The 64,776-nt window shown below is 47.2% G+C and overlaps 1 protein-coding gene and 1 long non-coding RNA gene across 2 annotated transcripts; both read right to left on the reverse strand.

The window, feature by feature from the left end:
• Positions 1 to 21,047: 21,047 nt before the first annotated feature.
• On the reverse strand, positions 21,048 to 58,366 carry ANAPC4 (anaphase promoting complex subunit 4). The gene is made up of 28 exons (XM_058670248.1): positions 58,136 to 58,366; positions 54,114 to 54,219; positions 50,981 to 51,113; positions 46,728 to 46,802; positions 46,564 to 46,590; positions 46,434 to 46,478; positions 45,765 to 45,849; positions 45,109 to 45,213; positions 42,867 to 42,950; positions 41,789 to 41,875; positions 40,733 to 40,797; positions 39,319 to 39,361; positions 39,123 to 39,199; positions 37,708 to 37,808; positions 37,569 to 37,620; positions 34,555 to 34,610; positions 31,928 to 31,977; positions 30,819 to 30,875; positions 30,533 to 30,589; positions 28,464 to 28,557; positions 26,115 to 26,212; positions 25,686 to 25,747; positions 25,569 to 25,607; positions 25,366 to 25,467; positions 24,181 to 24,255; positions 23,426 to 23,593; positions 22,372 to 22,495; positions 21,048 to 21,341 (listed from the first exon to the last, which is right to left on the reverse strand). Exons 1-28 carry the CDS (start codon positions 58,262 to 58,264, stop codon positions 21,048 to 21,050), a joined length of 2,490 nt encoding a protein of 829 aa, XP_058526231.1. The 5' UTR covers positions 58,265 to 58,366.
• Positions 26,367 to 26,967, reverse strand: LOC131481410 (uncharacterized). Its single transcript, XR_009246309.1, has 3 exons — positions 26,913 to 26,967; positions 26,473 to 26,856; positions 26,367 to 26,412 (listed from the first exon to the last, which is right to left on the reverse strand). It is a non-coding gene; the product is annotated as an uncharacterized LOC131481410 (long non-coding RNA).
• Positions 58,367 to 64,776: the final 6,410 nt, after the last annotated feature.

Genomic DNA, 64,776 nt, shown 5'->3' on the forward strand with positions numbered 1-64,776 from the left:
CAGGACGCCTCCAAACTTAGCAAAAGGCGAGGAATGTCCTAGAGGAGACCTATTGGCTCAGCACAGGGCGGGGTCCCCTGCTGGGAGCTGAATCAACACTGGGGACTTCTGCATCCAATAGTAGAGCCTGGGTCGTGCTTCCTGCCTCTGGTGCTGGAGTCCCTGTCTCCAAGTGGGAGGGCTGGTCCAAGGGCTGGGCCCCTGGCCTTGGCCTGACCTGGCCTTGGCTGTTGCAGGCACTTGGGGAGTAAACCAGTGGATGGTTTTTCTCTCTCTTGCTAGAATTAAATGATAACCCCTCATTTAATATACTTGCTTAACTCAATACCTAGGGATTCCAGCATACAGCCTGTGAGAGTGTAAGCTAGTATTGATAACCCTCGAGATTAACCTGGCGCTATTTCGTAAGGTTGGATAACTGGAGACTCCTTAGCCTGGCGATTGCATTTCCAGATATTAATCCTGTTTTCCCAAACAACTGAGGGAGAAAATCTCCAAAGACTCTAATTATTTTTCCAGAATGGACATTGAAATGGGGATGCATGTACCACAGTTAACGATGAGTGTATGGAAGGTTTTCTGCAGTGAAATTTTTAAAAGCATATTTATTTATCTATTTGAGAGCTCAGACAGAATTAGCGTCCTCTGGTTCACTCTCCAAATGCCCCAAACAGCCAGAGTTGGGTTGAGACTGAAGGCAGGAGCCAGAGCTCAATCCAAGTTGCCCCAGTGGGTAGCAGGAGCCCAGGCAGTCACTTACCGTTCACCACTGCCTCCAATGGCCTGTAGAAACAGGAGCCAGCGCCAGGAGCCAAACCCAAGTACCCCAATGTAGGATGTGAGTCTCATAAGTGCTAGGCTAAATGCCCACCTGCAACACCAAGGCAAATCAGAATTACAGAGGAAAGGAGAGACAAAGATCTTCCATCTGCTGGTTCATTCCCCCAAATGACCGCAACAGCCAGAGCTGAACTAACCCAAAGCCATGAGCCAGGAGCTTCTTCCAGGTCTCTCAGGCAGGTGCAGGGTTCCAAGACTTTGCACCATTCCGCTGCTTTCCCAAGTCACCAGCAGGGAGCTAAATGGGGGAACAGCCATGACACGACCTGGTGCCCATATGGGATCCTGGTGCATGCAAAGTGAGGATTTAGCCATTGAGCCATTGCACTGGGTCCAACAGCAAGTTATTAAAGGCAAAATGGGGGTGGGGTGTTCAGCTGGTTGTTTTAGAAAGGATAAAGGACAAAGGTGGTATTCCCCCAAGATGGTTAGAAGTATTTTCTGTGTATGATCACAGAGGCCTTAGTGTGCTTCTGGAAGAATCTCAGGGGATAATATTTGTTAACAGACATTCATGTGCAAGATCCCACCTTCACAACCTTTGTTTAGTTATTTAGTTGTGTTAGGGATGGACACAAACAGCTCTGCCTTGATCCTGACAAATCACAATACTGTAGAGCAGCTCCAGGGACAAGGCAAGACAACAGGTAGGAGAATCTTGGTGGCCATCCTGCGGGCAGCAGCAGGAGCTGAGGGCTCATTGAGGCAGACCAGACAGAAGACTAAGGCATGTTAGCCCGGGAGAACTTGCCAACAGACTGCAGACTCTGGCTTTCTGCCTCCCCGGGGCAAAGCTCCCAAGATAACACTGGCCAGCAAAAAGAGGATATCTTGCAGAAAGTTCTAGAGGTGTCAATACAGCAGTTCATAATGTATTTATAATGTATACATATGCATATGTATGTCCTATGGAAGCTGTAGTATATGTGACGCATACACTTTAAGGACATATTCAACACTAGGAAGAACTTCCAGAGACACCATGTGTTATAATGATGTGAAAGCATGCATAGGAATAATAATCCAGTGAGCAGGAGGTGAGAGCGGGACGGACCTGGAGCAGGTCCTAGGGCACTTGCAATGCATTTGTAAACACTTTGATTCTTTTGAAAAATCTGAAGCCACTACAGCGAACTGTCACAGTTCTGTGAGGCTGAATGGCAGAGGTGTGAGCCCTTGGTACCCTGCCTGCTGAGCTTTTCTGCTCGTGAAATCATGCATACATTTTCAAAGCCTCTAATATTGCATGCTGAGGGCCCTGGAGCTCAATACTCAATGACTTTCAGGAACTGCTTTGCGCTCACCTGAACCAACACCCTTGTGCCCCAGCTCTGCCCAGAACACTGCCAGCTGCCAGCCCCATTCCAGGAAACCCAGCTCAGTGAGGCCTCCCGTGGGCTCAGGAATCATGCCCAGAGAACCTGACACCCCACTGCTTAATCACAGAATAGACTTCAAGTGCCAGGCGAGGACTAGTGGAAATGTGCTCTCCGTTACTATCCTTGGTTCCAGATACTGACAAAGTGGGGGACACCTGGCCATATAAATGCTCTCCCAGGCACCACCACCAGCCCCCACACGGCAGGTCCAAGACGCCCTGTCCACTGCCACCTTCCTGTCCCAGCCTAGGCTTAGGAGGTGACAAGGGAGGGCTGAGGGGCAATGGAGACTCTGAGCGAGTGCCTGAAATTGCACCCAACAGGCACACTTTGAGCACTGGGTAGGCCCTGGGTCTAAACGGAGAACGTCTTTTGTTCCTCCTCTACCAAAGCCAGCCTCACCCATAACAGCCACACACCTATGAAGGCAGCCTCCCTACCCAACCAGGTCTCCTCCACGCCCCTGCCAGCTCTATCTAAAAATAATAATAATAATAATAATAAATCAAGAAATCAATCACTTTGCAGGGAATTCATGGAAGAACTAGAGTGGAAGCTGAGGCACGAGCAGGCGCTCCAGCCCTCTATGCGTCAGGCACCCCCTGGCCAAGTGTCCCTTGCTCTCAGCACCAGCAGGGGGATCTCTCTGGCCACCAATCATATAACCGTGAGCCAGGCAGACTCCCATCCTTGTGCATTATACCATCGTGGGAAGAGAGACCAGCCACGAGCCAGCGGATGATCCCACAGTGGACTTGCAGTGGAGTCACTGCCCAGCAGAAAAGCCAAGTGAGAGAATAAGTGGAGGTGGCGGGGAGCAGAGGTGACAGGAGACACAGTAGTGAGACAATACAGGGGCGGACCTTGTCACCTTGCTGGGAGAGCAAATGGCAGGGGTGCCAGCTTATGTCCTGGGCTGGTCAAGACCACCCAGCCAGTAAGTGCCAAGCAAGCCCAGCTGGTGCTGGGACGCCTCCCTGTACTAGGACACACACAGGGTTCTCAACCCTAAGCAGCTACAGGTTAGACAGACACCTGTGAGGGCTGGATGCACCACAGCGAAGCACACTAGCGTCTCAGCAACGAAGCGCACAGGCAGCGCCACACCGAGGGGCCTGCTCACAGCGCTGTCCAACTGCTCAGCCCAGTGAGGCTCTGCCAGCCACCCAGGCTCAGGCTTGGATGCCAGCTAACTTTCACGTGGTGGAGCTGACCACAGAAGGAATCTGGAAACGATGGCTGTGAAGGTGGCACAGAGCCAACTGGAAACTAGGCCACGGTGTCCCCAACCTGCTTGGCATGGCCCCAACTTGTGTGCGGGAGGAATGGCCAAGAGGCGGCCACAGCAGCCGGTAGCAGCAACGACCAGGGGCCATGGAGGGGTTAGGAAAGGCATGGCAGAAGGCAAGCAGTGAACAGAGCCACCAAGTTCAAATTTCTTTATCAGCTCTTCCTCTTTTTTTTTTTTTTTTTAAGATTTATGTATTTTTATTGGAAATGTAGATACACAGAGAGGAGGAGAGACAGAGAAAAAGATCTGTCCGATGATTCACTCCCAAAATGGCCGCAACGGCCAGAGCTGAGCCGATCTAAAGCCAGGAGCCCAGAGCTGCTTCTGGGTCTCCCACGTGGGTACAAAGTACCAAGGCTTTGGGCCATCCTCAACTGCTTTCCCAGGCCACAAGCAGGGAGCTGGATGGGAAGTGGGACCGCCAGGATCAGAACTGGTGCCCATATGGGATCCCAGTGCCTGCAAAGGCTACTGTACTGAGCCGTTATCAGCTCTTCTTACACCCTTGCTAGAACTAGCTTGGTTTTTAAAAATGTGACCAGGGGCAGAGAAGTCAGAGATGCGAGAGACAAAAGCAATTTGCTTAATTTTTTTTTTTTTTTTTGCGAGGGCCGATATGGTGAGGCAGGGTCCCAAAAGGGACCAGGTCAAGTCTGGGATGCTCCACTGCTGATCCAGCTCCCCGCTGATGCACCTGGGAGGGCAGTGCAAGGAGGCTCCGGTGCGTGGACCCCTGTCTGCTCTGTAGGAGACCCAGATGGACCTCCAGTCCTCTGGATTCAGCCTGCCCCACTCTGACTTTTGTGGCCATTTGGGGCAGTGAACCAGCAGGTGGAAGCTCTCTCCTTTTCTCTGTTTGTAACTCTTTCAAACAAATAACTCTTCTTTCAGAAAAAAAAAAAATTCCCTAGCTTTTTAAAAAACTGGGTGTTTTTTAAACATAGTTGCTGTGCATGCTGAACACATGCTCATTGGTCCAGGGTGACTTCCTTACACTGTGGGGTAGCAGCAGGGGCTGATGGCAACAGAGCAGGGCACATCCATCCTTCAGGCAAGTTTCATGTCAGAAGCTTTGAAAATCCCCCCTGGGGCCCAGCACAGTAGCCTAACAGCCAAAGTCCTCGCCTTGCCTGTGCCAGGATCCCATATGGGCACTGTTTCTAATCCCAGTGGCCCCGCTTCCCATCCAGCTCTCTGGCTGTGGCTTGGGAAAGCAGTCGAGGACAACCCAAAGCCTTGGGACCCTGCACTCAAGTAGGGGACCTGGAAGAGGCTCCTGGCTCCTGGTTTCGGATTGGCTCAGCTCTGGCCATTGTGGCCGCTTGGGGAGTAAACCAGCAGACAGATCTTTCTCTCTGTCTCTCCTCTTCTCTGTATATCTGACTCAAGCAAAATAAATCTTTGGGCCCGGCAGCGTGGCCTAGCGGCTAAAGTCCTCGCCTTGAACGCCCTGGGATCCCATATGGGCGCCGGTTCTAATCCCGGCAGCTCCACTTCCCATCCAGCTCCCTGCTTGTGGCCTGGGAAAGCAGTTGAGGACGGCCCAATGCATTGGGACCCTGCACCCACGTGGGAGACCTGGAAGAGGTTTCTGGTTCCCGGCTTAGGATCGGCGCGCACTGGCCCGTTGCAGCTCACTTGGGGAGTGAAACATCGGATGGAAGATCTTCCTCTCTGTCTCTCCTCCTCTCTGTATATCCGGCTTTCCAATAATAATAAAATCTTTAAAAAAAATAAATAAATAAATAAAAATATATCTTTAAAAACAGAAAAATGAACAAAAGAAAATCCCCCTTGGCTGCTATTCAGAAATTTCCAGATGATTGCTGCCGTGTTTTATAGCCATTGTTTTCTCCATGCACTGCCAGAGGCTAGAGCTCCTACTGTACATACACTGTGCCCACTGACCACCCCCTCTCCCTCCTCCTGGTAACCATCTTCGTTTAAACCCAACCTTAGAACCGCAGTTTCCACCTCTCCTGAGATATCAAGACCAACTCACAGACCCCTTGCTGGGACTGTGCCAGTCGGAACAGCCTCTGTCCCCCCATGCTATGCCTCCGTCCCCCCCACACACCATGCCCAGCCCCTAGGGATGCCTGGAACCTGAGGTTGTACGGGTGCTGGGCAGAGGAACCCAGCTGGGAGATCCCATTTGTTCCCTCTGTGCCTCGGCCTGGGGAGAAGGCATGTTCCTTCATGCTCCTCCACGGTCAGACAGCAGCTCACTGCCAAGGTCTCAGTGTCTGGCCTTGATGGGCTTATAGGCTCAGCCAGCAAAGGGGCAGAGGGACTGTCAGGCTCTCGGGGCCTCCTGGGACTTTGGTGAGCTAACCATTCATTTACGCATCTATCCCTCGTGCAAATGCTTAATGAGCAACTGTTATGAACGTGGAGTTTGGGATACAGCGAGAAACACATCAACAAACTCCTGGCTCCCAGAGAGAGATGCAAACTGCAACTGAAAATATCATTTGATGCAAAGGTGAATTTTGTCTCTATAGTGTAGAGGGAGGGAGAGAAGGGTGCTTGGGGAAGGCCTGAGACTTAACTTTTTTCATGTTTATCTACTTATTTTCATCCACCTGAAAGGTGGAGTAGCAAAGAGAGACAGAGTGAGAGATGGAGAGAGGGAGAGAGAGAGAGAGAGAGAATGCGTGCTCTTCTATCTGCTGATTCAACAGCCAGGGCTGGACCAGGCCAAAACCAGGAGCCCAGAGCTCAGAGCTCAGAGAGTTTCTGATACAGCCAGACACACCCAAGAAGAAAAGACCAAAACAAGTTTTAAAATCCCACAGGCACATTTTATTGATAGCAATGTTGTTAGTTTCTCTAGCGTCTCCCATTTGGTGGCAGGAACCCAAGTCCTGGGGCTGTCACCAGCTGCTTCCCAGGGCACATTTAGCAGGAAGCTAGAAGTGTGGAGTAGCTGGGACTGGAAGCGGGCACTCTGGGATACATTTGAATTTCAGCTGGTATGATTTTTTGCTGTCTTTTTTTCCCCATTAAAATTGTTCATAAGTATGATCATAGCTGGATAAATAACACTTGTCATTTTAGCACTTGTTAAGAAGAGACTTCAGGATTATCAGTTACACTCAGTGTCACGCATATTGCACCTCTCTTAACTTCAGCCAGCGCCAGTGCCTCTTCTGGGAATTCCGGGGCTGTAATGATAGGGGCTACCTCTGAGGGTGACCGCAAACGCTGAGGAGGGCAGGCGGGCGGGAGGGCATCTCCAGCGGGCAGCTGACACCAACTCTCAGTCCTCACTCCCCGTCCTCCCATGGCGACCCCAGCCACTTCCTGCTGATTAACAGGTCCCACCCCTGTCTTCCAGGGGGTCACCAGACCCAGCTTCCCAAGGGAGAGAGAGGTCAAGTCCAGTCTGGCCTCTGGCCCCAAATTCTTCAGACTTCTCATCACCCTGAGCCAGCAGAGGTTTTCACCCCTGGGTGTGCCCGAAGCCACCAGGAGGGTGTGGGAGACCACAAGTTGCCCAGCCCCATGCCCCCAGCGGCTGAGGGAAAGTGAGAATTCGCATCTCTGGCATGTTGCCCATGGTGCCAAAGACACAGGTCCAGGGAGCCACTTGGAGAGCCAGGCTCTGGAGGTTGAGGTGGGCAAGGTCTGATGTCTCCCACACATGGCTCCCCTCGGGACATTAAACTATCCTGGGATTTTCTGGTCTGCCCATTCTGTCCCACTGTTGATTCTTAATGTAGTTCTTTAAAACCGAAATCAGATGCTGTTTTTCCGCTGCTTAGAATCCGCCCCCACCACCCCTGTGGTGTCCTATCTTGTCAGGACAAACCTGTAGGCCTTGCTGTGTCCTCCACACTCCCATGGGAGCCGCATCCCTCAGCTCGGCCTTGCCTTTCCTCCTGGTCCTCGTCCAGCTGCTGCCTCCACCTGTCAGCCAGGGCATCCACCAGGAGCACAAGGACCCCACACAGTCAAGCGGCCTCCCAACCTCACGCACCCACGTGCTTCTCTCTTCATCCTTGAACACACTGTGCCATCCTGATCAGCCTCACTCCTGTCTCATTTCCCTACTGCTTGTCTGTGCTGACATCAGCGCCTCTGAACAAGGACTGGGTATAGACAGCACATGGGGGTCCCCACTGCATGTTAGCTGAATGGATAAATAACACCCTAACTTCTTAAGGTAGCACATTGTGTCGGCAAGCTCTGCCCCCTGCCCCCATCTCTGGCCGGATCTCCTGTCTGTCTCCTCGAGTGAGTTCCATCCCATCACCAGCCCTGCCCAGGCCTCTGCAGGTCTGGAAGGCATTTTTATATATAAATACACACACACACACAATTTTCCCTGGAGAAACTAACAACATATATATATATGACTTCTTTATTCATTTGAAAGGCAGAGTTACAGAGACCCAAAGCCTGCATCCACATGGGAGACCTAGAAGAAGCTCCTGGATCATGACTTTGGATCAGCTCAGTTCCAGCCGTTATGACAATTTGGGGAATGAGCTACGTACAGAAAATCTTACTCTTTTTCTCCTTCTCTCAATAGGTCTGCTTTTCAGGAAAGGAAGGAAGGAAGGAAGGAAGGAAGGAAGGAAGGAAGGAAGGAAGGAAGGAAGGAAGGAAGGAAGGAAGGAAGGAAAAGAAAAAGAAAGAGAAAGAAAGAAGCTTCACAAAATATCTGTGTGTGTGTGTGTAATATTATAATTATATACAAGTAATTTTGAATGACAGTGCCTGGTCACATACAAAGGAAGATGACCCAGAACTTGGGGCAGGTGCCACGACATAGTGAGCTAAGCCTCTGTGGCATTTTGTGACTCAGCTGCTGCACTTACAACCCAGTTTCTTGCTAACGGCCTGGCAAAGCACAGAGGGATGGCCCAAAGCCTTGGGCCCTTGTACCCGTGTTGCAGACCTGAAAAAACTCTTGGTTCCGGCTTTGGGCCAACCCCAGCTCTGGCCATTGAAGTCATTTTGGGAATGGACGAGCAGATGGAAGCGCTCCCTATCTTGCCTTCTCTCTGTGTAACTCTAGCTTTCAAATAAAAGGAAAATATTGTGCTGAAAACATACAAAGCAAATTCCCCAGTATTCCCTAGAGCTGCCCCTGACACCCACGTACATCTGTCCAGCCGCCAGGCTCCTGCCACCCTCCAGTGGCCCCATGTGGGTGCCAGGTAGAGGTGGGACTGGGCCTCCTGCTCTGGCTCAGCTTGCCCCAGGGTGACTCCGTCCCTCTTGGAGAACCGTGGGACGCCCTTGGCCTTGCCCTCATCCTGGACTCGAGGAAAACCATGGGGACACGGCCCCTCTTATCACATCACAGTTCTTGGATGGTTTTCCCTGGAGAAACTAACATTTTTATCGATAAAATGTGCCTATGGGATTTTAAAGCTTGTTTTGGTTTTTTCTTCTTGGGTGTGTCTGGCTATATCAGAAACTCCCCAAATAGCGCCTATCTCAAGCCAGGTCACCTGCCATGCTTAGCCGCAAAGTCCTCCACCCTGTTGAAGAACTAAAGGAAGACGTTCCTGCTGGATTAGCCCCTGCTGCACCCCAGCAACCCCCGACTCCTGCTGCAATAGCTGCCGTCACCCACACTCGGCCACAGGAGCCACACCCAGGTCAGCAGGCCCCAGTTCCAGAACTCTGAAAGAGTCTGTCCTGGTTCTGAACACAATGGTTTTCACTCCTAGAAGACGGCAGAGATCACAAAATTCACAAAGCATGGACAGAGCCTAGGACTAAGGCGAAGACAATGATAGTGGCCGTGACCTTCAAAAAAAAAAAAAGAAAAGAAAAATTTAAAAAGGAGGCTTTTTTACAAAGCTGGTATTATGGCACAGTGGGTTAAGTGACCAGCTGCAGTGTCAACACCATCTGAGTTCCTACTGGTTCACTTCCCATACAACCCCCACCTAATGGCCTGAGCAGCAGCAAGGCTGGCTCAAGTGCTTGGGCCCCTGCCACCCACCCAGAAGCGGTTGGAGTTCTAGGCTCCCGGTTTCAGCCTGGCACAGTTCTGGCCATTGACACCATTTAGGGGATAGACCGGCAGATAGATGATACACTTCTCTCTCCCATTATTCCTCTGTAACTCTGCCTTTCAAATGCATTTTTAAAAAGTCTTTTAAAATACAAATAAAGAAGCAAGACACAATTTCAAATCTGGTACCTTTTTGCAGGTTAAATGAAAACAGCAAGCATCATGAAGGGCTTGAGCCAACCAATGTATGGCTCCCTCTAGTGGCCGGATGGATTGCTGCAACTTAACTGCCGCAGCTCCTGCTTTTGCTGCAAGTCAGCCAGGAATTCAGGCTTAGTCACCTACTCAGGACACTTTTTTTTTCTGTTTTCAAAGATTGATTGATTTATATTGGAAAGGCAGATTTACAGAGAGAAAGATCTTCCATTCACTGGTTCATTCCCAAAATGACCACAATGGTAGGGGTCGAGATGATTTGAAGCCAGGAGCCAGACACTTCTGTTGGGTCTCCCACATGGGTGCAGAGTCCCAAGGACATGGGCCATCCTCCAGTGCGTTCCCAGGCCATAGCAGGGACCTGGATGAGAAGTGGAACAGCCAGGATATGAAGCAGCGCCTGCAGGGAATGCCAGTGTTCGCAGTGATTAGCTAATTGAGCCATCATGTCAGTCCCTGGACGTTTTTTTTAGTCCACTTTTTCTCACCCTCACTTCCTTTCTTACTTTCCCTATATTCTAACTCCCCGCAGCTATACTTTACGAAGGCTATTCATGACCGACTAGAATAGGTAGAAACTTTACTACAAGTAATAATTTACTTTGGCCCAATAACCTAAGGGTTACAGTTTGATTTATGATCCGTTGTCTCAATCCTAACCTTGTAAGATAGACAAAAGGCATATCCCAAAATCAACTTGCTAAGGTGTTTGGCACAGTCGTTAAGCCACCATCCAGGGCGCCTCCATTCCATGTTAGGATCCATAGGTTCCAGTCTGAGTTATGCTCCTAATCCCAAATCCCGTCATTAGAACCGGAGGGGGTGGGGGCGTAGCAGGCGAGGGCTCCAAGAGGTGGTTCCCTGCACCCACATGGGGCAACTGGCTTGCGGCCCTGCCCGCCGCCTTCGGCCCTGCCCACGCCTGACCATGGCCGGCCTTTGGAGAACAAATCAGTGGGTGGAAGGTCGCTCTCTTATAAAGTAAAAGAAGGACATTTTAATTAACTTCCTCAAAAGCACACAGCTAGCTAACTATAGTACTGGGAATTAAAGCTGAACCGTCTAATTCCCAGGCCACGAACTCTTCCATTTACATTGAAATGGACCTTGAAAAGAAGGAGATCTTATGGCAATGATGAAATACAGAGAGGCAGAAAGGAAGTGCTGTTTGCGCCCAATTTTATCAACATACATGGTGGAAGGATTAAACCACCCGTGTGTGTGACAGGACTCTGAGGGGGCTGACTCACATGGGTTCCACAGTGCTGTGGTCAGTGTACAGGAAAGTGTGTGGACCGACACACAGGAGACAACTTCAGCTAGAAATGCCATGGGATCTAGAAATTCCAGCAGCCTGGGAGGAGCGCTAGGCTTCCCGGGGGCCCTACTGGGACACCTTCTTCCACGTTCTCCTTACACCAACATCGAGCTCATAGCAGCAGCCAGGTGACCCCAGGGTCCGTGTGGGAGGCCGAAAGTTGTTTGCTTTTAAGATTTATTTTATTTTTACTGCAAAGTCAGATACATTGAGAGGAGGAAAGACAGAGAGGAAGAGCTTCCGTCCATTGATTCACTCCCACAGAGGCCACAATGGCCAGAGCTGAGCCAATCCAAAGAGCCAGGAGCCTCTTCCCGGTCCCCTACATGAGTGCAGGGTCCCAAGGCTTTGGGCTGTCTTCGACTGCTTTCCCAGGCCACAAGCAGGGTGGCCAGGATTAGAACCAACACCCACATGGGATCTCAGCATGTTCAAGGCGAGAACTTTAGCCACTAGGCTACCCCACCAGGCCTGGATGCCGAAAGTTTCTAGGGCAGAGGTGGCCCCTGTTTTACCTTGGTTCATCTCTTTTCACTTCGTTATCCAAGATCCTGAAACAGACTTATCACAACAGACTATGTATAAATGGCCCATAAACACATGGAAAGATTCCCAATATGAAATGCCCCATGGACATTCACATGGAACCGCAACCTCCAGCCATTGGCATGGCAAAGAGAGCAGCCAAAGGAAAGACACTGACGCTGCCAGGCCTCAGCGAAGCGGGCGCGGCTGGTGCACTCCTGCTCTGCTGGTGGGGTGCAAAGTGATACAGCCCGTGAAAAGCAGTTGGCACAGACCTTAGGACCCGCCCCCAACTACCGACCCTACAGAAAGGCTTACAACCATTCACCAAAACACAGGTGCCATTGACCACAGAGCCCCAACCGTGGGAACAGCCCAGTACTCACCAACAGTAAGCAAACAGTGAGACGGTCAAACAGTGGAATAGGAGCAGCTATGAGAATACACAGGTGCGGCTGTTATCCGCGGCACTCAGCATGGATAACGTTGCGAGAGAAATGAAACACGCAAACACACAAACACGGTGAAACGTGTGCGGGTCCACAAGGCAAGGGCGGCCTGGTCGGCAGAATACCTACCTTTTGGAGAGGAGACACAAAACGGGATTCTGCGGTGCTGGTAATATTTTGGGTCTTAATCTGAGGACTGATCATTCAAGGGTTTTTCACTTATTCACAATTTATCAAACGATATACTGATAATCTACAACTCAATACATACTGCTTCAACAAGACTTATAAACTTTTATTTTTTTTTAGGATTTATTTATTTATTTATTTTTGGAAAGGTAGATTTACAAAGAGAAGGAGAGAAAGATCTTCCATCTGTGGATTCACTCCTCAAGTGGCCACAACAGCTGGAGCTGAGCCAACCCAAAGCCAGGAGCCAGAAACTTCTTCCTGGTCTCTCACGTATGTGCAGGGTCCCAAGGCATTCAGCCATCCTCCACTGCTTTCCCAGGCCACGAGCAGGGAGCTGGATGGGAAGTGGTAGGTATCAAACAGGCTCCAACCCCCTTGGCCCCACCCAGCAGAGTGACAATGAAGGGTCAGGGAACATTAAAAATCCCCAAGACACTCCCTATCAGGAGACACTCCATCTCCTGGATACTCCCCCACCCCCCAGCCCCTTCATTCTTTCTTTTCTCATTCACCCATTCACTTCACAAATAAAACTTCTCTGCCAGCAACCAATTCCTGGTTCTTCTGTTTCTATGCTAAGCTGAGGGAAGAAGCCATGGACCTTTGCTGCTAAAGATAACTTTCTGATTGTCTCACATCCTTTTGCTCGACTTGACAGCATCTTACGGTGGGCCACCCTCTTGAGGGCACGCAGGCCTCTGGCCTCCATAAGGCCTGACACCTGGGCTGGTTGTATCAAGTTTGCCTTAGTCCTTAAGTTTAAATACCAACTCATCCTTGTGCCAAGTGTGCATTAGTGCATCTGCCACACAAACAGCTTCCTCGCTGAACTGCATGGCCAGTGGGTTTTATCCACGGTACTAACGACGTCAGAACATGCCTGTATTCACAGCCACAGGTTGGCTATGGCACAAGAAGATGGAAAATTTGCGTGGGGGGGGGGAGAAATGAAAGTGGACTAAATGAGAAACGATTGGCCAGACGAAATTCATAATTAGGAGCACTCTGTGTTTTACTATGATTTGTAGGCTCTGAGCACATCTTCACTGCTTGAACTCCACTAAGGGCCCACGAGGGAAGGACAATAGTCCTTCTGTAAGTTCCATCATTTTGAAAACTGAGAATATTGGGGCAGTGTGGAATGAGTCCAAGAAGCAAGCAAAATCACAGTCAAGAATCCGCAGCCCAGGCCATCACGGTAAAGACCAAAAGCTGCCTTCAGTCTGGGGCTCTGGCCTCCTGCCGGGCCCCCAGCCCCACCGCCAGCCAACGGCAGGAAACTGCCAGGACATTTGCAGACACTGACCTTCCTTCCTTTGGACCCCTTCCCAGGAAGTTTCTGGAAAATGTGCCCTCCCACCTAGCTTGATGGTTTAAAAGAAAGGAAGGCCCAGGATCCCGGAAGCAGGGGTTAAAGAGACACCAGTGATGGTAATGGAGTGTGTGTGTGTGGGGGGGTGCAGGTGCTTAATTTGAGAGGTGTTTCCACCCAAATCTGAACTTGGTTCAAACAAGAACAGGACATTCCTGGGCCCACTAGTTTGGTACCACGACATCCCGTATCAGAATCCCGGCTACTCCGCTTGCGATCCACCTTCCTGCTGACGTGCCTGGGAAAGACAGCAGCAGATGGCTGATGGGTCCCTCCCACCCACAGGGGATGCAAGGATGAATGGTGGCCTTGTCCAGCCCTGGCTACCGGGGGCAGTCAGTGAACCAGCAGAAGGAAGATCTGTCTCTCTGTCCCTCCCTCATTGGTGCTTGTGTCATTCTGTTTGTCACGTCAACACGTCTTAAAAAGCGAATGAAGAGAGAAGCCACTCATTGTGACTTTGTAGTTCACAGCACTAGGAGGCTTTGCAGGGAAGGCTGGGGGGAAGGCAGGTGGGCTGGGGTGGTGGTTAGCAGGGAAGCAGGGGCACGGTATGCAGGCAAGGGCGTGAGGGAACACCTCCTGTGTTTATCTGGCTGCTGTGGTCCCAGTGTTTGTACAAGTGGCACGGCTGCATCAGCCCCAGCCATCCACTCAGGCACTGCCAGGCACACAGAGGCTGAGTGACCTCCGCAGCAGAGCAGAGCAGGGAGGGACCGGGCAGCCGCTGGCATCATTCAACACGGTTGGTGTCTGTGCCCATTGCCTGGCACCTTGCCTTAAGGATGCGAGCTGAGAGCGAGGGACCGCGTGTCCAGATCACCCTGCCGAGCTGCGCGTGCCCGAGATCCTGCTCCCAGCCCTGGGACGCTAAGGACTGCAGATATACAATCAGATGAGAAATAACCTTACCTGGCTGCATGCAGGCTTTGATCTAATTCACCTCCCCCACGGAGGAAACTCTTGCTGCTTGTAGTCTGCACTCTGGTCCATGGTGGCTTAGGGGTCCTGCTGTGAGCTCCCTTGGGGCAGCGTCCTTTCCAAGGCCCAGGCCGAGTCCCCCTCATTCACTGCCGACCTCAGCACTCCAACTCACCATCAAGATTCTTCGCCAACCTGCTTCTCCTCTGGTGACTTTAACACTAACGAGGCAGCCTAGACCCTGGTCACTTGGTCCTGGACTTCTTTGGCTCCAGCAGTCTTGACCCAGTTACTCCTGCGGGCCCCAGCTGCACCTCTGTAATGTCCCTCTTTCTCTGCTCACAGCCTCTCCTAATCCTTCCATCTCTGCAGTTCTTCCACCTTCCCATCCAATGACCTCATCACTGCCTGTGACCCTCCCCACCCCCTTGCAGTCTTAACATTGTACTAGTTTGAAAAAAGGTCTCAACCTGGGCCCGGCAGTGAGGCCTAGCGGCAAAAATCCTTGTCTTCAATACGCCAGGATCCTATATAGGCACCAGTTTTAATCCCGGCAGCTCTGCTTCTCATCTAGCTCCCTGCCTGTGGCCTGGGAAAGCAGTAGAGGACAGCCCAAAGCCTAGGGACCCTGTACCTGTGGGAGACCCAGAAGAAGCTCCTGGCTTCGGATCAGCACAGCTCTGGCCATTATGGCCACTTGGGGAATGAATCATTGGATGGAAGAGCTTCCTCTCTGTCTTTCCTCTTCTCTGTATATCTGCCTTTCCAATAAAAATAGATAAATCTTTTTTTTTTAAAGGCCCCAACCCCAATCCAACCCAATGTACCACATAAGCCAGGCCACACCCGAGCAGCCAGAGGAAATAGCCTCTCGGGTGGATCCTAGGTTCACACTCTCGTGCTCCCTCCTGGCTCACACTTCCCCACCAAGCGCACACTGCCGCTTATGTTGCGCAGCCTATTAATATCACAACATGAATTTCATAGCAATACCTGGACTTACCACCACGAGCTCCTGCACCTGCTAGCACCTGTCCCCACACACTCCTCTCAGGATGGAAGGGCCAGTGTGCTCCACCCCATAAGGCCGCCGCTACCGGGTCTTAACCCTGTTGGCCTTGAAACAAAGATTTCACTCCGTTTCCCTGCACTAGTATTCGTCTTAAGAAAAAAATTTCAGGGGCTGCTGTTGTGCCACTGGCATCCCACAGGGGAGCGCCTTGTGGAGTCCTGGCTGCTTCACCTGGGAAAGCAGTGGACAGTCGCCCTACGTATTTGCGGCCCATTAGGGAGACCCCGACTTGCAGATGGAATTTCTACCTTCCGGCCTTGGCCTGCCCCAGGCCAGAAACAGCCTTCTGAAAGACTTAGCTTGGGTGGCAGAAGCCCAGCAGGCGGGGCGACGCTGCCAGGAAGTAGAGGAAGGGGGCAGCAGAGAGCTGGCTTTTCTGTCAGGAAAGCTGGGAGCCAGTGGTGACGCTGATAAAAACTCATGGGGCGGGCCCGGCGGCGTGACCTAGCGGCTAAAGTCCTCGCCTTGACCGCCCCGGGATCCCATATGGTCACCGGTTCTAATCCCGGCAGCTCCACTTCCCATCCAGCTCCCTGCCTGTGGCCTGGGAAAGCAGTAGAGGACGGCCCAAAGCCTTGGGACCCTGCACCCGCGTGGGAGACCCTGAGGAGGTTCCTTCCCGGCTTCAGATCGGCGCGCACCGACCCGTTGCGGCTCACTTGGGGAGTGAATCATAGGACGGAAGATCTTCCTGTCTCTCCTCCTCTCTGTATATCTGACTTTGTAATAAAATAAATAAATCTTTAAAAACAAAAACAAAAAAAACCTCATGGGGCAGTGAAGGTGGCCGGAGCCCTTCTGGGCTGCAGTGGGAATGGATGGTGGAGTAGATGGGAGGAAATGAGGAAGCAGAGACCGGGGGGATGCTGCAGAGATGGCCAGCGAGGGACACGGTATCCAGCAAGGAGCTTTATCAGCTGCTCCACGGCATTTACAATGCTGGTGATCCGGGCCTGATGGGAACCCAAGCTGTGAGCGCTCCCCCAATGAAGGAGCAGTCTCCCCAGGTTTTCAGCCTGGCGCTGGGGTGAGAACCCCATCAACCTGCCACCAGGGGGCCTGAACAGCAAGAGGCCTAATAAGCTTGTAAGCGTGTAACCCACCCCTGACGCTTGGTGTCCGGACCCTGGGCTCAGCCTCACCACACACCCCTGGAGCCAAGGGGGCAGGTATGAGCTGTAACGGCTTGTTTCCAGCATGGCCTGTGTGTGCCCAACGCAGCGTGCCTCTCAGCCAAACCTCATGTTAGCAGTGTAGCCAGCAATTCAGATCATCTTTTTTTATTAAGCATTTATTTTTAAATTTTTATTTTTGATGATTTTATTTTTGATGGTTGACCAGGGTGGGAAGGATTGAGGGTTAGAGAAAAGTGGATGAAATCATTATTTTCACATTCTGTTTCTTCTTGCCTCTGTGGGAAGGAGAGAGATAAAGGCGGAAGCCACACCCAGCCTCCCAAATGTCCCAGTACCCAGGGAAGGGGAACCGCCACCCAGGATCAACGCAGAGTCCCGATGCAGTGCATGTTCTGAGGGTTCTAAGTGGTTTGGATAGTTCTGAAATGCGTCGATTTTGACGACCCAAGGCTGAGGCAAACTTCCCAGTGGCCACTGGCTGGCATAGTTGATCTCAAGTCCATTCACCCAGCTTTTTGCCGTCATTGTTTGCTGGGGTAGTTGTCCAGTTTGCTCTGTTCTTCCTCTGTGACAAACGAGCTGCCATAATCTCCATGTGCATCAGGGTCTGTGTCCCTGTTCACCTTTTTTCACTCGCAGGGAGGCTCCAAGGACTAAAGCCAGGCGACCTGAGCCCCGTCAGATCCCCCACCTCTGGGGCTCATGGACCTGGCACCTACCTCACAAGGGGGCCCCAGGCCCTGGGCCAGGTGACCCAAGCCCTGCCAGAGCCCCTGCCCCTGCAGCTCATGAACCCAGCTCCCACTGGCCCTAGGCTGGCACGGCTCGCCTCACCTCAGCATCCCCAGTGTGAGCTGGGTGGTGCTGCAGCCTGACCTGAATCTGGGTCACCTTTAAAGAAAGAAAATGTAATGGCTAATGCAGCTAAGGGGTCCAGCACAATAGCCTAGTGGCTAAAGTCCTTGCCTTGTGCACTGTGATCCCATATGGGTGTCGGTTCTTATCCCAGCAGCCCTGCTTCCCATCCAACTCCCTGCTTGTGGCTTGGGAAAGCAGTTGAGGACAGCCCAAAGCCTTGGGACCCTGCACCCACATGGAAAATCTGGAAGAAGCTCCTGGCTCCAGATCAACTCAGCTCCAGCCATTGCGGCCACTTGGGGAGTGAACGAGCAGACAGAAGATCTTTCTGTCTCTCCTCCTCTCTGTATATCTGTCTTTCCAATATAATAAGTAAATCTTTAAAAAAATTCAAAAAACATTAATTCATTTAAAAAAAATGTCCATAGAAAATAATACTTCTCAGCATACGTAGGCATAAGGATGAGGTGCCTTGGATGAAGTGGCAGGGCTGGCCCTGGCTGCCGGAAAGGGCCGGTGGGAAGCCATAAATGGGCATTTTCAATGACTACCAGGTGAGTCCTGATGTGCTAGCGTATGCTTCATGGGAAATTCTGCTCTAGAAGTTCTACTTTGCTCACAGACCAGGTAAACACTGACTATACTGTATTAAAAGTTCATTTCCTACAATGAGCCATTTAACAAACGAAGCATTTCTGAACTGGATTTCCCAAGACATCATTTCAGCTCTAACTCAGCCCTTGCCCTTGCGATATTTTTGTGACCCTGGTAATGTAATCCCAACACTGGCTCCCTGTGCTCCCAGAGCTGAAAACAATACAGACAGTCCAAGATAGATTCGAGGAGACAGTCTGAGGATGTGTGTCACAATTTTAAGAGGTGCCAAAAAATTGATTTGCTCCTGGTGCTAGCAAGCAGGACATGCTTTCCATTCTAGCATTTTTTTTCTCCCCTCCCCGCCCCCCATTCTAGCATCTTCTAGAAGTATATTGGCACATTTCTCCCTGCTGGGTCTTAATTTCCTTCAGGAATGTGCAGATGTAGATTAATTTAGGGAATTCCAAAAATTCAGTCACAGTGGTGCTCTCCGTGGCACTCAGATGCTCTTCATGAAGATGCTGTTTGAACGTGCCACGGTGTGTGATTTTGCATTTTGGAATGAAAAAACACAACCAAACCTACACAATTTAACCAAAGGGAAAAAATGTTCAATTTCTAAAGACAACACAACTTATCCTGCAAGAGCAGAACAGGGTGGTTCAATTGAAAGCACTAACATGGACCCATATGTCCTGTGTGCCAACCTCAGGCCGCAGCCACCCAGCCTCTGAGGCCTGCAGCACTCCCGGGACCGGGGCCCGCCCTTCAAAGCCTCCTGCAGCTCCTCAGGCTCTGGGCTCACTCCCACCCACTGCACCTAACGCCTAAACGGCCAACAGTGATCAGATCGGTTGTTAGTATTTAAGGCAAAGTGGGTGTAAGGACCCACACATGTAAAAGCACAATCAAGTTTGAATGCAAAGTATATGTTCTCCCTTCGTAAGACTTGAGATTCAGTTACCAACTTCTCTTTGATATAATACAAATCCAGTCCCTCAACATAATATACATTCAGGAGGTAGAAACTGTTGTCCTGACTTTAGCGATGCCTGACGTTATCAGGGTAATGATGTTCAGGGACAGCTGCTTCCCCTGAAGACGCCGCGCTGAGTCCTGGTTTCAGCCGAACCAAGAAAATGCGTCCCAACCCAACAAGACCCCTTCAGAAATCCAGTGCTGATGTCACATATACATGGGACAAATGACTGCAGCTCAAAGGACAAGCTGTAATTATTTGTCCCTGAAGCCTGTCCCTTCTTTAAGCATTGTGTATTCAATCTGAGCAGTGGATTCTCTCTAAAATGCCCCACACACCTACAGCCTAGCACTTCCCCCCCGATAACAGTTTACCTTTTTGGCTCACAAGAGTTAACTTCGGGGTTCTGCATTACGCCACCAACACTGTAGCAACAGAAGTTATGCAAATCAGGTACCACTGGGACTGAAGGCCTGTTGGGTGTGAGGCAGGGGTCAGCACAGCCTCCGGAAAACCAGTCCTCCACGCCCTGTCCGGGCACACACACTGCGGCTTCCATTCCGTGTCCCCTTTAGAAGCCACAATGGAGGGACACTGGAGGACTCAAAGGGCCGAGTACTGACAGAGGCGCAGTCAGCATGACAGATCTCAAGCGGCTTTACTGTGTGATCTCGGAATCAGCCAACACTGCATTTTGTAAAGCAAACTGTTCTATCGGACTGAGCCGACAGACAATGGCTGAGATACACGGCAGAAACGAAACGGACTGGAGTGGTCATTTCAGAGTGACTTTCTTATTCAGCTAGGGAGGTGAGCCAGAATAACAGAATAGTAACTGATCGGTCAAAATCATGACTCAAGCTGAGGGAGTTTCAGAGTGACGCCCATCAAGACCTGCAGTTTGGGCATTTTGCTGTCATTGTTTTCCCTCCTGATTTCCTGGAAGGTCAGACAGCCACTTAGCTTCATTTTCACACTTCGAACTTCAGTTTGAGTGGCTCCATGGTAGGCTTCAGGTCGGTCTGGGGGGCCTGGTACAGGAGCCTGGTCCAAAACAATGCCCCTCTGCAATCTAACAGTGCCTACAGCTCAGCGTGAACTCAGCTTATTAAACCTGTAACCTGCAGCCCCCCACTCCCCCAAGCAAAGTTTACTTCACTTTCCCAAAGACATTTAAAGCTTCACAAAGTGGCCCATTCATTTGTCAATGAGGTGGTATTATAACTCATATGTAAAAATGGTAACCCTGCCTGTCACTAGAGGACACTGCTCCCCTCAGTACCTCTGTTAGGAAACAGCCATGGCTCCTGGCACCAGTGTCCCTTCTGCTTAGCTGGCCCGCATTTCCTGTGTTCCCGAATTACTCAGGCAGCCACCAGGGCTGCATCTACCCAGGACAGGACACCCCAACACACTGCTCACTCCAAGCGCTCGGGGTGCGAGACAAGAGAACAGGGAAGATAATGATGCGCACGTCTGTTGTGTTACCGAGTGTAAAAGGTAGCTGGGCTTAGTGTTATAGTAAATCAGTGACATTAGTATAAAAAATGTCATTTTGAGAACATTCTAGACACTTTGGATGAACTGGAATGGAAGACAGAAAAACAGTCATAATACCCGAGTTTTAAAAATACTCCATATCCGTCAATATTTTCAAGGGTGAGTGACTACTCAAACTCAATTTCTTCTGCTACAGGAGTAACTGCTCTCTTTTGACATACAAAATATTAAACTTTTTCTTCACCTTCAAAAAATGCTTTCTTTAAGCACTAGGTCTGTCCCCCCATATTGAGAAGAAACCTCATTCAGAAAGCCCCTCACAGTGACTACACTGCTAAGCAGCAGAATGTGAGAGTATAATCTCTTGTTTTATTTCTTTGTTACACAAAGAAAGTTAACAGTGGTCCCGCACATCCTTCTGCGTCCTACGCATCCAGCTCAGGGTCCAGCTTCTCCGCGCTGATGACCATCTCGGCAGTCTGCGCCGTGGCGGCGGCACCTGCTGGCTGGCTCTCTGCCTCTGACTCCGACAGCACTTCCTCCTTCATCTTCACAACGTTGCTCCCCGCCTCCTCTTCCTCCTCCTCCTCCTCGTCGTCATCGTCATCGTCGTCGTCGTCATCATCATCCTCGTCATCGTCGTCAGAAGACTCATCCAGCTCCCACTCGTCATCTATGTCCATCTCAAACACTCTCACATGGCGGAGGTTTGAGCTTAACTACCAAATAAAAGGCCACAGAAGGAATTCCTGCTGAATGCCTTAACCATAACACATGTGGAAAATCAGAAATCTGAAGCATGACGGGAAGGCATTTGGGTTAGCAATGAAGATGCTATTTGCTGGGGCCGGTGTTGTGGTAGAACAGGTTAAAGAGCTGCCTGTAACACTGGCATCCCATATGGGCACTGGTTTGTGTCTTGGCTGTTCCACTTCCCATCCAGCCCCCTGATAATGCCCCTGGGAAAGCAGTGGAAGATGGCTCAAGTGCTCGGGCGCCTGAAGTCCTGTGGGGGATTAGAATGAAATCTAGGTTTTAGACTACAGCCTGGTCCAGCCATATCTGTTGCACTCATTCTCTGAGTGAACCAGCAGATAAAGACTTCTCTGTTTCTGTTGTTCCGACTTTCAAATAAATGTTAAGAAATTATTTATTTTTATCAGAAAGGCAGATTTTAAAGAGAGAAGGAGACAGAGAGTAAGATCTTCCGTCTGCTGGTTCATTCTCCAAGTGGCTGCAACAGCCAGAGCTGAGCCAATCCGAAGTCAAGAGCCAGAAGCCTCCTCCAGGTCTCCCACATGGGTGCAGGGTCCCAAGGCTTTGGGCTGTCCCCGACTGCTTTCCCAGGTCACCAGCAAGGAGCTGGATGGGAAGTGGAGCTGGAGCTGCCTGAACACAAACTGGCACAGATCCAAGATCCTGGTGCTTCAAGGCGAGGATTTAGTCACTGAGAACGCACAAGGCCCAGCTGATTCACAGTAAAACACCTGGGCTGGACCAAGAGCCTAGAACTCAGGCTGAGTCTCCCACATGTGTGGCAGGAACCCATGATTACAAATCCAGATTCAGTAACTCTCTGAACAAGCTCTGTAAGCTTTCTCAGAATGAGAAAATTCAACAGCCAAGGTCACTGCACACCCCCAAATCAAGAAATGCTGTGAATCACAGGTCTGTACCAGAAGGTTGTCCACACCAGAAACAATGGCCTCTCCTGTTGTTACTCTCAGTGAACTCCCTGCAAACACTCACCACACAGGACACTTTCCGAAAACCATTTCCAGCAACATACTGTGCTTTCATACTTTCCAGTAATCTCCAGTGCTTCTCAAAATGGACTGTGCGTGCTGGGATAACACTGTACTGCTCATCCAGCCTGCAGGGAAAGCGGCAAGGCAGGTCAGCGGGGTGGCAGCAGGGTCACTCCTGAGCTCCACTGCTCCCCATCAGCCCACTCCCAACATAACCCTGACGGTCACTGCGTAAAAACAGGCATGATAGCATAATCAATAAAATATTGCAATTCCAAAGCTGGGCAGAGGATCACCTCTGCAAAGAAGTTTGCTTCCCTTTCAAGGAAAGCAAATGGCTACATTTTCACATCAGCTAAAGGATCTGGGAACCAAAAGATATCTTAGTCACTTAAAGCTACTGCTTAGAACTGATTATGCACTCTCCATGTGGGAACCAAAATCCTAATTTCAGAAGGAAAAATAATTAACTCTGCTTCAAACTAGTGCGGACACTATCCTCAAGAAGACACTAAAGGAGTTCCACTGTTCTCTCCAAATCATTCCACACCCTGTTCCAGTAAACACTTTTTAGATCTGAGAATGACCATGTTCCAAGTACGGGCTTATCTCACCATGCCACAATGGTGACCCCTCAGCAAATACAACAGAGGAACATGGAAACTCTTACAGCCAGCACTGGGGCAGGTATTTGGCCTAGCAGTGAACATGGACCAGCAACTCCCACTGCAGGCCCTGGAGAGGACAGCTGGCTCCACCCCTAACCCCACCTTCTTGCTGTACAGACCCCAGGAGGCGGGCAACAGGCTGCTGTCCTAGGCTCTAGCTCTGCCCTGCCAGGTCCCGCTTTCTGCCACCGTAGGTCCCTGGGAGTGAGTCACACTCCCTGAGTGTGTCTCTTTAACACATAAAACTGCAAAAAATAATAATAACATTTCAACTCCACTGACTCTATAGTTATCCCTAACAATTGAATAACAAAAATTTTGGTATCTATGGTACATGGAAAAAAATTTAACTCTATCAGAAAAATGATCTTACAAATGAGTTATTACCTGGTAGAGTAACTCCCAGTGAACTCGGCAGATTCTTCACTGTTGTACACTAAAGACAGAGGCAACTGGACTAAGAGTCTGTCTCTTCCTTCACGCCCCATTGTGTCTCTAAGAATTATTGTTACAGTTTCATCATCATAAAACTGGGCATCGAGACAACTGTAGGTGCTAGAATTGACAAAAATTTTGATATCTAAGATAATCATGATTACTGAGAAAATGTATGCGTTAACATTACACTGCCAGTCAACAGAAAAAATAACTTTAAAATATTAAGCGGCATTCCATACAAAAACACTTCAGCTATAGCATTAGCTTACACTACAATCATAATAACTGAGTCTTACAGAAAATCTCACACATGAACTAAAGAAACAACTCCAAAGACTAATAAAAGTTTATGTAAGGTAAAAAAGGAGACTGGGATCCCCTCACAGGGCTCTGGTGTGACGGAACTTGAAGGCAGGCCCTCTGGGTCCTGCAATCACACTGATTAGCAGACAGGAAGCTCAGAAGTATGAGTGTTATTTACAAGAGATCATGCTACACTCATTCTTCCAGGGCAGGACAGCGCTCCTCAGTTAAAGGACCAATCATTCTGGACTTGGAAGGCACGGGCAGAGTCCTGCTGCCTCTGTCGGGAAGGGCCAAGTCCGTTCCCGAGTCATCACCAGTGAGCACGGCCACAGTCCTCCACTGCACTTGCCGGGCGTGTGATAGCTCTGTCACTGTGGCTATACGTTTCATTCACTTACCTTTTCCTGATTTTTTCAGTTGTGGCATATGTGAAGCTCCCAAATTTAACAGCGATTAATCCATTATTTACAGATCTTGAAGAAACAAGGGGAGAAAAAGAGACTTTGTGGAATAACCTGGAGAGCCAAGACTAACTGCTTAAAAGAATGCATCAGTGTTGGTGCACTTACCTAAGCATCAGATCCCAGAATAAACTACTAGCACTCCCTTTAAAAATACGGACAACTACTGTAACACTGTACATGGCTAATCCCCTTAGCTAGATAAACCAACCTGGTTTAAAATCTTAGAGTTGGGCCTAGTGCTGTGGCTCAGTGGGTTATGTTCTTCCGATCCAGCTGCCTGCTAATACGCCTGGGAAAGCAGCAGATGACCCAAGTCCTTGGTCCCCAGCCACTCACGCAGGCGACCAGGAGGGAGTTCCTGGCTCCTGGCTTCGTTCAACTTAGTCCAGGTTGTTGTGGTCCTCTGAGGTGTGAACTAGCCGATGGAAGGTCCCTCTTTCTCCCCAAACCTCCCCTCACTTCTTTCCTTCTTTCTCCTTCTGTCATTCTACCTTTTAAACAAATGATCTTGGCAGCCAGTGTTGTGTAACCAGGAAGCCACCACATGTGATGCTGGCATCGCCTGTGGGGGCCGTGTGTGTCCTGGCTGCTCTGCTCTTGATCCGGCTCACTGACAGTGGCCTTGGAGAAGTAGTGTAAGACAGCCTAAGCACCTGGGCCTCTGCCAACAACGCGGGACCAGGACGGAGTCCCCGGCCCCAGCCACTGCAGCCATGTGAGGGCTCACCCACTGGACAGGAGACCTCTCTGACTTCCCATCTTTCTCTGTGAAGCTGTGTTTCAAGTAAATAAATCTTCACAAAAAAGTTCACAAAATACAACAGAATCTTGGGTTCTCTAACGCTTAAAAAAAGAAAAAAAAAAGAATTCTATATACAATGGCTACACCAACATGAAAAGTAAAATGGAAGTGATCTAGAAATGGAGCCAATCACGCAGCTACCTCACCAGTGCTATTCTCTCGATACCAAAACACCGAGAACAGTGGGATGGCACATTGAGGAGCAAACGCAAAATCACCAGGAGGCTTCTAACCAGAATCTGAAATGCGGGGAAAGAAGCTCTTATTACCAAAAATAACACAGTCTTATCTGATTCAAACTTCAGATTAATACTTACTGGGAAATATCAGTATGTCTTCTTAAAATGCACATTTTATAAATTGAATCTTCTAAAATTGTAAAAAGAAGATAATGTAGACTTGAAGTTTTATTATTCCACCTAAGGGAAAAATATTTAATATTATAATATGGTATTTAGGTTTTTTTGATACCTGACCAAAATTGTGTTATTGATATAAAATAGGCAAGAAACATACTCACAGGAAAGGAAATTTGAGCAATCTGCGTGTCAAATTCTCACTAAAACAAAAAGGGAAAAAGTGAGAAGAATTTAAATTGGCTGTTGAATTACACCACCCAAAGGGTAAAGAGAATTACCTTCTGGCATCTCTATATAATGGGATACAGATTGCTTGATTCATTGATTTGCCAATTACATCCTGCAGGAAATAGATTTAAAAACATAATTAGAGCATTTACAGGCAGGTATCCTCTGGGAGAGTGACTGACCGTCCCGAATCAAGCTCAGCACAACCTGGTCTTCATCACATCTCTGCACTCAGGACACTCTAGTACCAGTTCTTTAACATGGCAGGTTAAAGGCCATCTTCCTCTAATCTCACATCCGCTACTTCACGAGGAAACGGGACACATTCGCTTTGAAGCCGAGACTAGACCCATTTTTGTCAGAGGTGAATATCAGGATTTACGTACAGTTTACCCTAATCATCGGATAACTGACATAAACAAGCCACATATTCAAGATACTTCTGCTCCTAAACAGACATGCATTTCTTTCAAACTTACGGCGGGCTTTTGCAAACACTGGTCAATAATCTTCTCCATCCGCCTTTTCACAAAATGCAATGATTTTCGAGGGTAATAAGGAAACAGCAAAGGACTGTCTGGTTTCAAACAAAAGCAAAAAGAATAAAAAAATTATAGGAGTTGAAGAACAACAACCCACAGCTGCAGCCAACCTATGGGCTTACGATCCTATCTGCACCCCTCTACTGTCCAACAGATCCTGTGTGCACACCTCCTACTGTCTTTAACAGATCCCGTGTGCACACCTTCTACTGTCTAACAGATCCTGTGTGCACACCTCCTACTGTCTAACAGATCCTGTGTGCACACCTCCTTCTAACAGATCCCGTGTGCACACCTTCTACTGTCCAACAGATCCTGTGTGCACACCTCCTACTGTCTAACAGATCCTGTGTGCACACCTCCTACTGTCTAACAGATTCTGTGTGCACACCTCCTACTGTCTAACAGATCCTGTGTGCACACCTCCTACTGTCTAACAGATCCTGTGTGTACACCTCCTACTGTCTAACAGATCCTGTGTGTACACCTCCTACTGTCTAACAGATCCTGTGTGCACCCTTCCTACTGTCTAACAGATCCTGTGTGCACCCTTCCTACTGTCTAACAGATCCTGTGTGCACACCTCCTACTGTCTAACAGATCCTGTGTGTACACCTCCTACTGTCTAACAGATCCTGTGTGCACACCTCCTACTATCTAACAGATCCTGTGTGCACACCTCCTACTAACAGATCCTGTGTGCACACCTCCTACTAACAGATCCTGTGTGTACACCTCCTACTGTCTAACAGATCCTGTGTGCACACCTCCTACTGTCTAACAGATCCTAACACCTCCTACTAACAGGCTACTTGATCAGAGGCACACACTTGGTGCAGTAATTAAGCTGCCACTTGGGACACAGTGCAAATTCTGGCTGTGATCCAATCCCAGTATCCCCCTGATGCTGACCTTGGGAAACTTGTGCTCGCTCAGGATTTGGGTCCTGGCCACCCACAAGGAAGCCCTGGTTTGGGCTCTGGCCTCTTAGCTTTGTCTGCCCAGTCTTAGCTGGTGTGGGAACATGTGAACACACAGACGGAAGATCTCTGTCTCTCTTCTAAAGAAATACTTCTATCTATTCATCTGTCTACCTGAAAGGCAGAGCCACAGAGAGTGAGGGAAAGACGCAGACATCTTCCCTCTGTTGGCTCACGCCACAGTGATTACAACAGCCGTCTGGGCCAGGCAAAGCCTGTTGCCACAAACTCCTTCTGGGTCTCCCACATTGGTGGCAGAACCCTAAGAACTAGGGCCATCATCTGCTGCTTTCCCTTAGCAGGAAGTTAGATTGGAAGCAGAGCAATGGACTCAACTGGCACAGCAATAAGCGATGGAGGGCATTGCTTAGTGGCATCTTAACCCACAGCACTACAGTGTTGGTCCCCTTTCTGCCTCTCAAGTAAGTAGCTTTTTCAAAGTGTTCTTTGTCAGTAGAAAGTAATCTGCAATTTAGCATTTACTGGCTTCTGCTCTGCGAGGTTTTTTCTTACATGTCATTCCTGTTGCTTACCACAGCTGCATGCCCAAACAGCACACTGTCCAACTTATGGATGAAAACTGCTGTGTCTTAGATGTGAACAGCTGCTCCGAGTGCAGATGACTAAGTACCCGATCTAGGACTCAAACCTAAGTCTGACTGATGAGTACCTTGTTCCATAGGGCTGGGCTGCCAGAACAGCTCTGGTTCCAGCCATGCTGGATAGAGTAAATTGCCATTATGGTAACATTTTAAGTTCCCAAGAGGCAACAGATGCTGTGGGGTCACGGAGACATCCCATCTTTGTTCCCAGTTCCTGAAACAGAACTAAAACCCCTGGAACTCCCTGACAGGTGTGCCAAGAGCTCCTGTTTCAGTAAAGCAGCACTGGCCACGCTCCTGCAGAGCCTCAGGACGGAGGCTGGTCCAGAAGGCAGCGGGGACCTGACTGACCCAGGTCAGGCTTGAAATGGAGCTGTCTGACGGAAGTGAGCCCTTCCTCACGTGGGGCATGGGTGCTGTCAGCAGATCATGGAATTGCAAGTCACCCCCCTCCCCCGGCATTAAGAGGTTAAAAAAATTGTTTAGTTTGGTGTCAGCACAATTTTGAATGTTTTCCATCTAGCATGATCACGTCAGTTATTTTGCTGCTTCTCTAATCAAATGAAATGGACACACACAAATAGTAAGTCTATAAAATTTACATGAGTATTCAGCCAAGTACTGAACAAACCATTACCCGATCCACTAAAACCCTGCTCTCAAATAAATATGGACACAGCCGAGGAGCCCGGATCTTGAAATACCTTTAAGGTGTCTGCTGTTGTGAAGAAAGTCATACCACTGGTTCCCTTCTGTGTTAGGGGGTGACACCAGGTCGTCATCTTCATCTTTCAAGTACTAGAAACACAGAAGGAGAGATTTAAATTTAATAACAGAAGAGTTAGGCCCACAAAACTCTGTGTAATCTCTTTCTATTTAGTAAGCATTCTGCATTGCTGCCAAGTCCTCTGAAAGTACACTGCTGCTATTCTAAGCACGGAAGACACAAGGTGATACATGCCAGGCAACGAAACACACGGCCAACACTACAAGATGACAATGCTACAGGTGCAGAGGTCATCAACTGTGTATAACCCTGGTCTCACATCACGAGCATATTCTATCTTACGTCAGGAGGTTGCAAGGCTGAGTCGCTGCTACCAGCAGTCAGTGTACCCTTGCATAGCTGCTCCTGAAGCATGGCTTGCAGACCCCCTCCAGTCCCTGGACATACTTTCAGGGACCATAAGGGTGTACCAGCTGTTGTTGTTTTAAATATTTATTTATTTTTGTTAGGAAAACAAAAATAAACAAAGCTACAGAGAGGGGAGAGACAGAGAAAGATCTTCAATCTACTGGTTTACTCCTCACAGCCATTGCTCAGCTGATTTGAAGTCAGGAGTCAGAAGCCTCTTTTTGGTCTCGCACGTGAGTGCAGGGCCTAAGGACATGAGCCATCCTCCCCTGCTTTCCCAGGCCTTCAGCAAGGAGCTGGATAGGAAGTAGAGCAGCCAGGACACCATGCATACAGGTTGCCAGTGTCGCAGGCGGATGAGCCAGCTACTCCACCGCACCAGTGCCCATCACTCAGTTTCACACTACTGTCCGGGAGTGGGTAATCATGGTCGCCTTTGCCAACGGTAAACACAGGGCCCTGAATCACTCAGTTATCATTCTGCTTGTCGCCACATACTTGGTTTTATTGATCTTTGACTACTAAGTACTAGTTTCATTCAGTCTCCACCCATGAGGCCAAGTCTTCAATACCAGGGACACAGAGCTGGTAGGGATCGGGGGCGGTTCTACCATGCACCCAAGCAGGATGGCACTCTTGAGAGGCAGAGTGCTTGGAAACGGTTTTGGTCGGGAGTAAAGGCAGGCTGTTTTATTTTAAGAGAATACTATTTTTTCTTGAGAGAAGAACTGGTGTAGGCAAACTAAGATCACACAAACTTCAGTACTTGGCAAATATTCTTCCTGAAATAGTGAGCTGGAAAACTGAGTATAACGACTGGCTGTATCTGCTGCCGATGCCAAAATTTAAGCTTCAAAGCTGAAACTGAAACCGTGGAAAACTTACAGCTGCCACTGTGTTTAGAGCTCCACAGCACTCCAACGTCACTGATGGGAGCGGTGGCACCACTAAGTTCGCACTCTCGCCTGTCATATGACAAATGCTGGAAGTGTGCAGAGATTTGCTAAGCAGGGAAGCGGGACTTCAGAAGTGACCAATGCAAGGTGGTAGAAGAGATCCATTTTAAGTGCCAAGGATGAAAAGATCATGTGCAATTTTAGGTTCTACAGCGAAACCAGCCTTTAAGATACTATTGCTTGTCAAGGCCTGGTGTAATATCAGAATATTCACAATTACCTAAGTTACTGTAATACTTCTTTCCCAGAAACATCCCCATGTATTTTCTCAACATATTTAACAAAAACAATCAATGCATCTGAGAATGACTGCAGGTTTGAGGCCCTACGTAGCTATCACAGGAATTTGCAATAGAAGTGCCAAAGGCAGTCTTTAATACCTACTGGCATTACAACCAGTGGGCTGCCCTGCTAGGCCACAATGCTTAGCCTGGTTATTTCTAAACGGAGGGTCACTGCTTAACTTGGGATTACAGAACTTCCATAAAGTTTGAAAAATGATGCAGATTTAGGATTAGCTCTTAAAAACCAGGAGTAGAGGTTGACATTTGGCCTAGCATTTAGGGCACTGGTTGGCACACCTGTCACCTGCATCTTAGTGGCTGGGCTGGAGCCTCAGCTCCGGCTCCTGCAGAGCAGGTCTGCACTGGCGGACAGCAGTGACGGCTCACGTAGGTCTTACCTGACCAACTTTTTCAACATTGAAGTATTTTCCTTTTCGATTATAAAGGTCAGGAGCCTAGAAAGAATAAACATGATTTAACTCTTAACTTAAAAAAGAAAAAAACTTAAAAAAATTCATCATAAAAGAGTTAGTGACACTCTTTTCAAACTTTACATATAAAAACCAGTACTTACACTAATTAATTTTAAAAAGTGGATGTTAAAGACTTTAATTAAATTGGAAATAATTACTTATTACCATTTCCCAGGTTTATTGTAATTATTTTTTAAACTCTATTTCTTACCTCATTGAAATGTTCTGTCAGAAATTCAGCAACAAAAGTAATATCTTTCTGAGTCATCTATCAAAAAAACGAAAAACAAAAAATTAAAAGCAAGTTTCCAAATAGAAGAGACATGATGTAATAATACACACGACTTTTTTAGTAAGCACTGAGAAGCTTGGGAAAGCAGGTGTGAAGTTTTTACAGAGCAGTACTGATGATGTAACGTAACCTTGAAGGCAGGAAATCTGGGGATCCTGAGAGATTAGCTAAGCATTTCAAATCCACCTTCCAGGCGGGGATCCGAGAACTGTGGGACTCCCTCCCCTGCCAGGCGAGCCGCGGGCTCAGGGATCCGTGGGCTCAGGGATCCGAGAACTGTGGGACTCCCGCCCCTGCCAGGGGAGCCATGGGCTTGGGGAAGTAACACTGTCCCTGCTTCCTGCAATATCCTGCCTCCCCCAGCCCAGTTCTACAGCCCAGACTCTGCACAGTTAGGCCCCTCCCTAAGATTAACATAGGAGAACACAACTTTATGGAAATACAGCCAACAGAGATGTCCGGGAAACCACTGTTGGGAAACTTTCGTGGCTTGGGAGCCCTGTCACTGTAGTGGTGAAAACGCACTGAGCCTGAGAGAGGCTGACCCGGCAGGGGCCTCACTCGCTCAGTACACAGAGGTCACTTAACACTGTCCTTTTTGGCAGTTCAAAATTCACCTGCTCTGTCCAAACCGACACCTTCAGGCAGGGGTGAGGATGAGAAGCCATGGAATTTAAAGTGTTCTGCCCTAGTCACAAAGGTCTCCCTTTGAGACTCCACTGCCACCTGTCACAATCTCCACAGTGAGAAGGAAATGGCTCACCTGAGGTCCACACAGGGACTAATATCTAAGTACTTGATTTCCAAGAAGACAGAATACACTCAAGATTTAAGTAAGTTCAAAAAAAAAAAAAAAAAAAAAAAAACCACAACAATTACAGATTTCAAAGTCTTCCATAAATGGGGGGCGGGGGGTTCTTGTGCATAGCCCAACAGGCTGCAGAGGGGCAGTGCGGTGACCTGTAAAGCTGGGCTCCGCCAGGACCACGACCACACACCCTGAAGATGCCCTGTTGAGCACTACTCACCACCTTATTCAGCTCAGGAAGCACGTGGTCCTCTGTCATTCTCAACATTGCTACAGATAGAAAGGTAAAACATTAGACATGCTACGAACAGAAGCTTAAGCACAAACAGAATTCAAAGATGAAACGCTTTTGTTGAACTAAATATTTGAAGAGCTCCTTTTTGCCAAGAAATTGGTTTTTCTTCTAAAGATTGAAGGGTAAAGAACTTACATTTGATTTATAGTTTCAGGTTCAAAAGCAGCCAGTGTAATCATTCTAAGCTATTATTATTTTTTTAAGACTTATTTATTTTTATTAGAAAGTCGGATATACAGAGAGGAAGCTCTTCCATCCGCTGATTCACTCCCCAAGTGGCTGCAACAGCTGGAGCTGAGCCAATCTGAAGCTAGGGGCCAGGAGCTTCTTCCTTCTGGTCTCCCACACAGGTGCAGGGTCCCAAGGCTTTGGGCAGTCCTCTACCGCTTTGCCAGGTCACAAGCAGGGAGCTGGATGGGAAGTGGGGCAGCCAGGAAATGAATCAGCACCCATATGGGATCCCAGCGAGTGCAAGGCGAGGACTTTAGCCACTAGGCTACAATGCCAGACCCTAAACTATTCTTCTCATTTTTCTCCTTCTACTGAACTCTTTGTCATGCCACATAAATCTGCCTTCCTGTACTCTGTGTGTCAGGACCCTCCCAAGCTACACCAGGTTCCTGTCAGAGTCTGTCACCAGTCCTTTCCTCCACAAGCTTACACAGCAAGACCTGTGCTGACTTCCCTGCTACATGAAGACCTGCTCCGCTCTAGTGTGTGTTGCACACACGCATGGTAGCATGCTTACAAAGTTCATGGGAATCTTATTCAAATATGCATGTTTATACACTCTCTTTAAAGTTGTGCTTGTTGGTTTTGTCCTTTTAAAGTAATGTCCTTTTTGGTGTTAAGATTCATCTAAATGAATATAACTGAATATGTTGCATGTTGCTTGTGAACAGGGTCTAAACACATTTCTTCATTGTACTTAGCCAATAACAAGCATATCCGAAGTATCTCTGCAAATGAAGATTATTTTAGAAACCGTTAATTCAAGAGTTTAAACTGTAAGAGAGATGGGTTGTAATCTAGTCCCATTCACTCAGGTATTCATTTAGTCACGCAAAATCAAACATCACTTACTGGGTGCTAGAGATACAGCAATGTACAGAATATACTTCCATACAGCTACTGGTGCCAGAGCCATGAGCACGGTTAAGTGTCCCATCCCCAGCCCAGTGTGCTCTCCGGGCCATGTCTGGTCTAATGACAAGCACCTGGCACCAAATCACTGCCTTCTAACCCTGGCATTTGCACAGTGATCAGAAAGAGCAGAAGCTGTCTACATCACCTCCAATAACTCTAAGTAAAACAAAACGACTTCAGTCAAAGGAAATAATTTTCAATGGCGTCATTTAATTTTTAGATTACAATTGATTCTAATGAATATCTGGCTATTAAAGAGGTCCAAGTGCTCAGAATCCGCCCACCCACTTGGAAGACCCAGTTCTGACCTCCTACCTTAGGCCATCTGGGGAGTGAATCCACGGACAGAAAATCTCTCCTCGTCTTTCCTCTTTTCTCTAACTTTACATTTCAAATAAATAAATAAATATTAAAAAAAAAAAAAAAGACTTGCCAGATTACTGCCCTGGTCTCTCATCCTGGCTAACATTGATAATTGTGAGAAAAATCTAAGATTATCAAATATCTACATCTGCAGATCACACCTGGTTTTTAAGGAAACGCAATTGCATTAGGCTGAAGAAATACAAAGTCTGAGTTTGTAATGTTAGAATGTAAGATGCTAATAGCGTTAAATCATTTACTTAAGGGATATTAACACATTGCAAGCCATTTTCCTTTACTTCACTCTACAGTGTTTTAACGAAAGTGATCCACTTGTACATAATGGAGGGAAATGCATGCTTGATTATTTTAGAGTCATGAAGGGGGTCACAAAAATAGCAGCTAACCTCAACTCCCTCCCCAAATGCAGACACAGTGGAGACACAGAGGCAGACAAGTGGTGGCGCCCACCCAGCGGGGCTGGTACTCGTGGGAGTAATAGCAGAACCATCTACACTTCTACGTGCCACTGACGACACGCGTGGCTGGTGACGAGTACGGGTCTGGATGTGCAACGTCACAGCATTTTAATCAGTTTACAGTTGCATGTTGCCAGTAGCTACAACAGCAGCCAACACAGATCTGGAAGCTGAAAGCTAAAACTTAAGCGAGGAAATTAGCTAGTGAAGGAAACAGGCTGTTGCCTAACATATAGCAGGGGTTCAGAAACATTACTTTATCTCCAGGAAACAGTAGGAGGTTTACTACAACAGGTGAACTACAGTGATAAGAACCACAGGAGCTCCAGCTGGGCTTCTGTGTCCCTGTGGGGAGTGGGGCTGGGCTTCCAGAAAGACCAGGAATGGTCACCCATGGGCAGGCGCTGGAGCTGGGGAAGAGCACTGGATGGAGGGTCCTGCTAGCTTTTCTGCCTTTACAGAATCTGAAATTGCACTGGAATAATTAAAATAGTCTAAAATGAGCCTCTCTCAACTTTCTAAAAAGTGACAAAATAAAGAAAATCCTTCATTGAATTAACTTACCCACATACAACCACCGGAAAAATGCCTTGAAGTTTTTCATACTACTATCGATAACTCTACAAAGACAAAAAATAAAAGAAACCAGAAATAAATTATGATGTGAGGGTCATATGACACTGTTTAAACTGTCATGGAACACAATCATCTTTGCTGCTTTAAGTCACCCTGCAGGGATGGCAGGTAAGCCTGGAGAAGAGCAGATTTTAGAAATCCAACACACCTAAGAATAAGATTTCAAAAAGGGAGATTTGACTCTCCTGAAAAACACAGCAAACAACTCAGATTGTAACTGGTTCCGGGAGCCTTGCCAGAACCATGCAGGAATCTTTTCTAGGGTCCAGAAGAACATCCAGTAGAAAATTCTTTGCTTACTTTGCAATATCAGAAAAAAAGTGTTTGTTTGTTTTTTTTTTTTAGCATTATTCTCATGTTTTTAAAAAATACTGATAAAAAATGCCTCAACAAAAAATCATTTCTATAGAAAAATTTTCTTGTGTTACTGCCCTTGATATTAAGACATTATATGGGGCTCGGCAGTGTGGCCTGGTGGCTAAGGTCCTCGCCTTGATCCCATATGGCTGCTGGTTCTAATCCCGGCAGCTCCACTTCCTCTCTATCTCTCCTCCTCTCAGTATGTCTGACTTTGTAATAAAAATAAAATAAAATAAAAAAAGACATTATATTTGGAAGTTCATTTTTTATTTTGATGATAATAGACTTCAAAATTTTAATTTCCTTGTGGCTTATATAAATGTACCTTTTCCTCAAATTAACTGTTACAGATAGTGAGGTATTCTTCTAAACAGAGAAGGCTACAATTTTTAAAATGTTTTTTCAAGCTCCCATCTGTAAGACAATGACTCCAAGCACTTCCCTTTCCTGAGCCTCAAAGCCTTTCCAAGTATTAGTTTGCCTGATACTATCAGTTTTGAGGTTGGTATTGGTAAGTTGGCATTAACTTTCTGTACTAAAATACCTGGAATTAAAATGCCACATTTCTCATGTTACCAAGCCATATTATCAACCCTGTACAGCAAGAATAAGAAACAATTATTAATTTGTGCCTTTTTACAATCAACGCTATCTCCTACACCCCAGGCAACCAAGCTAACTTCAAAATTCTCATATCTTCAGTTTCTCCAACTGTAACCTAAGGTCATAATAGTACATTTTACATATTTGAAAGGAGCAAAAAGTTAAATGATACCTTCATTCACATTGAAATATGCTATTTTATGTTTGTCTTAATAAACATCCTGAACCAAAAAATACTTTGAAATACAGGAAACACAATGTGACCTGTCCTCTTGTTTTGTCTTCTGAGCACAAGTCTCTACAGCCTTGTAATACTGCCTCGAAGTGAACATGAATAGGAAAGGGCAGAACAGTAAAAAGAGAAGAGAAATGGGTTTCAGAACCGTCAAGGACTGATGGAGGATGGACTGGTGACCGAAGGACAGCAGAGGCCACAAGCCAGACACAGACCAGGCAGCCGGAATGGAGACAGCCACCTGTAGAGCTTAGAAATGCCAGGCTACATGCGAGTTATCAGGGTGCTGGATGGGACTGGGCACAGGAGAGCTCTCATTGTGAAAACTACTCAGCTTTGTTCCTTGAATCAACTGGGAAGGGCTCAAGCTGTGTGATGCGGGCCTCAGTAATCCAAAGCCAAGGCCTGAACACTGTAGGGCACACATGCTAGTGTCTGGTCTCCCCTGCCTGCACTGAGGCCTCAGGAACAAACATGAGGGAATGACCAAGCACCACGTTATGTGAAGCAAGCTGCCATCAGATGGAGAAGTGAGCAAGGCCGTGGAGATCGTGCAGGCAACAACACAGGCCCGAAGAGAAACCCAAACTACGTCCTCAGAGCAAAGTCACCAGATGCCACAGCCACAAGACAAAAAAAGGATGTGAGAAACAGAACACCTTAGGAAACGACAGGGCAAGCAGGCCTGTTGTAATGGTCCAGATCAACAGTCTTGTCCTTCAGCCCTCCCCAGCTAGATCTCTGAGTTCACTCCCAGACCTGATTCCTATACCAAATGCCACCCTCCATAGTCTTACATGCAAGACATTTTTACCGACCAGCCATCTCCTGTCTGCCTCTCTGCACAAAACGACAACCTGTGCCTCCACAGACGCATTGTCCATTGGTTCTAGCACCTTCATGGTCTCTCATGCCCCCTTACCTCAGGGCCCTAATTCCCTCCTAAACCAGTCCACATCCGAGGGCATCACTTTACTCATACTACTGCTTCACTTCACTCTGAGCCTGGGAAGTCTAACTGCTCACCTGCTCTGTGCCCCACTTCCTCAGCAGGCCCTGCCCACCATGTTCGCTGGCCTCACATCGCTGGCTTCAGGGAATACTAACCAAGTACCCACAGTGCCACTTGCAGCCCTCCCAGGCCTCAGTGTCCTCTTTATTTTCAGGGTTATCTACATTTATCTATGTGAAACTATCTCAAACAAGCTGTGCAAAGATCTAGTAAATTCAAACTCACTCTCCACACCTCCTCACACCTGCTCCCCCCCAAGTATCCCCTTAAACTTGTAATTATCCATGACTCCACACTTGATCTTAGCCAAAAGGCCAAGAAGCGATACAAATGCAAAAACTCATCTTAAGAGAATCAAAGGGCTGGCATTGTGGGGTATGCCAACAATGCCAGCACCCTGTGTGGGCACTGATTTGAGTCCCAGATGCTGATGTCCAATCCAGCGTCCTGCTACTGTGCTTGGGAAAGCAGCAGATGGCCCAAGTTCTTGGTCCCTGGCTTCAGCCTGGCCCAGCTCTGGCCACTGCAGTGCTGGGCATGAATCAGTAGATGGAAGATGGATCTCTTCCTCTCTGTCTCTTTCTTCCTCTTTCCAATTTTTCCTCTCTCTATAACTCTGGTTGTTGAAAAAATAAATAAATCTCAAGAAACATGACAATTTCAGGGTCTTACAAGTAAAAAGTAATTATACACATTCTCACATGAACAATTCCAGGAATCTCCACTACTTACTGAAGAAGTTCGTTGGCCTTGAGTATGAAAGAACCCACAGCAGTGATAGCATCTAAAGGACATAAATAAATATCACTTACTAAATGAGTAAATGAGTAAGCTGTATTTAATGTAGTCTACTGAAAAGTGAAATCCCTACCTTCAATGCCTGCGGCGTCCAGGCCAAGGGGTTCGTATTTCTGCTTCCATGAAGCCATTCCTTTCAATTCACTCAAATGGTACAACAGAGACTCGGAGCCACTGCGAGAACAAGGCAGAACCAAATATCAGCACCATCACCAAGGTGGCAAGCAGCATCTGGCTGGGCTGGACATTCCTGCATTTTCAGAAAACTCTAATTTTCCTTCTGTGAGAAATAATCCTCTCTTAAAACCTTTCCTAAAGACTGCGGCAAATTCGTTTGGTCATCATGACTAGTGGAATGAACACATGACCTAAAGATTAAACTGCAAGATGATCAAACTACTAGCTCTGGCCCTTCGCCATTTTGTTCACCCAACAACTACAAATTCAACATTCAAAAAATGCTTCTTGAGCTCTGACTTCAGGGCGGGCACTGTGCCCAGCAGTGGGGACTTCACAGTGAACCAACTAAGCCCTCATGGCACCAACTGGGTATGAGGGAGACGGTCACATGGTGCATTCTCCTATTCAAACAGCCGTCTGGAGGACAACACACAGGCTGCAGCTGCAGCAGAGGCACCTGAGGCTCCTGAGGCATGGCAGGGGTCAGAGGCCTCTGTGAAGGAGTTAACCAGAGCTGAGGGCAAGTGGGGAGCAAGGCAGCAGAGCAGCGGACAGGCAGCGGATGCCACAGGGCACGAGTGTGGGCAGGGCAGGTGGCCAGGTACACTAACGGTCATGCAAAGGTCTCTGAGTAAGAGAAACATGGTGACATGCCCGAGGGGACTGACACCCGAGGCACACTGTGGACAGAAGATGTCAGTTTGGAGGATGTGGTAGTGAGCCAACGGAGCAGTGATGCTGCCTAGGGAGAGGCACACAGTCTAAAGGGGCTTATCAAAATTTAAATCAAACACGTGGCTCCCATATGCAAACTGCTGCACTCAACTTGGCTGTAAACAGAAACAGTGTGAGATCTGAAGTTCTAGGACCAAATCCTGATTCTGACACTGTGTAATTTCAGGTCAGCCATATAAAGCATCTGAAACTCAGGTTTCCACTTGTGTAGATGAGGATAACCCTAGTGAACACCTTGTACAGGTGTTAAACAAAAAAGTACACCAAATGCTCTGGAAACAGTCAAATCACGTATAAACACACTAATCACTGCTCACAAAAGGGTCTATGTCCAATTCCAAACACACTTTGTGGTTGTTTGAGTGAAAAAAAGGACCAGCATGGGATCTTGTCTCATGAAGAGACTCCAGACACTACTTCATAAAGCCAAATCTCGGGTTCACCAAGATTTCTCCCATGTGCCAAGGCAGTAACGGAGACAGAAAAGGTTGGAAGAAGTGTCAAGTGACGAAGAGAAGACCAGTGTCATGCACGTGTGAATGCGATACCAGGAAATTCTACTTCACTTCATACCTCTGCAAGTGACTTATAACCAATTTCTGTATACTGGAATATGATGACTCTATAGACTGGCCAAGCTTTTTTAAACCCTAATAAAGAGGAAAAAATACATTTAGCATTCAATTTGGGTACCACGTGCCATTCAAAACAAAACAAAAGCTATGAATGTGTTCACAGCCATTTAAACACACAGGTACTTGAACTGTACCTTTACTGTTAACTGGTTCATCAAGAGGGTCTGAAGTTCAGCACTAGAATGAAAAAAAAGAATTTTTAGTCATTTCTCTATTCAAAATATGAATCTATCATTTTAAAACCTTTAGATGGGCCTGGCGGCGTGGCCTAGCGGCTAAAGTCCTCGCCTTGAACACCCCAGGATCCCATATGGGCATCGGTTCTAATCCTGGCAGCTCCACTTCCCAGCCAGCTTCCTGCTTGTGGCCTGGGAAAGCAATTGAGGACAGCCCAAAGCTTTGGGACCCTGCATCCATGTGGGAGACCCGGAAGAGGTTCCTGGTTCCCGGCTTTGGATTGGCGCGCACTGGCCCGTTGCGGCTCACTTGGGGAGTGAAACATCGGATGGAAGATCTTCCTCTCTGTCTCTCCTCCTCTCTGTATATCCGGCTTTCCAATAATAATAAAATCTTTAAAAAAAAAAAAAAAAACCTTTAGGGCCCGGCAGTGTGGCCTAGCGGCTAAAGTCCTCGCCTTGAACGCCCTGGATCCCATATGGGCGCCAGTTCTAATCCCGGCAGCTCCACTTCCCAGCCAGCTCCCTACCTGTGGCCTGGGAAAGCAATTGAGGACAGCCCAAGGCTTTGGGATCCTGCATCCGTGTGGGAGACCTGGAAGAGGTTCCTGGTTCCCGGCTTTGGATCGGCGCAGCACTGGCCGTTGCATTCACTTGGGGAGTGAATCATCGGACAGAAGATCTTCCTCTCTATAACTAAGCTGTATATCTGACCTTGTAATAAAAATACATAAATCTTGAAAAAAAAATCTTTAAAACTTCCAAGTGCAAACAAGAGTTTGAAATCAAATAAAAAGAAATAGCTCAGCAGTTAAGAACTTTGTTGTACTCCCAAAGCAATAAGAAAAACAACAACAAACACTAAGAACCAAGTCGGAAGCAGACTCCAACATAGCTGAGGATGCCCTGTGCACTACATGGCATTTCAGATCCACAGGGAAGGGCAAATTCACGAATTATACAGTGTTCACCTGAATATTGTGGTGGGGGGGAAGAAGTGAGCTTTCCAGTGCATATAATCAAGTAAATTGGGAACACAGAAAAGCAATAAAACAGAAGAAAATACAGAATAATCTCTGAATGCCTTTAGAAACAGGAAATGTCTTTTTTTTTAAAGCGTAACAGCAGGTACATTAAAAAAAAAAGATTGGCTTGACTACAATATTTTTCAAATTTTCATATACATAAAAAATACAAACAAACAAAATGATCACATTTTTAGTACACAGAAAAGCATACAAAGACATACTCTTTTCGTTTCTTATGTTCTAGGACTTTCTATTTTAAAAATAGTAAGCATACATTATTTTTGAAATAATTACTATTTAACAACAACAACGAAAGAAAAAGTCACTGAACCCGAGCTCACTACCTTGCCTTCCCCCACAGCAGCAGATGCATGAATTCGTCCTGCACTGAGGTGGTTGTGTTCTTTTCCTAGACAAAACAATAATGGTAATACATTTTTGAAATTATAAGCACATTTATAATTACAGGAACACGACTCTCTGCCTCAACTCCCCGCCAGGCTCATATTTAAATTGGCTCTGTGAATCTCCAATGCCTGTCCTTATTTCCCAGCCCTACCCAAGCCACACCCACGGGGTCCTGTGTTGCAGGCCTGGTGGTCAGTATGGCAATGCTGAAGCATGGAATCGTCAAGGAGTGAAGCCGAGAGAGAGGTGGTGAGGTTGCTGTGAGCGGGGTGCAGGCCTCTGAAGAGACTGAAGTAGCTCTTGCGGGACCATGGTTAGTTTCCCTGAGTGTGTTCATGATGTAAGACAAACCTGACTGCCCCATTCCCTCTCTCTCCACGGGATCCCTCATGCACATGAGCCTCCTATGATGCCACCCACCATTAGGTTCTCCTCACAGAGATTGAACAAATGAGGTCATCCAATCTTGGGCATTTCAGCATCTAAAACTGAGAGCTCCAGACTTCTCTTTACACACTACTCTGTCTCAGGCATTTTGTTACAGCAGTGGGAAAACCTTCCTGAGAAAGCAGTGAGGTTAGAAAAAGCCATCTGAAAAAAACTCATGAGCTTAGCCGATGCAAATCCGGGTGATTTTTCTCATACACTGCATAAATACAGATGCTATGCATTCCTCCACTTACTTATCTGAGGGGCAATAGAGTACAAGCTCTCATCCACTGGCTCTCTGCAAATGCCTGCAATGGCTTGGGTTGGGCTAACAGTGAAGCCCAGAGCCAGGAAGGCAATCCAGGGCCCCCATGTGGGTGGCAGGAACCCAGTTACAGGACTCATCATTGTCGCCTCCCAGGATCCACATTAGCAGGAAGATGGAGTCAGGAGCTGAAGGTGGGATCCAGACCCAGGCACTGCTGCACTCGATGAGCCTGAACCTGAGGCCAGATGCCCGATGTGCTCTTTAACTCTGCCCGTGGAAGTTTCACTGACGTTACCTGTACAAACTTAGTGAGACGGGAATCCATCTGCATGAGGATTTCTTCCCAAGCTTCACACATACATGTCAGCGACAAGTTTATATACTATTAAAAGAAAAGAGATTTAATAAAAATATTTAAGTTAAAACGTTCATGAAATGTTTCTTATTGCTAAATGTTTCTGAGAAATTCAGAATTTACTTTCAAATATACTTTTAACTCAATTAAGCCCAAGGAAAAACAGAAGATGATAACACTTTGTAATTACTTAACTATGAAAAAAAAGATTCTTGGGACATTCACAATGAAATGTTCTTAAATTAGGTTTGTACCTGGTAAAACAAATAATCCTAAGCTTTTTGGATAGTGTCTTTCAATGTATACTGTCAACCTGTTGGTCTAGCCAGCTACTCCATAGACTTTCAACACTGAGTGGATGAATGAGCAACATGGCCACGATTCCTCACAGCTCCCCCTTCCAGATGGAGTCCTCTTCCTCAGCCCTAGAACCCGGGCTGGCCTTGGAGCCCACTCCAGTACAACATGGTGGAAATGACCCCATTGTGTGTCTGCTACCACCGTCCTGTGCGAATGAGCCTGTGGGCTGGCTTGCTAGAAGGTGGGGAGTGGACAGGTGGAACATAGACATGGCATCAACAGCCAGGGGCACGGTTCAGTTAGTGCAAACAAGACAAGCTGAGATTAGCTGACCCAGCCAGATCTCCACAACCTTCTGGCCAAACCCCACCGAAACTGCCAACTTACATAACTGTAAGCTAATTTGGGGTTGGTTTGTTCTTAAAAAAAAAAAAAAAAAAAAAAAGCTATCTCATAGGAAGTATGCACTTTCTTTGCAATTAAACGTAAATTGCATTTTACTTGGGGGAATATTTCAAAAGATTTATGTTGACTTTTTCTTTTCTTTCAAACGTGGCAAACAGGGCTCAATGGAAGTACAATCTTAGTTAAGTTTCCTTTTTGCTTAATAAGAAGATTACAACTACACATCCCTACTACAGAAGGCATCACAAAATAAAATCCTGAAGTCCTTTCAGGTGTTTACAGTAAGCACATCAAACAAGCTGTAGACACATACCTGTAAAAGAGCTGAAATGTGTGTAAATTTCCTGGCCATGCGAGTTACTTCAGGTAAGAAAGAGTATAGCAGATTGGTTTCAAGCTGTAAAACCAAGAGAACAGTGAATCAACCAGATGTACTTGCTGCTTTTGAAGAGAACTCTGTCCTGACCAGCTTAAAAATAAAAAACCCCACATTTCTGAAAAAACGTCTGTCTCTAACTAGCGTCCAGCAGGTCATGTTGGAGTTGGGCCACCTTTGAACGTAACCAAAGACTCAAGTCTTGGGATTTCCTCACCTGTGGGTAAGGACACAGGTCACTTGGGGTCATCAACCTCCCTATGTAGCTAAAACATATGGAATAGCCTATTTTATAACATAATTCTGAGGATATTTAAATATAATTATGTGTAAAAACTTAAAGGAAGTATAGGAATTAAATATTATTAGTAAGAATAGGAACACTATCTCAACAACATGTGAGTTGCATGTAAATACATTTGTCATTAGGAACCATCTTTCACACTGAGAGTGCATATGGCTTACAGCTCAGGACACCTGCATCCCGCAGCAGTGCCTGGAGTTGACGGCTAATGCAGAGGCTCGACAGGAGCGAAGCCAGTCCATGTGGCTTTGCTCTTGCCTCATAGGTGGGATGCCAGACTGAGTTCCTGGCTCCCAGCTTCAGCCTGGCCCAGCCCTGACCATCACAGGCATCTGGGCAGTGAGCCAAAGGACAAGCACTGTCTCTCTGTGTGTCTATCTCTCTGCCTCCCAAACGAAAATAAAACATTAAAATTCAATTGCAGACTTCACAGAAACAGACACTCATTTCATTACAGCCCACGTGGAATCCCAGCAGTAAGTTTCACAGAACCTGAAGGACAGCAAATGTGAACATTAACACAGTGTATTTTGAATCGAGAGCCTTCTGACCTTCTGGATCCAGCGGCTACTGGAAGGCATTACACGTCACTCTTTGCATCTTTTTTGTTCTACTTTTGTTTGGTTGTTTATGCCACTGAGGGGCTGGATTTTTTTTAATATGACTGCTCACCTGTACATTTTTGTTTTCATCTTATTTAAAAGATACAGAAAGATAGAGACAGACAGAGTGAGATCTTCCATTTGCTGGTTCAACCCCCAAAATGTCCCCACCGGCCGGGGCTGGGCCAGGTCCTAGCCAAGAACCAGGACCTCTACTGAGGTCTCCCACATGGGTATCAGGGACCAATCACTCACCCGTATCTGCTGCCTCCCAGGATGCATGCTAGGCACTGTAATACAGTGAGGGTACCCCAAGCAGCAACTTAACTGCCATGACAAATAAACTGCCCCTGGATGTTTAAAATGGAAATTTTGGAGAGACTTCTTCTGAAGGCAACACTGTGATCGAACTACTCTACAACAGCTCAAACGGTTTTCTCAATGTACAATGCAAACACCACAGGGTAATAAAGGCTTCAACAGTGTATGTGACCATTTCACACCAGAAGCAATGTGCTGGTGAAGAGTGCAGACCCTCAAGGCAGACTGTCTAGAATCACTGTCCAGTTCTCTAGTTCCACCATTTTCCTGTGACGCCAGAAAACGGGGGAAATGATAATACCTACCCACTAGGAGCTGTGAGGATTTCAATGAATTACAGGCACCTGGCACAAACTAACATATCAGTACTAGTCTTTATTATTATTAGGCATGGAATCCTAAGACAGAGAAAAATTAGTATAGCAAGCAATTAATGTGGCTATAAACAGACTATCAAAATATTGTTTCTATGAAAATTAAATCAGAGCATAAGAAAAATGAAATGGTATCTATTATAATAGTATCCAACATGGAAGACTTGGAAGTTTCAAGTAGATCTGGTTTGTTTTTTAATTTTGTTATTTGAGAAGCAGAGAGATAGCGAAAGGGAAAGCTCCCACTGTTGGTCCACTCCCCAATGCCTACAACGGCCACGGCTGGGTCAGGGCTGAAGCAGAAAGGCAGACCCTTCATCCAGGTCTCCCGCCTGGGTAACGGGGATGCAGTCACTGGAGCCATCTCCCTGCCTCTCTGTGACAGCATTAACATCCTGGCGTCAGGAGCCAGAGACAGGACTTAACCCCTCGTGCCTCAATATGGGAAATACAGGCATTGTTACTGCTAGAGTATGAGCCTGCCCTGTTTTAACGACTACCAGAATACAACAAAATAAGGACCACAAGATCCTATTAAATATACATTCACTGTACTGCTGTTAAGTGCCAGTACTCACCTGAAAGTAAGACACCTCTGAAGCCCCGCCGGCAGACACCTCTGTGACCACGGATAATGACTTCAGGTCACTTGACAGACACAGTGCGAGACACGTGCCAGCGATCTGCAAAAGAGTTATCCCCCAGCCGGTTCCATTTAGCATTACTGTTAGGCTGCCTCTGCATACAGCACAGAATGCAAGAACTCCCATACAAGTCTTAAGAAGCACGTTAACTCCTGGTTCCTGACACACATCGGTGGGAGGGGAAGGCAGGTGTCCGCCAGCAAAGCCTTTACCAGTCACAGGACACAGACACTCTGCTTGCTGACTCCTCCCTATCAAGGCTCTCATCAGGAGCTAGAGAAGCAATTAGTCCACACAGTCCACGATGTTTGCTGCGATTCCGCTAGCCTCCACACTGATCGCGTTCTAACCACACATGATAGTGCTAGTCTGTCACAGGCTGGCAAGCATTCATCATAACCAAGTGTATTATACTACTCTGTTCCAGGAAAACAAATTCCACCAATAGCCTCTGAACTCCACTGCTTCATCTCAGTAAGAAAACTACGTTCTGGACACTTTAGGACGAATAACTGCTACCAGAAACTGAAGAAAACCAAAAATGAGTTAGGTACTAGAAATCATGGAGACAATTTTATAGGCAAACTTACCCCTGTGACTCGAGCAATTTTGAACATCCCATAAGCATAAAGTTCAATAAATCCAGAGCTCCCTCCAAGGACAAGAATATTAAGCCTAAGTTAAAAACAATGCATCCAGGTGAGGACACTCAGCAACAGAGACAACTGTGCTCTAAATTCCAGCTGAGCTCTGACTGCTGTCATTCCTTGACAGCCACAAGTTGCCCTGCAGGGCAAGGGAGATGCCAAACGCACCCACCACCACTAAGCAGCCAGGCTGTCAGCCTCATTCCTCTCTTCTCAAAAGAACAATGCAAACTTCCTCAACTCATAAAAGAAACTCAGTTTGCAGTAAAATAACACATCATTTTAACAACTGCACTCTCAGTAGCAAAACAACCGTATTTCCAGATAACATAAAGTGCTAACAGTTTTATCACAGCTACCATGCTAACTACATCTATGAGCTTAAAGAATTTAAATGCTAAAGTTAACATTTTACAAACTTCTACCCTTGTCTGCATGCTATTAAGCAAATGTACATTCAAATAGAATTAAAGTATGACAAAATGAAAGCCTACATAATAAACAATATAGTAAGTGTTAACACCTGTATATTGTTCTGAGGTGTTAATGTTAACAATCATCTATGAGATACCAACTTAACCCAGATATAGTTACAATCTCTGTAAAATTTACCTGACATCTCCCAAGAGCTTAATTATTTCATCAGAATTTTCTTCACTAAAACATAAAAATACATTGGGTCATCTTTCAATTCATTCAAATGATAGAAGATTATTATATATGAAGACAAGGCATATCTTACCTAAATATTTTTGAGGTGTTGCTGTAACTAGAAAAAACAGAGATTTGGTTAAAGTTACTTTTAATAAAAAAGATTTTTAAAGACACAGGAGAAAACTGTAACAGTGTTTAAATTAGAAGAAAGTGAAATCTGTAAGACTAATTCTGAAAAAAACTGCTACTTACTTTTTTGGTAATGTAGGTAGTTTAGGTAAGAGAAGATTTGATTCATCCTCTGCATTATAAAAAGATGTCAAAACACTATAAAGAAAAAAATATGCACTATGAAACAAGAAAGATTCTACACTTCTCCCATTAGAAAATGAAAATCTTTGAAAACGATGCTCAGTTGTATAACATTACCAACCGAAATGCTACAACTACTTTTCTCTTTTAAGAATCACTACAGCAATCACAAATGGAAAACAATTAGAAATTCTTCCACCAACAATATATTTATAGGAATAAATAATTTTCTCAGTGTCTGAAATGTTTTCAATATTCACAAATTGAAAATTTATGATTTGTCAACTTTTACTTAGGAAACCACACGGAACGTGCTGAGTTCTCAACATAATTGTAAAGCACACTGTAGTACCTGGATCACTCCCTGATTAGTTCTACAGCTCACACACACTTAGGATCTGACAAGTCTGCAGGTAGATCGCATATTACATATTTTTAAGTTGTCCTATTTATCCCTTTTTACTTAACTCTACCTTAAATAAAACTAGAAGTGAGCAACTGAAAAGTGGTGATCCAGGCAGATTGAAACTTCGGCGGAATGGCGGGCTGCCGGAGTGCCCTCGCTCCGTGAAACTCGGCTGTGGAAACGCGCCAAACCCCGCGGGCGTGTTCGCAGTTTCCCCCCAGACCGGTGGGGGGGCAACAGAGCCCTCAGGTTCACAGCCATGGGGGCCGCCTCAGAGCTGGACGAAAGTCCGCGTTCCGCCCTGCTCCCGCGACTTGGAAGCGGGCATCTCCGTGAGTTTCATTGGCCAAACCCACAGCAGGGAGACTGAGGGCCAGCCCTCTGTTCTGGGCGGCCAGTGCACCAAGTGGTGCCAGGCTCTGCCTGCTGGCCGCCCGGCCGGGAGCTCAGAGATTTTTTATGATATGGAAAGCTATTTGGGGACACTCATCAATAGACCCAGCTTTGGTTTAGGGGAGACAGGATTCCTCGCAGTGTCCAGGAACAGAGGCTTGAATCTCTAGGACAACACACCCACCACCCTCGTTGGATGGTGAATAGAACGCAGGTCAAGCCGAGTCGGGCCATTGCACCTGCTACTCTGCTTGAATCTAGGATGCGAAGCCACAATGTCTAAGGCTGGAGCTAGGACAAATGAGGGACTGCAGCAAGTCGAGTCAGAGCAAACGCTGGCAGGCATATGATCTAAGGCTAGTAACAGGCCCAGGGTGGGAGCCAAGGGGATACCCCGACTGGGTTGAGGCTCCCTCCAAGGGGAACGTGTGCGGGAATGGGGGCTGTGTCCTAATCCAGAATTAGTGATAGTCTCCCAAGGCACTAGTGTGGGCTTGGAATGGATGCACCGGACTATGCCGGACCCCAACACCGTCTGGTGTCCTGGATAACCAAGGTAAACATGAGACTGGCTAGGCTAGGTCTCGACCCCCCACTGAGCCACTTGTGAACTGTACGTGGATATAGATGTGCCACAGCTGGGCTGAAACATCCTATAACAAGAACCTGAATGGGGTGAAAGCCAGCCAGGTTAAGCCACTGTTCCTGCTTGGACAGGAGGTGAACTGAGAAGAGCTGGCTCAAAAACCCCCTGGTATGAGCATAACTTGGCAAGGGGAGAGGCTCAGAGGGAGGTGCCTAGGCAACTCCTCGGGCAAGATACAGACCCTCCAGGTCAGCGCAAGAAGCACAATAGGAAACAGCCCAGAATAGGCCAAGGAAAATTTCCCACGGGCATACATTTGGCATGGGACGGGGGCAGACCAGGCTGAATCAGTGCATGTAGTCCACTGGCATATCCAAACACCAGAAGAGAGTGTGGGTTGGGCCGGGTTTGGTCGCGACAAAACCAGCGTACAATGTGGAATGTCAGGGCGAGGTTACCGGTATGAGGGGTGTAAGGACTCAGCCGTTACACAGCTGGCAGAAGCTGGCGCTGGGGACTAGTTCTGTCGAGTCAAATTGCGGAACCACCCGAAAAATGCATAAACCGGGACAGTGAACGAACCAGGAGGGAAATAATGGGTTCCCCCCTCTAGGGTCACTGCTCCCTTGGGAGGACATGATAACTTTGAAGGGGGTTGGGGTGGCTAGACAGGGCGGAACTCGACAACATCTGTGGGGGTTGGATGGCTGAGCTGGTTAGTCAGAACTAAGCTTTAAAACCCAGGGACAAATATAAGAGGTAAATGGGATGTGGGACAGACTGGACTAGCTTGCTATACACATAGGCAAACCAGGATAGGGGGCGGGCTTGGTGGGGGATATTGTGGGTTGCCCCGACTAGGCCGCAACCCCCACTGGCTGACGCAAGTGCCGAGTACGTGATAGGCAGAACCAACGTAGTCTGCAACACCCACTGGATCCAGAGCAATTCCAGTCCGAAAGCAAACCAGCCCAGGAATTGCACCTACAAGCTGATTGTGGAGATGACCAGCTGGACTCAGAACTCTAGCCAAGAGAGGACGGAGGACAGAACGGGTCAATCAACCATCTCAGATATATGTTGGCAGTGAAAACCGGGCGAATGAAGACTATATGATGGACAGTGTCAACCAGTGAACTCTACAACGACCTCATCGAAATGGGAGTGGCGAGACTGGCAGTGATGCATAACTAGAAATATTAAAACCACTAGGGGTTGATCACAGCTAAATAGTCTCCCCAAGAAACTGTACATTCCATCTGGACAATATGCAGCTGGACTATGTGCTTAGCATCTGTTTACAAGAGAAGAATCTTGACTGAATTTGAACTGTAATGCTGCAACGGGGTGGGGGGGGTCCACCGTGGGGGAGGGGCATGGGGAGGTGCGGGGGGAACCCCAGAGCCTATGAAACTGTCACATAATGCAAAATAATTAATAAAAAAAAAAGATATGAGTAACAAGAAAGAAATAATTGAAATAAATGTAAGACCTAGAAGTGATAAAGCACCAATTTTAAAATGTGAGGGTGTAGCTAGGTACCACAAATGAAAAAAAAAAAAAAAAAAAAAAGTGGTGATCCAGTGTTTTCCTTACTCTCCCACAAAGTAGCTGCCCTGTGAGACCCTGTAATTCCTCACATCTCTCCACTGTTGGCAGGAAGTGTGCTGGGAATAGTCAGCAGGTAACTGGGCTGATGGGAAATGCATGGCATGCTCCGCTCCTCCAACCTTCTAGAAGTTTACATAACTATTTCCAGTCCTTGATTACCTGACCAGAATTCATCACTCTGCTTTATCTACAAGGAATTTCAAACCCAATTCTTTTCAGATCCTTATAAAAGTTGTAGATGGATACTCAACACTTAGAAATTCATTTGATATTAACTCAAACTGAATGAGAAATTAAAAGCTACCAGGAAGAAAACGACATCAAGTTTACTATCCATCCCTGCTTACTGTAATTTGGTGTTCTTTGGTTTCAATCATCCAGGTAAAACAGGAAGGGTGGGAAGAATACAGTAAGATCTTCTGATAGGGATGGTGAGAGAGAACCATCACAGAACTCTTATTACAACATGTTATTATTAAGGACCTATTTTATAAAGTTTTACCATTAATCTCTTTATAAATTTAACCTCACCACTGATACAACTGGTAGCAGAGACCAGGGTGTATACATGGTTCAGTTTTACCCACCACTCCAGTTATCTTGCAACACACCCCCCATATCTACTGGGGATTACTGGATCACATCCTCACCCTTAACATTTGGTTTTACCACTATTAGGCAAATGAAATGATTCCTTAGGCTGCCTTTGCTGCAAACCTGGCATATTACCTGCCTACACAGACTAATTCCAAATGGTTTTCAGGAAGCAAGGAAACCTTTGGGACCACACATATAGAAAGAATCCAGCATCAGACACAATGTTCAATTTCCCACTTTTCATGATCTTAGGAATATTTACTAAGACACAAAAACAAGGTTCCACATGACTTACATGGTGAACAGAAAACAGAATCTCAATGCGCTAAGCTAACACTTGAAAGCATACATCACTGACATAAACTACTTAAAGTGACTAAAAAGAGGGGAAAAAAATCCTGGCCCACCAGGCTTTATTGCTCCAATAAGGACATATTTCCTCAGGAGAATAAAACATTTAAAAAGTATCAAAATATCCCATTCAATAAGCTTATAACCAAACTGCAGATGCAATGTACACATACTCCGAGCTCTCCTAAGCCTTCACCTGCTGAGCATCCTAGCGTGACTCCGGGAGCCGCCCCCTTCGCGGTACTCTACCTGCTTTCCACAGTCACTTCCATCCAATGCATGCAAGAAACAGGAGCCTCCACAGAAAAGGAATGCAAGCTTTCAGGTTTTTCTACATCACACAAAATAATTTTCTTGGTGTCAGCAAGAGCAAAGGCCAAAACTGGAACAAAGCGAGAAACAATAAGCAGAATAAATTAGTGTCATGCTTGAGAAATAGATACCTTTGACTATTGTCCAGGTATTTTAAAAACACATAATCAGATTATTTGACTTAAATGTCCTTTTAAGTAATAACGACTCAAAATATCTCTGCACAAACTGATGTCAAGTACTTGGACACTGCCGGAGCAATACGAGTGATCTAGCATTTTCCCAAGCATTCCCAGTCTCTAGACTGGCAGAAAATGACAGATAAATGATTCACTCTGATCACAACACACTGGGCCATAAACATAGCCACAGGGAAAGAAGTGCTCCCATCTGCTTTGCTAAGAGAAGGATTTTCATCTCTCGTCTGTGTTTATAACCTGCAGTGGGAAACAGGCCTTCCAATACTGATGAATCCTGTCTCTGTGACTGTGGCTGAATTAACTAACACACTTTACACATAGCTCGTTAACACCATCGTAACACGTCGGATTTCAGAACTGCACACAGAGGCCAGTCCCCTGCTGAGTGCTCCATGCAACCTTGCAAGAGGAGGCAGGGCTGACCTCCTTTCTTCAGGACAATCTTGAAATAACTGTTATCAAAGAAAAAACGCATTTTGCTGTCCATAACAGGACATAATTCTAATAAAATACATGGAAGTAAAAACATTTTTTAGCACACTCACTTTGATGATTTATCTTTGATGTTATTCTTAAATGAATAATGCAGAATTCCAAGATGTGGCTTGCAAAAGCCAAGTAATTTTACACATACCAGGGTACTTTAAAGAGCTCACAGAAAAACCAAATTGAAAGGTAAGTTTAGGGCCAGCACTGTGGCCAGAGTTGAAGCTGCCACTTAAGATCCCAGCCTTCCATATCAGAGAGCCAGTTTGAGTCCCAGCTATTCCGCTTCCAACTCAGTGCCCTGCTATTCTGCCCAGGAAGGCAGTGGAGGAAGACCCAAGTGTCAGGGGCCCCTGTCACCCAAGCGGCTAGACCTGATGGAGTTCCAGGCTCTTGGGAGCAGCCTACGCCAGCCCTGACAGCTGTGCCTATTTGCGAACCACAGGAACGAAGCCATCTTTCTATGTCATTCTGCCTGTCAAATAAACAAAGAATTCTTAAAAACAAAAGAGAAAAGAAATTAGTTTTGGTGCAAATTACGTTTTAAATCTGTGTTTTTCCAAATTACATATTTACTATGAACTTTCTGAAGACCCTATGCTTGTACAGATTTCAAAATTTTTTTGCACCAAAGTAAATTTTGAATTACATTTCCTATGAACTTTTGAAGTGCCCTCATACTTTAAGCAAGGTGAGTAAAGAATGGGGACAGTGCATTAAAGCATTGCTAGATATGCTACTTCCAGGAATACTCCAAGGAGATGATCCCAAGTGTCAGAGCTCTTGATATCCAGGACATTTATACAGTATTCGTTATAAAAGCCCAGAAACTGTGAAACTGTCTATATGTCCATCTATGGGGATAGAGTTAACAAATCACAATACGTAGATATATCGGCATAGCATGTAGTCATTCAGTATTAAGGTGGTAAATCTATCCACAATGGCAGGAAAAAAAGCCAAACAAGCTATACAATAAAACAGCATGCACTGGGGCTGGCATGGTATCACAGCAGGTTAGGACACCGTCAGTAAAACAGTACAGATTTCAGTTCTGGCTGCTCTATTTCCAATCCTGCTCCCTACTTATGCACCTGGGAAGATAGTGGAAGATGGTCCACGTCCTTGTGCCCCTGCACCCACATGGGAGACCAGGATGAAGCTCCTGGCTTCCACTTGGCTCAGTCCTGGCCACTGTGACCATATGGGAGAGTGAACCAGCAGAAGGAAGATAAATAAACCAATACTCTTTTTTTAAATTTAAAAAAAAGCATGCATCAAATGGTTTTCCTCTGATAAAGCTATACATACGTCTCCACATGTATGGATTTTAACAGAAATATTAAGAAAGTTATTTTCTAAAACAGAATAATTTTTTTTTAAAGATTTGTTTTTTAAACTATTTGAGAGACAGCATTATGGAGAAAGGAGGAGTCAAATCCACTGGTTGACTTCCCAAATGGCAGCAGCAGTCAAGACTGGGCCAGGCTAAAGCCAGCTTGAAGCTTCTTCTGGTTCTCTCACATGGGTGGGTAGAGGGGTCCAAGCACTTCAGCCACCTTCCGCTGCCTTCCCAGGAGCATCAGCAGGGACCCACATTACAAGTGGAGGTGTCCCAAATGGGATGCCAGCACTGCAGGCATAGGGTTAACATGCTATGCCACAATGCTGATCCTTGTAACAGTTATTTTTAACTGGTAAGGTTTTCAGGCAACTTTAAAATACTTATATTTATTTGGGAAAAAAATTTAAGCACTGAGGAGCACATGCCACACCAGGACAATTTCTCCAAAGTATGAGTTACAGATGAAGCTCAGGCTGTGTGGTTCACACACATCACTGTGCTGTGGGCATCCAGCAGTTCAGGTAAGGACTGTTACCTTGTCAGTGCAAGCCACTGAGTGCAGTTCAGCCAGCAGTGCCACAATGAGCAACGGGGCACAAGGGCTCCAGGGGAAGAGCAGGATGAAATACACAAGACGGGGTCAGAGCTGACGGCACCTGTGGTGTGGCAAACATGCCAGCACACTGCATGACCACACACCTGGGGTGAAATGCGATTCTGGAAGGCACTGAATTGAACAGGCTGGTGCCCAAGGGTGCAAGGCCAGAAGACTACAGACAGAACACCACCCATTTTGTATATTCCATCAGATTTCAGCTCAGAGCTATCTCTGCCAAGAAGCTGGATTCCACTGAAGGGAGAACTCTGCCAAGAATTAATTTGTATTTTATGAGTTTCATTTTTTAAAATGTCTCAAATTGGCATTTGTAATTCCAATATATACTGACAATAAATTCTTTCTGGAAATAAGCTTTCTTTAGAGAATTTCTTATTTTCACCCTCTGTGAAAATATCAAGATATTTTCTATAGTATTATTACGTTTGCCATCTGGTCTCCAAGCCAGGCAGGTCACTTCCTTTCCTGTATTTTCATTTGGTGGGAAACTCCAAACTCGATGAAAACTTGCAAGTCGATGAAGTAAAACCTAAGAAAAAAAACAGATAAAATGGCACAAAGTAAAAACCCATTTCCAAAAACAAATCTATATTCCCACTATAAAACTTAAAAAAGATTATCAAACTCCTAGCTGCCAGCAGGAAAGAGGAACATCACCTAAATGAACACAAGGCATTTCTAAAGAAATGGGTGAAACACAGAGATCTAATTCAACCCTGGGTTAGACCTAGAGGGTCTGTGGTGGGGGTGGAGCTTTTGGGGAGAGGCCCACTGAAGGCCCGGGGCAGGCCAGCTGCCTGACAGGATGCAGACAAGCAACATCTGCAGTGTGTCACAGTGCCTGAGGGTTAGGGTTAGGACCCCACCGATGGCCTCCGACATTGCCAAGCAGCCTGGAAGTTCATGTCCAGTTGGCCTCAGACACAACAGAATATCCAGCTCCAGGTCCCAGAGCGCAGGCTGTGTGTCCTGCCAGCGGAGCCCACAGTGCATGTTGCGCCACCTCCTGTGCTGACCTCAGGGCAGGGGAGAAGAGCATGCCTAGGTGTCCACCAACAATCCACCAGCAGAGGAGCCCAGATGCCTCTTAAAAAGCCAACAACGTAAGAGGGGTTTTCCTTCCCTTACCTCTTCTCTCTATAGCTCTAGAAGCCACTGTAAGTGGGAGATCTTGGTGAGCTCCTCTAATATAATATTAATAGATATTGGTACACCAAATGAACCTAAGTCTAGAAGCCCAATTGTTGATGTGTGGAGCAACCAGCAGCCTGTGTGAGACTGATGAAGTCGCTCACTCTACTTGGACAATCGTGTGTTCACTGTAAAGGACAGCCATAGCCTCTGCACTTAAGATGGATTTTTTTAAAAAGATATATTTATTTTTATTAGAAAAACAGATTGACAGGGAGAAGAAAAGGCAGAGAGGAAAAGATTTTCCATTTGCTTGTTCACTCCCCAAATGGCCACAGCAGCCAGAGCTGAGCTGATTCAAAGCCAGGAGCAAGGAGCTTCTTCTGGGTTTCCCACACAGGTACAGGATGGGAAGTGGAGCAGCCGGGACACGAATTGGAATCTGTGTGGGATCCTGATACTTGAAGGTGCAGGATCTGCCTGCTGAACCACGGTGCCAGCCACAATGATGGTATTTTTAAATCTGCTTAGGGGGACAGTCTCATCACCTAGTATTTGGGAAATGAGAGTGAAATACTCCTTTTTATGGAGCACTCTATCTACAATTGGTTTCTTTCCAACTTGGCACATGCTGACTGATGGACTTGCGTGTTACAGAGGCCAACAACTTCTCAGCATGGAGATGACAAGGCGGGGGACACAGCCATTAGTACTAACTGGAACTTCTCCAGTTAGTACTCCTGAGATGGACCCACTAGATGAGATAGGGAGAGATTTCCAAACTTGGGACATGCAACGCCTATGCCCCTATCCCACAAGAAGCAGCTACAGAAGATACGGTGAACCTACATCCTTTGGCAAGCCTTAAGACTGAGGGACAAAAACGTCTAAGGGGGTATGGGAGAGGAAATAGGGCGCACAGGCAGCTTGCTTAAGTCACCAACTGTCAGCCAGAACTCCCATGTGTTACTGTCTGCCTGTCAATCAAACGACCCCTTCCCTAGCATGCACTCCCCCACCCTGGTTGTTAGAGGTGGTATCATACACCACTTCCCTGTCAGCACTCACAGAAGGCCAGACAATGGGGACAGGTGCTCTCCTGCCCCCACAGACACAAGGTCAAAGTAAAACCATCTCTCTCCCACCCTTCCCCTCCTTGCCTCCTCTGCCCCTGAATTCCCATATTCAGGAATTTCCTCACCTTTTAAATCAACTTTAACAAAAATATGAAATAAATAAATGAATTCTTTTATTTGGTTAAAAGAAATAGGTGTAGCCACTGGGACTCAAACCAGTACACCAAATGTGGGAAGCCAAACTTGCCAACACCAGTGCCCTTTTTCCTAACTTACCTTTTAGAAAATAAGGTGGCTGCCTAAGAAGGCAATAAATATAGAAACACCAACAGCACTAAGGGGACAGCCACAAGGTGTGACAACACTGCACTAAGGGGACAGACACAGTGTGTGACAACACTGCACCAAGGAGACAGCTGGAGGGTGTAACAACACTGCACTAAGGGGACAGCTGGAGGGTGTAACAACACTGCACTAAGGGGACAGCCACAAGGTGTGACAACACTGCACTAAGGGGACAGGCTCAGTGTGTCCAACAACACTACACTATGGGAACAGGCGCAAGGTGACCAACAACACGCACGGGGAATCAGACAACTAGGCATCTGATAGAAGCAGGGATCCCTTAGCCACCCTTGGCTGCTTGGGCTTCAAAATGCAATCTGCCACTACTCTAGAACCCATTTCCTGCCCCGACTCCCCCCACACAGCATCCCCACAGTTCCTGGCCTTGGCTAGGAGTACCCTGCACTCCCAGTGCCGCCGGCAGCCAAAGGCCACTCAGGCATTCCCTCAGCTCCACTCTCCTCACGCAGTGCCCTACAGCCCCACTCTCCTTCTCACATACTGCCCTGCAGCCACTCTCCTCCCCATGTCATCCCCCTACAGCCCACTGGGCCCTGACTGGCACTCCTTGAAAACTGGCATTCGTGGCTCCCTGACATCCTTGGTGACACTTCTCAAACTCCCATCCAACAATGCCACCCTCCAGCTCACCTCCACAGCTCCGCGGTAGGCCTGGTTATTCTCCACACTCAAAACTGCCAAAATCTCAGTTTCCTCATCGACCACCTGTATCTTCCCAGCTCATCTCCAGCATGGAACTCCAGATCAGCACCTGGTACAAGTGCACAATTCCCCAATCCCAGCACCTAGGTACTGGCCCCCGCCCATCCATGCCTCACTACCCTCCTTAGGCAGAACAGAAGTCACCGCTCCTCCAACGAGGCTCTCCCAACTTGCTACTAACCTCCTCACCCTGCGTCTCTTTGTCATCCTGGCACCCCCATTTGGGTCACACTGCCTGCCCCCACCAGGCCAAAAAGAATGGAAACACACCACCGCAAAGACTGGCCTGCAAGACAGCAAACCTGCCCGGCTCTTGATACAGGCCAGCTCTCCTACGAGGAGTTCCTAGCCAGCTGCTTTCTCTCCCTCTTCACCCTTTGATAACGTCCTCCACCTTTCTGCCTATCCGCATACAGTCCTATTCCCTGAGGCCCCAGCTCCTGCTGCGACAGCTTCACTATGTATCAGTACTACTCCATGCAAGGGTGACAGAGCCGCCAAGGACCCTGGCAGAGATGAGACCAGAAGATGCATGGAGACCGTCCAAGGAAACCAGACACCCACAGCCCAGGATGGGGTCATGGGCGGCTCTGAAGGCCCTTCCCACTTCGTTTCCCACTTGGCCACTAGCAGGAAGATGCCAGAGGCCCAGGAGGAGGTTGCCGTGCAAGGTAGCCATCACATCACTCCTAAGCACGAAGCTGAAGGTTGATGGGGTCCCATGCAGATGCAGCATGAGACAGCCTTCACTCCCACTCTTCCGCCTCAGGCCTTCCACTTCCAGCACCTTGGGTGGGAAGTGAACAACACAAGGATTTGTAAGCATTCTCCGTGGCAGCTCCATACGTGGACTTTGGGTTAAAATCTGGCCCTTACTCCTCTAAAGGTGAGCGCATTCTGATCAGGCCTGCGCACCCACCACTCGGTCCAGCTCCCGAGTGGCACAGCCTGGGCCTTTCAAGCCTCCAGTCCCTGATCGACGGGACCTGGGGATGCAGGGCTGTGTGGCTGCTTACAGCTGCCCGGGAACCGTTATGTCCGCACGCAACACCGAAGGCGGGCACTTCAGCCACTTCGGGCAGAGTCGTGGGGTCGCCCCACCTGCCTGTGGCGGTGGGCAGGAGGGGACACTGAGTGTGGCCCGGGCGGCCTTCCCACTGGCTCGCTTACCTCGCCCGCTGTGTTGGCCAACGCAATGAGGTCCCGCTTGGGCGACCAGACCAGGAAAATGATCTCCTGCGGCAGTTGCTTCTCTCCCACCACCCGGAAGGACGGGAAACAGGTCGGAAAGCCCAACATGGGGGCGGCAGGCGGAGGCCGGCAGGAGGCCGGGCCACGCAGCCTTTCCCGCGAGGAGCACAGACGCAAGGGGCGCTAGACAGTCCCTGTGCGCGGCCAGCGCGGCCACAGACAGGTCTCCGCCCTCGGCCGGCCCCGCGTCTGGACTCCAGGCCGCCCCGCCCCGCCGTGCGTCCCGGCACTTCCGGCGCCCACGTGTCCTCGCGAGAGGAGGGGGAGAGAGGGTGCGCGCCGGAGTGAGGCTCCGGGAGGGATGTGGGCGGGACCATTAGAGGCGTGGCATGAGGCTCCCGGGGTGGGGCTAGACGGGGGCGGGACCTGAGGAGCTGTTCTGGACGGGGCTGCACAAGGGCGGGGCCCGAGGAAGCTTCGGGCGGGACAGGGGCGGGGCCTGTGAGGCTCTGGGCGGGGCTATACAAGGGGCGGGGGCTGTGAGGCTCTGGGCGGGGCTATACAAGGGGCGGGGCCTGTGGGGCTCTGGGCGGGGCTATACAAGGGCGGGGCCTGTGCGGCTCCACCAGGGGTTGGACTGAATGCAAAGGTCGGTGTTTGTCTTTGTGGGCTCAAGGGGTTTTGAGGTCAGCTATGTGTGTGGACAAGCTTGCCAGTTTTTTTCCCCGTTTTCCAGGAAATTCGCAGCTGTGGCCTAAGAGCCTCAGACACTCTGTAAACTGTGGGTCCTGCTCAGCTGGGAGCCAACTTTGGCAATCTCTAAACCAGACGCCCTCAGTATGTGTTGCTCAGAATTTTAAAAAATCACTCTCGTCTAGGCTGCAGCCCACGCCAATTAAAAGAGAATTAATGCGGAATGAGACCCGGCGTTCATTAAAACTCCTTAGCTAATTCCAGTTTGTAGCCAAGGTCGGGTGGTGGGACCGTGCTTAAAACCTTTCTGACAAGGACAAATTCTACTTTGATTCCTCATCTTGTGTAAGCCTCGCCACGCAGCCTTGGCAGCAATCCTCCATGAGAGCTGCGGGCTCACTCAGTATTGTGCTATAGTTGTCTGAGCGCTCAGAGGCTCTGCCAGGAATGCGGTGTTGCCCTACAGGTGATGGGTCAGCTGGGCAGACGACTTGAACATGGGAGCCCCTCTGATGCTACCTTTTAAGCGGACACATTTCGGGGTCACAGCTTGGCCAGCAGTTTCCCCCCGAGTAAAGGATCATTGTGTGTTGGGTAGGGTAAGGACTGTACTGGAAATTACCCGGCCAGCACTGTTCACCTATTTTCCAACCTTTGCCCCACTGCTCCATAATGTTTTAAAAAAAGATTTTATTTTCATTGGAAAGCTCGAATTACAAAGTGAAGGAAAGACAGAAAGATCCTCCACCCTGGTTCACTCCACATGTGCCTGCAATGGCTGGAGCTGCACTGATCTGAAGCCAGGAGCCAGGAACCTCGTCTGGGTCTCCCATGCTAGTGCAGGTTCCCAAGGCTTTGGGCCATCCTCAACTGCTTTCCCAGGCCACAGACAGGGAGCTAGATGGGAAGTGGAGCAGCCGGGACATGAACTGGTGTCCATATGGGATCCAGGGTGTGCAAGGTGAGGACTTTAGCCACTAGGCTACCACACCAGGCCTCTAACATTTTTTTGCCCATTCCATTTCTTTGTTTCTCACCCCTGAGGCAGACATTGCTTGGTCAAACTTGCTCATTTGTGATTTGGCGGTACAGAATTGAGAGATGTCCCAGGATCCACAGCCAGTGCTGTCACAGGAGGCAAGGGCAGGAGACACAAGGATGCAGAGTGGGAAAGCAGGTAGGCATGAGTAAAGCAGAACACAGCGGACCTCCCAGCTCAGGAGTGATTGTGGGCACAGAACTTAAGGTGCTGCTGGAGACCACCGGCTTCAAATCCAGCACCTGCTGCTGATGGGCACCGTCAAACGCACCAGGTGAAGGCCCAAGGGTGATGGCCTCCCCATGTGAGACCAGGATCGAATTCTGGGCTCTTGCCTTTGGCACAGTCCAGCACTGGCTATTGTGGGCATTTGGAGGATATAGAAGATCTCTCCCTGATTTTTGAATTAATGAAATAATTTTTTTCCTAATGAATTCCATGGTTAGTATGTCCTAGTGTTTTTTGGGGAAAAGCAAAATAGTTTCTAAAAACAGCTTTTCATTGCTTACAGGAGCTTCTTCTGGGTCTCCCACACGGGTGCAGGGTCCCAAGGACTTGGGCCATCTTTTGCTTTGTTTCCAGGCCCATCAGCAGGAAGCTGAATTGGAAATGAAGCAGCCAGGACTTGAACTGGCATTGCAGGCAGTGTAACTTGTTAAGCCACAACACTGGCCCCTGGCAACAGAGATTTACTTGACCACATCACAATGGCTCTTTGGTTTACTTTTTTAATGTTTGTTTATTTATTATTTATTTTAAAGATTTATTTAATTTTATTGGAAAGGCAGACTTACAGAGAAGAAGGGACAGTAAGAAAGATCTTCCACCCGCTGGTTCATTCCCCAAATGTCTACAACCGTCAGAGCTGAGCCAGGACCTTCTACGACTCCCAGGCAGGTGCAGGATCCTAAGGCTTTGGGCCATCCTCCACTGCTTTCTCAGGCCATAAGCAGGGAGTTGGATTGGAAGTGCAACAACTGGGACACGAACTGGTGCCCAAGTGGGATACCAGTGCTTGCAGACAGAGTATTAACCATCATGCTGGCCCCTCTGGTTTATTTAGAATTGAACGGAGGTGTAAGGATGGCAGGAAGATTAGATAAGGAGGTGGTGGAACAGACTGTAAAACATTTCTTTTAAAAAGAATTACGTTCTTTTTAAGATTTACTTATTTATTTATCTAAAAAGAGTAACAGAGAAGGAGACGCAAGAGATCTGTCAATTGCTGGTTCGTTCCCCAAATGGCTACAACAACCAGGTCTGAGCCAGGAACTCCCCCTTGGTCGCCCACATGGGCAGCAGAGATCCAAGTCCTTGGAGCATCACTTGCAATTTCCTAGATGCATTAGTAGGGAAGCAGATTGAAAGCGGAACAGCTGGGAATCCATCTGCCCTCTGCTATTGGATCTTGCTCCGCAGGGCTGGCCCCTGCAGACACATTCTGAAGCAGAATAGGAAGAACTGATTACTGATCAGACTACAGGGATGAAGCATTTCAAAAAACTCCTTTAAAGGAAAAAAAAAACAAAACAAACAAAAAACCACAACTAATCCAATGAAGAAATATCAAAGGATATTTCTTCTTTCTCAAAAGAAGAAACAGAAATGGTCAACAGGTATATGCACAAATGCTCTACATCACTAGCCATCAGGCACTGCAAATCAAAAACACGCTGAGACATCCCCTCACCTCAGTGGGAAAAGGTGATTATGCAAAAGACAGAAACACTGAGGAGGAGGTTGGGAAATGGGGAACATTAACACACTGTTGGTGGGAATGTAAATTAGTGTAACCACTGTGGGAACCAAAACGGTGATTTCTTAAAAGACTAGAAAGATATCTGCAATATGATCTGCCAATCCCACTACTGAGTATAGACACAACACACTCTAGCAAAGAGATGGCTTGTACATACTACCCTTACTTAGCTGCATGTCCACAATAGCCAAAATATGGAATTAAGTAAGGTGTCCATCATCAGATGAATGGATAAGGACAATGTGGAATACTATTCAGCTATAAGAAAGGTATCTATCATTTGCATCAAAATGGTTGTAACTGGAGGAGTCAAATAAGCTAGACACAAATACCGCATATTCTACCTTACACATATGGGCACTAACATTTAAAAATCAAGACAACGAAAAAGAAAAGTCTCATCAGTTTTGCTGGAAAAAAGTGTTTTGTCAAACTCTTAAGTCTGTAAGCTGTAAAGAATTGTAATACTGTAATTTTAAATGTGACCACCTTCAAATGTACAATATAGATGAACAAAGTTCAGCACTTTTTGATTGTGTATAAACCCTAGACCATATTCCTGTTGAACTGTGGTTTTATTTTTTCATTGAACTTTTATTTAGTGAAGCATTAAGCCTATGGCTATAGTGTAAAAAAGTTATATCAAAAACCATAAATTTAGAATATCTAAAAAAAAAAGTTTAAAAAGAAGGGAAGAGTCCAAACCCTGAGGGTGAGATTTTTGGGTGCACACTCAGGGAGTGGAGACACAGTAGCTGCTGGATTTAGGGGTGGGAAGCTGGTGGGACTGGGAGGGCTAGAAAACTGCTCAGAGCCAAGGCACCTGGTGAGGACTCTGCTCAAGCAAAGGCAGGGCATGGAAAGCATCCGTGGTGGCCAACAGACAGGCAGACAGAAAGGCAGGCTCAAGGGGGAAGGTCAGGAGCTGCACAAAGATATGGGATCCCTACTACAGCAAGGGAAGATGGAGCTGTGTGAGACACGACTAATTGAGGCCATGAGAATGGCTGTTATTTGTTGCGATCTATTTTGAAGTCATACATTGAAGCATTCAAAGCAAGCAAATGGACTGAATTTGCTGGAAGTAGAAATATATGTTCTTCCAATTGCATTCTTTGGGCACAAAAATAAAACCTGACCCAAAGTGGACCTAGTAATAAACAGAATGTACTAAGTTCATGAAATGAAAAAAAGCGGTAGAGTAGCCTTCAGGGCAGTCTGGATCTAGCAATGTGGTGTCACCAGGGGCTGCCTCAGGTTGGCAAACAGTAACTGAGAGGAAGTTACTTCTCACTGTGAGAATGAACCTCTCTTTGCCAACCAGAAGGGAACTTGTCCCTGTCCCGAGCTTAGTGGAAACTACTCGCTGGTATGAATGGTGAACTTGGGCTGATTGGTTAGCCTGCTTAAACCCTCCCCAAGTGGAAATGGTGTCAGTCATCCATCTCCCAAATCCCACGGCAGGATGAGGATAGGGAGGGCTGGAATGATGCCACCAAAGTGATTAGCCGCGTTCACTGACACAATCCACCACAGCTTCCCAACGGGCAGTTTTAAGTGGGAAGCCCATTTCTAGTATTTTTGTTTCTCTTACACATCACTTCAATTGTTCCAACAAATTCAGAGACTAACTCATGTGATTCCAGTTTAAAGAAAAACATTCTATGAACTACATGTATAGTTCTACATACATACAAGAAATACACGTGTTAATTGGTAATTCTATATAGCAAACATTAATAGGATATTACATAATAATATTAATGGCATTGCATCTTACTCATTAATAAAAGATTTGGCTTTAAGCATGGTTACATTAGAATAATGTAAACCTAGATGTCCAACCACAGGAGGTGAATTTTTTAAAATCTGCTTTATCCATCTTGAAGCATAATGTGATTATTGCTGTTCACAATACACATGAGGTAAAGCGTAGATCATAAAACAGCATTTGCAATTCCATTTTGGTGGGGCAGTTTTAGCATGTGTCTGCATACTCACGGGAGGACCTATCTCTGTTAGGCTAGTCAGGGAAACTAATGCTGGTTATCCCTGGGTGGGAGTAGAGCTCTAGTCCTTTATTTACCTGACTCCCAGGGTAGCTGTAAGGTTAATAGGCAATGATGTTTGCTTCTTTCTGTCTTCTTGAAGCATGTAGAATGTTCCAGCTGCCCTCCACAGCGGCAAAGAAATTGGCCCATGTATTCAGCCCTACTTCCCAGAGACCCGCAGCTGTCCCCATCAGCTTGTCTGCAGTGGTGTCAAGCGACTGCACACCATGAGAATCATTTGGCTGGCCAGCTAATGAGATCAAACTCACCTCTGAGAGCCCAGAGAGCTTCCTGCTCACTCTTTGGCGCTATTTTCCTCAATCTTGCTGAGTTAACATTTATCCTAACTTGCCTGAAATCAAATAGTAGAGATCTTATCTCCACTTGATTGCAATGACCGTCGTAGCTGACCCTCAAGTAATTTAACCCATGTCCTAATGTTCCAATTAAAATCACATCAAATAAGTGAAATTGGATTTGCTTTTGCATTTTCTGGAAGCTTTCCTTCATTTGGCGGCTCTGAGTGCATCGGCTGGAGGCTCACACAGCCGTTAGGGCTTTGAGGCATAAAGCACTCTATTAAATCGCATTTCCATCCACTCAGCCGGTATTTATGAGCACCTGTTACCCGGAGAGTGAAGATACGTTCTGGCTTTGCCGTCTGTTTCCTTCCTATTTCCTGAGGTCGTGTGCTGTACAACCTGCACTCTGGTGCTGCACTGCACACAGCACAGCTCTAGGAGTCCCAGGGAGCAGCCAGAGGGGAGTCCACAGGTCCCTGCTGTCCACAGCTTCCAGTCTATAAAGTCCAGGTATGACTGAAGGAATTTAAAGGAAGGATAAACCCGGCTCAGTGCAATAGCTCAACTGGCTAATCCTTTCCCTGCAAACACTGAAATCCCATCTGGGCATCAGTTCCTGTCATGTCCTGGCTGTTCCACTTCCCATCCAGTTCCCTGCCTGTGGCCTGGAAAAGCAGCAGAGGATGGCCCAAAGCCTTGGGACTCTGCACCCACCTGGGAGACCCAGAAGAAGCTCCTGGCTCCTGACTTCAGATTGGCTCAGTTCTGGCTGTTGT

Source organism: Ochotona princeps, chromosome 11, assembly GCF_030435755.1.
Source record: "Ochotona princeps isolate mOchPri1 chromosome 11, mOchPri1.hap1, whole genome shotgun sequence".
NCBI classification, from domain to species: domain Eukaryota; kingdom Metazoa; phylum Chordata; class Mammalia; order Lagomorpha; family Ochotonidae; genus Ochotona; species Ochotona princeps.

Coding starts and splice junctions, on each gene's coding strand:
- ANAPC4 (XM_058670248.1), bottom strand. CDS start 58,264: ATGTTGGGCTTTCCGACCTGTTTCCCGTCCTTCCGGGTGGTGGGAGAG. Junction 31,978..34,554: donor TTTCCGGTGGTTGTATGTGG/GTAAGTTAATTC, acceptor TTCTATCTGTAG/CAATGTTGAGAATGACAGAG. Junction 23,594..24,180: donor ACTGAAAAAATCAGGAAAAG/GTAAGTGAATGA, acceptor TGTCAATTCTAG/CACCTACAGTTGTCTCGATG.